Source organism: Juglans regia, chromosome 7, assembly GCF_001411555.2.
Source record: "Juglans regia cultivar Chandler chromosome 7, Walnut 2.0, whole genome shotgun sequence".
NCBI lineage: Eukaryota > Viridiplantae > Streptophyta > Magnoliopsida > Fagales > Juglandaceae > Juglans > Juglans regia.
The window spans coordinates 1,823,237-1,894,999 of NC_049907.1; the positions used below are offsets into that span (position 1 = coordinate 1,823,237).

The window sequence follows — 71,763 nt, forward strand, 5'->3', positions numbered from 1 at the left end:
ATTCTTGTTACATTCGCATATTTAGATTGAAAGAGCTAAAATCATGTATAGAGAGACTGAGAAAGCCACATACAACATGGAACATTGCTGGTGTTTGATTAAGTATAAAAAACTACATGATGAAGCTGCTAAAGTGAATGAATTGTTTAACAAAAAAATGAATTAAGCACTTAATTATGTATTGGTTTTTAGTATTTGACTCGATGTAAAATTCTGGTATTTTACACTTGAAAAGAGTTGTAATGCAGCTGGTCCACATCATAAATTAATATATCAAAATCTTACTCCTCTCATATCTTATTTATGTTGCAGGGTATTATGGGAAAGATGTTAAAATCACATGGATATTATTGAAATTACCCGCGATTGACACAGCAACTCCCAAAAAGGCTTTAGAAACCCACGCATAATGCTAGTGGCTTGAAAACAGATGAGGACACACGGATTGTGGCTTCAAACCATGGCAGGAAACTCACGCGGAATGAACCTGGGCTAGATCGAGCGGCTTGAGAAGACGACGCACTGCAGGGACGCGGTAATGCGTTGCAGAGAGGGATCGTGGCCTCACTGCGGGCAGACACACTCACGCGATGAAACGACGCATTGCAGAGGAGGGCTGGAGATGAAACGCAGGGGCTGGAGACACAAAACGCAGGAGCTGGTAGAAATGCAGAAACACTGGGCATGAGGCTCAAAACGCACGAAGAGGAGTGTAAAACGCAGAAAGAGGGAGGAAAACAGAGAGTATAAAAAGAAATATTCTTCGTGCGCCGCGGGGGGATATTTCTCTTTCGGGTTTATTTCCTTCAGCTGGTTCTTCTTCTTCGGTTTTTGGGTTTTCTCATTGTCCCTGTGAATTCGATCTTGGGATTTACCCTTGTATTACTTTGATAGCTTCTACGCTTGGAAGTCGAAATTAAAAGCTGATCAGTGTCTATTGAGACACAACCAAAATGGCAACAACATGTATCCATGTTGTCTATGAGAAGGAAACCACATCGGAAAAGCCCTACTATGGCTGAGTCAACGCGATAGATGACAACGTAGAGGTCTTTTTTTAGAGACCTCCAAGCAAGAAGGCTAAGAAAGAAAGGGAGAGAAAAAGGAAGGCTGCAGAATCTTACGATTTAGAATTTGTTGAGGCCTTAAATTGCATGACAAATGATAGAGCTATCTTCATGTCTGAAAGAAGACAAGCGACCAGTAAATTAGATGATGATATGGCTCAATTACTAGCGGAGAAAAAGATGAGAAATGATACGGAGAATAGGAAAATCGATATGTAGATAATGAAGATGGATCTTGCTGGCATGAATGGAATGCAACGAGAGTATTTCTTGAATATTCAAAAAGTGGTTTTTGAGAAATCCATGAAGCGATTTTCATCTCCATCTCTATCTTCATCTTTTGAAGATGTGTAACCTTTTGTTGGTAAAACATTTTGGGGTTGTTTTGTATATTGTGGTTGTATTTGTTTTGGTGTTGTAGCCCATGATTATTTTGTAACTTTTTGTTATTTTGGATCACAAATATGGGTGTTTGAGAATGTGGGCAGCAACTAAGATGGCAGCCTCTAGGATGTTCATAGTTTTATAGGTTGGTTACCACCCTATTCATTACTCTTATTTTGCATTAGTTGTTATCAAAGCCTTGTATAGCATTCAAATGACGGCAGCCAAGCATACTGGCAAAAACAAAATTTGTGAGCATCCTGTTTGTGAGTTTTCTTGCAACTGGCAATGGGATTTGCTTGCAACCTATTTGTGAGCATAATCTTCTTTACATTGAGTGATGATATTCGTGAGAATTGGCTTGGTTGCATTGAAAATCGATGGAATTGTTTTGATAATATTGATATCGTGTGATGAAATTTTATTTATTAGACTGTGAAAATGAAAATGAATATGATTGTTGGAGATTATAGGAGGTTATGAAAATAGAATTAATTAAAAAATAAAAATTAATTATAAAAATATAAAAATAGAAAATAATAATATTTTATTATTATAGAGAGTGTGATAACTAATCCAATGTAGTCTTTAAGTTTTGAATAATTAGCTAAAAGTGAAAAAATTACATACTAGTCAAAATTTGAAGAATAAAATAACCAATCCAATGCCAATGCTCAAGTCACTATAAATAAAATTATAAATTTTTTAATTTTTTTATTAATGATTAAAAATGTTAAAAAATACTTAAAATAAAATTAAGAACAAAAATGAAAAATTCATAACTAGCTGTACAAATATTATACAAATAAGTAAATTTATGACGTCATGATAATTTTTTTTTTACATAAACACTGGGCGGCCCGCTTCATGACCCATAATATATATATATAGATATATATCATGGTAATATATATTATACAAATAAGTGAATTTATGACGTCATGATAACTTTTGGTAGGGTACAATGCTGCTATATATATGAACATTTTTTAATTATTAATGCAGATTCCAAGTAAATTAAAAAAATATGGAAAAGGATAGCCCGTGATTGTGACCATACATGTGTAAAGGATGAGTTGTGCACAGCAAGACTGACCCTACAATGGCAAAGACTACCTTTCAATTTAACAAAAGAATCGGTACCGATTGTCATCTATCGATCTATATATTTTAGCATTGATCAAAACATGCGTTACTGAACACTATAAAGTATATTTAGTTTAGCCATCATCTCTGATCAGGACAGAATGATGAAAATATATTATAATTGTTTTTCATAATATAGGTAACAGGCCAACATCTATCTACTTTTTCTATCCATTATATATATATAGGGTTTGAAAGCTTAGTTGAAGGGACATCCAAACATAAAGCAAAAGATCACTTTATTTTGCTTCGATCTGTAATTAGCAGATACAGCGCCTAGCCATGTCCATGGCTGCCGCTACTTGCGACAAGGGCTTCTCTCGCAGTTATATGATACTGAAACCAGAGGAAGTGCGTTTCTTCGATCTCATTCACATACTGTTTTCCAGTGACGTAGGGAAAAGGGACTTTGTGGACAGCGCTGGTCCTGATGGCACGGAGGAAAGCTTTCATCGGAGGTGGCTCATATTCGTCTCCATAGTTGCCCAGAAATTCCTGCAATTTGTGGCAAAGCCGCTGGGATTTGTTGGATCGGTGATTGAGACGTGGCTGAACCTTGTTTCAAGTAATCGCAGCTTGGGTAGGCTTTTCCTAAATCTCTTTCAAGGTCAGTCCTCCTCATGCTGTGCTATTAATTCCTTGCTAGCCAGTCTCCTTTATAAACATTCTACGAGATACATATGTTTCTATAGAAGTGTTTAGGACGCAAAAAAATATTATAGTAAATAACATATCCGCGCCTGTTGATGATTGATATAAAGGTATCAGCAGTACTACTCATATCTGCAACTAATCTGCATATGCATTTGTGCATGGAAAATCGATGAATCCATAATTGCCATTTACTACATTTCAAATTACGAGTATTACCAGTATTGGTGTGTTGTTTTTGTCCTTCGTGCCTGGTTTGTTTGAGAGAAAGATCGAGAAAGAGAAATTAGGGAAAGGGAAAGGGAAAAGGAGGCCATGAGGTGAATAAATCCTGATCTCCGTGGGATTGGATTCTCAGGGCATTCGGAAGAATAGTAGTAACAAAGCAGGCCTGATCATTGATTTGAGCTGGAGCACTGGATTCCAAATTAAAAGATAAGGTCGAAGCAGTAGTAGTCACCTCTTAATTATTTCATGATGGTGGGTTACACAAATTTATTAATGTCAATGCATTAATAATTTAATATGCATGCATATACATATACATACATACATATATATATAATATATAATATATTGTGGTAGTTGGGCAAAGGGGACAGATTTATAACTCATAAGGTGCGATCTATTGTATATATAGATAAATTATATTTGTATTTAATTTAATTGTGTAAGTGATCTTGCGCATTTAAAAAAATAGGTAAATTAGGAAAAAATTATTTTATAATAATAAATTTGACTTTTTTTAAAAAAAAGTACGAGACTTGCAATTTCTAAAATTATAACTCGTATATATATATATAATAATAATAATAATAATATATATTCCAAGGCCTTCTTATTTGGTGATCGGTACTACCCCATTTTTCTTTTCTTATATGGCACATAAACATTAATTATGAGGACAATTATTCTCGCACCATCGATATCATCATGATGTTCTTTTTTTAAAAAAAGAAAAAAATAAAAGAAAAAGGAGCTCCAACATATTTATTTTCATCTTTAATAATGGGGCCTATATTATACTAGTTCTTTATTAATTTCTTTGCCGAATTGGTAATTTGTTGCGTACGTATACGTTGAAGTGGAAGTACTACCACCTTTCAGATCGACGTGTCCGATCATCAGAATATAATGATAAGATGGATGCTATTCCTTTAGTTAAAAGTATGAGATTCTTTCGTCCTTTTATTTTATTAATCTAATCATTTTAAATAATTAAATTTATATGTTTTATTCCAAATGAATAATATTCAAAATCTCAAATGATCAGATGAAGAAATTAATTCTTCGACAATAGATCGATCAGTTGGTGAATTAACTAAGTATTGCATGGTTTTAGGTGCTGGCCGTTAATCATGTACTTTTGCATGCAGGGAGTGTGCAAAAAGTACCGGATAAATCATCAGCAAATTTCTTGTCGTTTATTGGTAATTTGGACAAGCGATTGGAGTTGGACTGTAGCATCAAGTGTGGAGATGGTAAGTATCATGCGGCACTGTCTATGATGGCCTCTAAAGCATCGTATGAGAACAGATCCTATCTCGAAGCTACGGTCAAGGATCAATGGAAGGTATAGATCTTTGTCTTAAATTCATGTATTTAAGCTGTAATTTTATTCGTTAATGGTGGATTAAGGCATTGATATGTACGTTCGTTCGTGTCTTGCATGCATGCGCAGATGGAGTTCGTGGACTCTTATGATTTCTGGAACGGTAATATATATATAATTCAGATACGCAATTTTCATATAATAATCTGCATGTACTACATACTACTACTTATGTATGCAGATTCATGATAAGAAATAACATCTTACATAATTGATTCTTATAAATTTTGTGAGGCAGATTATCAAGAAAAAGCCACAACACAAGCCTTTGTGCTTCGAGATAAAAACGAAGGGCAGGATACTATTGTTGTGGCCTTTAGAGGAACCGAACCCTTTGATTCAGATGCATGGTGTTCTGACTTTGACATCTCCTGGTATGAACTTCCTGAAGTCGGAAGAATCCATGGCGGCTTCATGAAAGCCCTAGGGTTGCAGAAGAATGTTGGCTGGCCTAAGGAATTAGGTAAACAAGACGACAGCCCCCCAAAATTATTAGCGTACTATGCCATTAGAGACCTGTTAAAAGAACTTTTGAAACAAAACGACCAGGCAAGGTATATATTGACGGGCCACAGTATGGGTGGGTCTTTAGCAATTCTCTTTCCGGCAATATTGTTAATGCACGAGGAGAAATTGTTGTTGGAGCGGTTGGATGGTGTTTATACGTATGGGCAGCCTAGGGTTGGAGATGTAAACTTTGGTAACTTTATGGAAAAACATCTGGAGGAATACAAAATACGGTATTTTAGGTTTGTTTACAGCAATGATCTGGTGCCTAGGTTGCCCTACGATGACAAAACACTGATGTTCAAGCACTTTGGGACATGCCTCTACTATAATACAGCATACGAAGGAAAGGTAATGGATCGGCTTTTTAATTGAGACGATCGATCGATCGATCGATCGGGTGATTCAATGCATATATGCATGCATAGATCAAAATCATGATCAATGAACTATATTATATATATATATATATATATCGTTCATTAATGTGTAATTAATTAATGTATTTTTTTGGGTTTTTTTTTTTTAATATTGCAGATTGTTTATGAGGAACCAAACAAGAACTATTTCTCACCCCTGGGAGCCATTCCTATGATGCTAACTGCATTTCGGGAGCTGTTCAGAAGCTTTACAATCAAGTATACAAGGGGACCGGAGTACAGAGAAAGCTCGCTCCTCAAAATATTTAGGGTAATTGGTTTGATAATTCCAGGAATACCAGCTCATTGCCCACAAGATTATGTAAATGCTACTCGATTGGGACCCTCTGACTTATTTCTCCCACGTCCCAAGGACCCAAAAAACCAATCAAAAGTAGTTCATGAAAACATGACTGCGTGCCCAACACAGTTTTAGGAGTACTTGTTATCATGGCTGGCGTTGTTAGCTTGTCCTGATCATGAAGTAGTATTGCATTATAATTTGGTGTGGTTTGATCTAATTAAGGATGGGATTATGGTATTAAATGAAGTTTTAGCTCGGAAACTGGAAATCGATCGATCCCATGTTTGGAATTAAGTCTGTGCAGTACTATAATATTATTATATGTAAATGATCACCTCGATCAGTACTGCTCCGTCCAGAATCAGTCATATTGATGTATGCATGCCTCCAATAAAATTAGAATTAATTAGCTTATTATTAATTTATTTGTCTGACTTCATTAATATTTCTTCCATTTAATTAGTCACCAATAAAATTAGAATTAATTAGCTTATTATTAATTTATTTGTCTGACTTCATTAATATTTCTTCCATTTAATTAGTCAGCACGCTACATAATCTTTGAAAGATAAAACCTAGTTTCAAGAGATGCAATTTTGCCACTAATAAAACCTAGAGAAATAATTCCAATATTGAAGAGAGAAAAAACAATCACATGGAAGCCATGCATTGACTTTGCAGTTCAAAATCAGTAGTAATGCACCAATTTTCAGAAGAAGAATGATAATATATATATTAACGCAGGTACATCAGTATTGAAACATATTCATGTCTACTTCTTTGCAGGGTATCATTAAGTTGGAAATAGATATTGAATACTTTCAAATTACCAAAAATAGTCTGAGTGAGTGCTAAATTGAGAGTGGTGTTCAAAAATATACAATAGTTTATTAAGAAAGCCATAATGCCTGCATGTTGCAAAAAATCCAATATTATAAAAAAATCAACGTTTAAGCTATGTGAAAAGGAACAATAAAAATTAACTTCAAACATCCAACCCAAGTCATAGATTACTGAGAAGAACACAAGCCACGAGAGTTGGAAAGGATTAACCAGCAATAGGGATTAGTGCTAATGGACCCCAAGACAAGAAGCTCATTCCTTTTCAATCAGTGGGCGACATACACAGGGAAACACCAACGGTACATAAACAGGTCAAGTGTCTAATAAGTTAGGGTTTTCGTTACAAGATAACAATCCAAAATCAATTAATATAGATTTGAGCCTCGAAAATGTAACAAATGGGAAATCATGAGAGTAAGGGGGAAAATTACATATATATATATATATATATATATTCTAGCAAAACATGAAGAAAAAACATAAGAAAAGAAAAATCAAAACTCACAAGGGAGTGGTAGATCAGTAGCAAACCGCGTGGGGGCCATGGGTTGCGAACAAAGCAAGGAACATAGAGAGGGCCTTGGGCTGCTGGGCTAGGCATGGACGAGAAGGGGGCTTCTAACGGAGAACTGGCGATGGTGCCCCTAGCGACGGCGATATAGAGAAATCTGAGATTGAGTCAAGGCCAGATTCGGGGAAAAAGATACTTTCGCCGTGAGAGTTGGGGGAGAAGGAGGAGGGGGTGACCGTCGAGGTGAGGTGGGGTGGGGTCGCTGGCGACGAGCTGTGTGCGGTGGCGTGGGTTGAGGGAGAAGAGGGATTGGAGAGGCAAAGCGAGGGAGGGAAAAAAATGAGGAGAAAACGTAACGCAGGTGGTTTAAATGTAATTTAACTTTTCTAATAATATTTAATTGACTGCATATTTTCTTATGACGACAATTTTTTACAAAATTTTTTGCAACGAAAAAAAATCGCCACAAAAAAGTGAAAAGTACTTTCTAGTGGTTCATCAATTCCAAAATTCGAGATGGAAAGCTTGCGACGATGGGGTCAATTTTATTGCAACAATATTAAAATCATTGGAAAAGGCCTAAATTTTCTAAAAGGTAATTTCCAGCGCTTTTTATTCTCCACAAAAGTAGCTATTGTGGCGATTTCACCATTCGCAGAAAATATAATATTGCTATAGTTTCAAATATTATTTATGGCGATACTAACTCGCCGCAAAAGGTCGAGTAGTTGTTGTAAATACTTAAACAGTAATTTCAGCTATGGGTGAAAACCGACCCATTCGGTTCGATTTTTGGACAAAACCGACGCCAACCGACTAGTAATTTGCGGGGAGAAAACTGGCCGAAACCGATCGACGGAGAGGAGAAATACTGGCCGAAACCGTTGCTTCCTTTCTCTGTAGGTTCCCGGACCGAGCTTCCTCTGAGAGAGTAGAGAGAGAGACTGTTGCAGATGAGAGAGAGAGAGAGAGGATGAGAGCTGGTAAGAACGCGAAGAAGAAGACGTGAGGAAGAAGACGAGGCTATTTTGAAACGGCGTCGTTCTACTTAATTTTTTTTTTATTATGAATTAAACGACGCCGTATAAGTTGTGTTTAAAACACAACTACGGCTTAAAACAAGGCCGTTCCACTTAAGTAGAACAGCGTCGTTTTAAGTTCAAAATATATATAAAAGAAAATAGTTTATTTAGTCGGCTGGTTCAGCGGTTTTAATCTGGTTCGAACTGACGCCGAACCTGCCGATATTGGTTTTCTCTATTTGCAGCCGCACGCTGACCGGTTCTCCACCGGTTTCGACTGGTTGTGAGCTCCGGCAGCCGGTCTGAGTCGGTCTAGGTCGGTTTTTCGATTTTTTGTACAGCCCTAATTTCAGCATCACAATTTTGAATAAATTGTTTTGGATTTCAGCGGCGATGTGAAAATTGCCGTAAATAAGTCTTAATTGTGGCGATTTGTTTTACGCAGATCTTAAAATTGCTGAAAAATACCTTATTTCTTATGGTGGCATTGCTTTCTCGTGAAATAAATAAATAAATAAATATTATGAGCTTATTCAACATGTATATACAAAAGTGTTTTGGTTCAATGGACCCCATCAGAAAAGGAGAATCAACTCGAATCATGACCTCGCTGCAGCTGGCTAGCTAGCTAGCTAGAGTAGTAGAAATTGAAGTTCATATTGTGGTCTAATAAACCGTTAATATTATATATGAGATTAAATGTTACGAGGAAGTTTTAGAGCATCTTTATTGGCTTGGCCAAAGTTGAAGGATGACTAAAATTTAGATAATTTGTATAAAAAAGACCCCACATTGGATTAGGCATCTCTGAAACAATTTAGATTTCAGCTACAGTGCTTCACCAAATATAGCTAACTACAATTGCTTAATCAAACATTAAAATATTAGTTTCTCACTATAAGCAAACAAATTAAATTAATTAGAATATAATTAACATTTAACATTTAGAATATAATTATTATTAACATTTAATAATATTTTTTTTAATATTAATTTAATTAGAATATAATTATTATTAACATTTAACTGGTAGAACTACAAAATGTGATAAAAATAAATTTAATTAATTAATTATTAAAATAATAATATTTTATTATTATATAGAGAGTAAATAGATAATCCAATGTAGGGATTGAATTTAAATGGAATATGAAAATGTAAATTGATGTTATATTAGCTAAAATTTGAAGATGCTTTTGGCCAATCCAATGAAAATGCTCTTACATCGATTACACACATTCATTTAATTAATACATGATTTATTATTTTTTATATTTTATTTAAATACATACATACTTAAGTATTAAAATATAATGATAAAAATGATAAATCACATTTTGAATAAGTTGAAGCATATGATATAAGGCTTCTATATAAAATCTCTAATTATAAGTGTTAGTGCATAGAGTATTCCATTTAAAATGCTTACATAACATAATTTAACTTGAAAGATAAATTTTAAAATCTAAATCTTATAAATTATATCTTATCATTTAAGTGATGTGGATATATAGTGTATTTTTATACATTAGCAAAATAGAATAACTCCTATATATATCCACATTTTTTTTTATCCTAATACAAGGATTTGTTTGGAAATAGATCTAATCTTAAAATTTTTATTTCATCTCCTTTTCAAACATAATCCAAATGCAAAATTTAAAATTTAAAATCTAAATCTTACAAATTATATCTTACCATTTAAGTGATATGGATAGTGAATTTTACACATCAACAAAATAGAATAGTTCATATATATATATATATATATATATAGTTGCATGATGTAGCTAGGCAATTGATGACGCAATAAAATTATTCACACATTTATCAATTGATTATTCTAAACGTCAATTTTCTATAGACATGACAATATATAGGCGTGAGAGGAATTAGAAAAAGAATCTTATATTCTTGGAGAAATTAATTTATGCTTTTACTTGATGGAACATATATTTTGATGTACGTACATTTGAAATTAAGGTACTGATCATGATTTGCCCCGAAATTCACTCTTTGGACGACAATTTTATTTCTAAGAATGTCTAATGCTATAAGGCGAAGCAATCGCAGGCCAACGGCAATCATAATCAATCATATCCTTCGACACCATATAATTATATATATGATAATACTCTCAACAAATCATGTTGGAAAAGCAGGATTTTAATTACTGCATTATCACTTTCCATGCCTAATTAGCATGTCCAAATACTAAAAACAAAAACAAAAGAATTACAGTTGTATGTTTAGATTAATTGAATTGAGTTATGAATAGTAGTATTTTGTAGATTCTATTGAGATGAATTTAAGTTTTTTAGGTTGAGATCGATGAGTTTAACTTTTTAGATTAAAATGTAAGAAATACGTGAAAATAAGTTTAACTTTTTTATGAAAAATTAAAAAAATAATAAATCACATTAATAATTAATTTAAGATAAATTGAGTTTGGTTCAATAATCAATCACAGCCTTACTCCCCAATAACTGTGCACATATATTTTGTGGATCATGGACCTGTATTTAGCTGTTCTTTGTAATAATGTGGTGTGTTTTTTTTTTGGGGTTGATGGGCATTGGCAAAGGGGCTAAGTGGACCAATAATGCAAAGTTCGAGATGAAATGGGCTGTTCTACAATTTGACTTTTATGGGCTGAAGTCCTGAATTTACGCGGGCCTGACTATTTGATTGAGCTGAATTGTAATTAGAGTCCGTTCTTGGGTTTGAAACGTGAGTTTCACACATCACATTTTTAGTTATTTTTTTAATTTTTTTCTCTTATCAAATATGTGATGTATAGATGATGAGTAAAATAATTCAATTATTCTAAAAAGAATAAAAAATAAAAAATAAAAAAATATAATAGCAATCGTGATGTATGGTGTATAGGGTTTATGAATAGCAATGCTCTATTAACAAGAGTTAGTTTTGCTACATATCAGCCACTGTTCACATCACACACCTCACACCTATAACTTTTCATAGGATGTGAGGGCGCTTTTCATAAAGTGTAGGAGCATTTTTCATAAGGTGCGGAGTGTGAGATGATGAATGGTGGCTGGTGAGAATAACTTTTCTATTGCCAATTAGCATGTAACTATTTGATTTTGATAATAATAATTTGTATAAATAGATTCAGATTAAAGTAATTCTACATACAATCGTGAAGTGTGTAAACGCTACGTAGTCGCTTTGAAAAAGAGTGTGATCCACTATTAAAAAATTAATTTTGTCATGTAAGTCCTATATTTTATTTATTTTTTTCAAAATGCGACGGTTACACAATTCACAGTTACAAATATATTTTCTCTTCAAATTAGCTTATATTTGATCGTCTTGAAAAATACTTGGCATCTTGATGTAATGGAGATTGCCCATATCTGTTTTCTCTCTTTCTATTTGGAAGTTGATTTTTGGTCCATTCTTTACAAATATTTATCATCTTTCATCTATCCAAACAATAAATTGTGAGGTTCTTGACATTATCACTTATTAATGTTAGATATATTCATAGGGTATGCAAGTTCTAAGAATTCTTTTTGAATAAAACGAAGTCCACCATGTAAAAGTTAAATTTTCATGTGAGTCTCGTATTTTTTTTACTTTTACTTTTTATAAATGAAATACACAAGACTTGAACAGTTCAGACTGTATAAATAATTTTTCCTAAAAACTATTAAAATGCTTAATTGCGTTTTTCTATTCTACAAAATCAAACCAAAGTTCCATTGTGGTAATTATCATGTCTTGATAACAGCGTTAGTCACACTTACAGCATGGCTAAGCATCTTTCTGTACTATATTAGTCATATGCCGTAAAAGAAGGGAACCCATAGGCCATATCGGTACATACCATTTGCAAGTTTTCCCTTCTTTTAGAACCTTCACAAAACCATCCTTTTTACAATTTTCAATTAATTCTTCTTCATTTCTTCTTCATTCATCGTTTGTTTTTAGAAATGAAATGAGATGAGTTGAAATTAAAATTAAAAAGTTGAATAAAATATTGTTAAAATATATTTTTTGATATCATTTTTATTTTAAAATTTGAAAAAGTTGAATTATTTATTTTATTTTGCGTGAAAATTTAAAAAAGTTTGTAATGAAAATTTTATATTGTAGTGTTAAAAGAAAATTAGGCCTTAGAACCTCAAAGATGAACATCTCCTTTCAGGAAACCTATGTCAAATTGGTCTGAATACCCTTTCCATAGGGTTTGCTTTCATTATATAGAAAGGATTTACATATTGATTGCCAGAATTCTAGCATCTAAAAAAATATACAAGGTAAGTATTTTCAATCTTATTTACATGCTAATTATCTGCTAAATACAATCTAGATATGAAGGAAAAACATTCCTAAAATAGTACAAATCAAATCCCGTAACATCCCCTCTCAAATTGATGTTGGTAGATCAAGAAGTATCAATTTGTCAACCAAGAACTGATGCAGGTGCCGAGAAAGAGCTTTGGTGAATATGTCTGCAGTTTGATGTTCAGTTGAAATGTGAGGAAGAGTAATCACATGTTTGTCAAAGGATTCACGTATGGAATGACAATCGACTTCGATATGTTTCATACGCTCATGGAAGACAGGATTAGCGGCAATCTGAATAGCACTGGTATTATTAGCATGAAGAGGAGTAGAATGAAGCTGAGGGAAACCAAGTTCACCCAATAACCCATGAAACCATGTGATCTTCAATCATGCATAAGACATAGCACAATACTCTGACTCAGTGGAGGACTTGGAAACTCTGTCTTGTTTCTTACTTTTCCAATAAATGAGTTCATTGCCTAAAAACATGCACCAGCCAGTAACAGAGCGACGAGTATCCATACATTCGGCCCAATCAGCATCACTATAACCCACCAATTGTAAGGAAGATACCTTAGGAAAGATTAACCCGCGTGTAGAGGTACCCTTCAGATATAGGATAATGTGGCAAACAGCGGCTAAGTGAAGATGTCGAGGGGCCTGCATAAATTGATTGACCTGCTGCACAGCAAAAGAAATGTCAGGACGAGTAATCTTCACATAGTTCAAACTCCCAACGAGTTGTCGATACAAATATGGATCTGATAGAAGCTCGCCTTCCTCCTGACGAAGTTTAAGATTTACCTCCAAGGGAGTAAGAACGGAATTACCCGATTGGAGACCAGCGAATGAAATCATTTCCTGTGTGTATTTGTGCTGGTGTAATAATGTACCAGTCAAAGTAATTTGCACCTCAAGACCAAGAAAGTACTGCAGGGGACCAAGATCTTTCATGTGAAAAGAAGTCTTGAGATGCTGTTGTAATTGCTTAATTAACTCAGTATCAGAGCCAGTAATCACAATGTCATCAACATATACTAGAAGCAATATAATTCCTGCAGAAGTCTTGCGAAGAAATAGAGAGGAATCAAACTGACTCTGAGTAAAGTGAAAAGCAAGCAGAGTAGAGTGAAATTTATCAAACCATGCACATGGAGCCTGTTTCAGCCCATACAAGGATCAGCGTAGCCGACAAACCTTTGAGGAAGGTGTAGCAAATATGCGTGGAGGTGGAGACATATAGATTTCTTCTTTCAAATCCCCATGTAGAAAATCATTATTCACGTCCATCTGCCAGAGAGACCACCCCTGCGACGCAGCAATGGCCAAGATAGTCCGTACAGTAGTCATTTTGGCAATAGGGGCAAATGCCTCTTCATAATCAATACCATACTCCTGCCGGTTCCTAAGTGCCACGAAAAGGCCCTTACATCTGTCCAGTGAGCCATCAGACCGAAACTTGACTGAGTATACCCATTTACAGCCAATAGGTTTGACACCAGAGGGACAAGTCACAAGATCCCAAGTGTGATTGTCTTGAAGAGATTGGATTTCTTCTTGCATGGTCTGCTGCCAACATGCTTGGGTGGCTACCTGAGTATAAGAGTGAGGAACATAAATAGTGTCGAGAATGGCAATAAGCGAGGTATGAGGAAAACCATACCTATCTAGTGGATATATAACTCGGGTGGAGCGCCGAGGTATAGAAATCGCAGAATCAGATGACGAAGTAGTGTCTGGAAGAGGCGTTGAAGGAGGACGTTTATGATACACCAAACCTGGTTTAAATCGCTCAATAGAAGAAGACGCATCATCAAAAGCTGGTAGAAGAGTAATATGAGAATCAGAAATAACCTGAGACTGAAAGAAATATTGATTTTCGAAGAAAATCACATTTCGGGAGATCCAGAATTTGTTTGCATGAGCAACATAACAAACAAATCCTTTTTGAGTAGGGCTATATCCCATAAAAGCACACGTGACAGACTGAGCACCAAACTTGTGGCGATCAACAAGTGGCAGATGAACAAAACAAACACACCCAAAAGTATGAAAGGATTGATACTCAGGAGATATGCCAAATAATCGAAAATATAGAGAATCATACTTTAGAGTGATGGTAGGCAAACGATTGATCAAATAAACAGCAGTAGATAAAGCTTCTACCCAAAACTTAGAAGGTACATAAGAATCAATCAATAAAGTACAAACAACATCTAAGAGATGACGATTCTTACGCTCAGCGACTCCATTTTGTTGAGGGGTATAAGGACAAGAACACTAGGAAACGATTCCTTTTTGCTGAAGATAAGTTTGAAAGGAATGAGACATATATTCCCCCCTGAGTCGGAGAGTAAGATTTTGATACAAGTACTGAACTGTGTCTTGACAAACGTATAATTTTTTTGAAAAATAGAAAACACATCAGCTTTAGAATAGAGAAAATAAATCCAAGTAAATCGACTATAATCATCGATAAACGTCACAAAATAACGATATTGACCATGAGAAATAACATGACTAATACCCCAAACATCAGTATGCACAATCTCAAAGCAATGAGAAGCACGACTACCATGCATAGAAAAATGTAAAGTTTTATTTTTACCAAGATGACAAGTGGTACAATCAAAAGATACAGGAGAAGAATAAAATAAATCTTTATTACCCAAAAAACCATGTTTCAAAAGATGAGTCAAGACAACAGAATTAGGATGACCCAGTTTCTTATGCCAGACTTCATTATTATTGGTAGTAGCCGTATAAGCAAAAGAAACAACATTAGGAATAGAAAACTGTAAAAGAAATAAACGTCCCACTTTAGGCCCCTTCGCGATCACCGTCCCTGACACCTGATCCTGCACAAGACAACCACCATGAGAGAAGTGAACATCACAGTTATTATCCACAAATTGTCCAACAAAAATCAAATTGGTAGATAATCCAGGAGAGACAAAAACATTTCGAAATGAAGAGCCCAAAGTACCAACAGCTGTAATAGGAAGTGTACTACCATCAGCAATCTGAATAGTCTGCATGCCTCCATACTTACGAACACCATGGAGACCCGTCGTACTACCAGTCATATGATTTGACGTACCCGAATCAACAATCCAAGAAGAAATGGAGATAAGATCTGTACCTTGCAAGCCTAAAGCCGTAAAAGCAAACAGAATCATCTGTTGGACCATGGCAGGTGTGAGAACAGATGAATCAGAGCTTACAATGGGGGGCGCAGAAGAAGACGAGGGCTGAACAACAGCTTGAAAGGCTTGGGATTGGCGATTCTGAGGCCGCACTCAACAGTCTTTGATGATATGACCCTCATTCTTTCAGTAGTTACACACTTTCTTCGGACAGTTGCGAGCAATATGACCGAACTCCTTGCAACTGAAACACTGCAACTTATTCCTCCCTCTCCCTTGAGCTGCATATGCTACATTCGCAGTCTCAGAAAAGACCTTCTCAGAAGTCATACACATCTGAGTCGATAACCGCTGTTCTTCACACAATAAATCTCTCAAGCAAATATCTAAAGAAGGAACCAGATTACGTTCAATAAACCGGCTCGAATGGGCTCAAATTCAGGTCGAAGTTTCATCAAAAATTGATCGCGTTGACTCTCAGTATGAACCACGTGAAGAGCCGCAAGTGTCGCGGTGGGAACCTTAGCATGAACAATAGCAGAATACTCGCTCCAAAGATTAATAAAACCATAATAAAATTGCTCAATGGTCAAATTACCTTGGATGTAATTGCTAATTTTCAACTCTAATTGGAATTTTCGAGCACTGTGATCTTGGTGATAAATACGATGCAGGTAGTCCCATATAGCCTGAGCTGTAGTAAAACAGTGAAGATTGGTAACAATATGGGGCTCAATCGTCCCCAATAGATAGGAGATCACCTTAGCATCATTGAGCTCCCATTGGGCAAATTCCTTTTCATCAGTGGGAACTCGAACAGAGCTATCAATATGATTGGATAATTCTTTCCATTTAAATAACATTTTAAATTGAAATGCCCACGTAGAAAAATTATTTCTAGTAAATCGTACTATAATATTTTCAATAGACATGATGAAAGCCCACTAAAAAATCAACCCAAGCAGTTAAACAAAATAACAGCAAGCCCAAATCAATTCAGTTCCAATTCTGAATGAAATAGAGGCCAAGCACACAAGACAAATAAGAGAAAAGCCCACGAACAGAGTACGTAGGTCCATGAAAGAGTAAAAGAAAAGGTAAACAGCCTAGCACAAAGACTCGGCAGACCGATACCTACCCAACACCTAGCATATACGGCAACAGATGTCACCAATCACCTCGCCACCACCACAGAGAGAGCCGACGTGCCCACAACGACCCAGCCATCACAAAGCGATCACCGAGAGAGAAAAGACAACCCAGAACCAGAACAACGGCCACCAAGAGAAGGTTGAACACCACTCAACCACCACAGAAACGTTGAACACCGCCCCAGAAAACGTCGACACCACCACAAAGGAGGTCGACTGCCACATAACAGTAAACCCACAACATCGTTCACCATAGAAAGGATCGACACACAAAGAGCAAGATGGAACTTGCCGAAACAGAGGGAAAAAAAAATTCTTGTTGTCGCACACGAAGGATTAAGACCACAAAAATGAATATCAGAGTAGGGGCTCTAGTACCATGTCAAATTGGTCTGAATATCCTTTCCATAGGGTTTGCTTTCATTATATAGAAAATATTTACATATTGATTGCCATAATTCTAGCGCCTAAAAAAACTATACAAGGTAAGTATTTTCAATCTTATTTACATGCTAGTTATCAGCTAAATACAATTTAGATATGAAGGAAAAACATTCCTAAAATAGTACAAATCAAATCCCGTAACAGCCTATTCTTATTGCAAATGGCATAGCTCGAATACAATGACTTTTGGTTGGGACTAAGAAATATTTTAAAACCCATTCTATACGTGTTTTAAAAGGTATTTATTTATCAGCTAAATACAATCTAAATATAAAAGAAAAAAATTCCTAAATTAGTACAAATCAAATCCCGTAACAGCCTATTCTTATTGCAAATGGCATAGCTCGAATACAATGACTTTTGGTTGGGACTAAGAAACATTTTAAAACCCATTCTATACGTGTTTTAAAAGGTATTTATTTATAATGATGATAAAGTGATGTTTATACAACTTTTAATTATTATTTTGATTAGGTATGATTTATAATTAATCTAAAATAATAGTAACTTGATTATATAGAAAATGAAAAATGATATTTATCATTATTTTAAATATAAATAATACTATTTCCCATCATCATAATTATTCAAATATTAAATGATTAGAGGCTATTTGTTATACTCTATTTAGGAATCAATCATTGGACTCTATATCAAAAAATATTGAGAAGATAATATGGTAAATAGATTTTTTTATAAATATTAATAAACTATTCAATTTTTTTAAATTTTTAAATAATAATAATATTAATAAATAATATCTAATAATATTTTATTCAATTTTTAACTTTTATTTCTACTTAACTTATCTCAACTCACTATCCAAACCGACATAACTTGATATAATATATTAAGTTGTAAAGTTTTTAAATTGTAAAATAGATCTGTCGTAGGTATTAAGTTAACTTAATTTTTAAATTTCATTTTATAAAATTTATTTATAGATAATTAGATATGGTTTAGATAATAAGATGAGATGAGATAGTTTTAGATGAAAGTTGAATAAAATATTGTTAGAATATTATTTTTTAATATTATTATTTTAAAATTTGAAAAAATTAAATTATTTATTATATTTTATATAAAAATTTAAAAAAATTATAATAGTAAAATGAAATGACTATGCAAACGGAGCCAAAAGATTAAGTCCGAGGATTTAATTTGATGTATATCAAAACATGATGAAAAGGTTAACAGGTTAACTGGTGATTAATTAGTGAAGCCAGATAAATGGTTAAAAAAAAAGGTGAAGCCAGATACGGTGGTCTGAGAACCATACGATTCTTTCTCGTTTGCGAAGCCTCGATATACAAGGGCGGTACCGTCTCCAAATCCTCAATTTCAGAAAGGGCCTGAGCGGAGCGGCGACCGAGCGAGCGAGCGAGAGGAAGAGAGGTAAGAGAACTAAGAGAGGGGAAGACCTCTGTATTTAGGGTTTTCAAAATCCCGCAGGTATTTCGAAAAAGGTCAGTGAGCGCGTATATTCATAAACAAAGGAAATTTTTTGCTGTAATTTTTCGTTTTCTTGGAGTTGTTTGACTCGCAAATTGAAGGATCGGGAATCAATTTATTCTTTTTTGAAGAAAGGTGAAAATGGTGAGTCTGATTTGGTATTTGACAATTGTGTGTGAGAAAGAGGTGTGCTTACCATGTGCAGGGGCCAGAGAGTGTGAGAGATTTAGAGAGACGAGAGAGATATATATTTGTGTGAGAGATTTAGGGTTTCTCGCTTCCGTTTTGTTACAGCGAAGCCTTCTCCAAATTTATCATGGACCGTAAGCTTGTGGTTAGTTATTTTTGTCTTCTTTTAAAGATTTATTGATTTTATTTATTTTTGCTTGAATTTAGAATTGTAGGATATAAAATTTTGGTTTTTTGAATCTTTTCTTAATTATGTACGGTAAAATATTTGCACTTCTAGGTTCTGGGTATTCCTTGGGATGTGGATACGGAGGGGCTGAGAGATTATATGAGCAAATTTGGGGAATTGGAGGATTGCATTGTCATGAAGGTTAGCCCTCCCGTAGATCTTAACGCACACGATTCACTGCCTGACAACTTGATGCAACTATATATGCGTGTGTTCGCACCACTGTAGCTTAATTCCACAGTAGCATAATTGATACTTCTCCTTTTTTCTTCTCTCATTAGACCTGCTTGATCAGTTTCTGCAGTTTTTAGTTTCCAATTAATGTGTTTGCGCTTAGTTTATGTATATAGACAAAATGGGGATAAAATCGGTTCCTGCCGTGAAGATATTTGTGCAAAATAATCCTGTGAAATATTTCAATTGTATTTTCAGGGTGAAAGGTTATATTGATCTAAATACAACAAACGGCATATTGAACTCCAAATCTAACTCCAAGAGTCCACTCTCTAAACGGAAGTAGCCAATGAATATATTAATTTTTTTGTTAAGTAATAAGAGATTTTTTGTTAAGTAATAAGAGATTTTATTAATGGAAGCAAATAGACGCAGCTCAAGTGCACAGGAAGTATACAAGCTAAAACACCTAAATACAGGCTAGGAAGTAGGAGCTAAGAGCTAAGAAAAGCTGAAAGAAAAACATTCATATTATCCCCATTCAATACAAGAGTTTTTTACCCAAAGACAGAGTTCGAAAGGAAAACCCTCTGAATTCTACCAGCAATCGTTCTCTATCATCAAAACACTGCCCATTCCTTTCCAGCCGTAGGCACCACATCAAGCATAAAGGAATCATCTTCCAAATAGCAGCAATGCCATGAGAACCCATAAAACCATTCCAGCAAGCCAAGAGGTCTACCACCCTCTTGGGCATCACCCAAGCAATACCCGATCTGCTGAAAATCTCGTCCCAAAATGTCTTAGCCACCTTACAATGCAGAAACAAATGGTCAAATGATTCACCATCGTTATTACACACAATATAACACCAATCAAGACAGATTATACCTTGTTTTCTCAAATTATCTGCAGTCAAAATCTTCCCAAGAGAAACCAACCAACAGAAGAAAGCAACTTTACTGGGCACCTTTGATCTACAAATACACTTCCAAGGGAATTGATTGACACAATGAAAAGTCAACGATTTATTATAAGAGCTGACAGTAAAATGGAATTTCTAGCGCGTTGCCATACCAATTTGTCTTCCCCTCCTTGCACAATTTTCATATCATAAAGCCTACTGAAGAAAGCTGAAACAAACGGGCACTTCCCAATCTTGTAAGTTTCTAATGAAACTCACATTCCATTGAGGGAAATTGTTAGGAAAAAATACCGAATCAGCCAGGGTGACTTCTTTGTCCCTTGCAATCCTAAAAAGCAAAGCAAATGCATTCTTAAGCACCAACTCCCCGCACCAAAGATCATGCCAAAATAAAATTCTTTCTCCACCACCAACCTTAAATGAAACGATTAAGGAATTCCCCCCAGCCATTCCCAATATATTTCCACAAGCCCACACCATACACTCTAATCGTTAGAACACCAACTCCCCCAAGCCCTCCCATATTTAGCATTGATAATTTTTCTCCATAACGCCGCCTTCTCTAATTGATATCTCCAAAGCCATTTCCCAATAAGGGCTTTATTAAAAAGCCTCAAATTAAGAATCCCCAAACCTCCACAAGCAACAGGTGAGCAAACTTTATCCCAATTTACTAAATGGGACCTCCTATCCTCACCAAGACCACCCCACAAAAATTACGGCAGATTCTCTCAATTCTACAAGTCACACCACAGCAGGTAAAGGAAAGAGGGAAAGAAAATATGTTGGAAGATTAGATAACGTACTTTTAATCAGAGTAATTCCTCCCTCTTTAGAAAAATAAATTATTTTCCAACCAGCCAACATCATCTCTATTTTCTCAATCACACCATCCCAAATCAATGAGAATTTGTATGGGGCACCTAAAGGAAGCCTAGATATCTCAATATGGAGGGATGGGATCTTACAACCTAAAATATTGGCTAAATCCAAAGTGTTCGAGACAGGACCCACTGGGACTATTTCTGACTTAGATAAATTGACTCTAAGCCCAGAAACAGATTCAAAGCAAAGCAAAAGGGCCCTCAAAGATCGAAGATGGTGTTGATTAGGGTCACTGAAAATAAGGGAATCGTCAGCAAAAAGGAGGTGCGAGACCTTTAAGTTGCCAGGAGAGTTCCCACCCACCAAAAAACCCGACAAAAAGCTCCCAACAACAGCAGCATCAATCATTCTACTCAAAGCATCCATGACAAGAATAAATAGGAAAGGAGACAAGTGATCCCCTTGCCTCGATCCTCTCGAACTATTGAAGAATCTAGTAGAAGATCTCTCTTCAAATTATATTTTTTCTGTATTATTTTTAATATCAAATTCATTTTACCCTTACATTTTGACAATCACGTAAGGCAACACTATAAGCCCATAACATTTTCTAGTACATTTTCACATTTTCAGTGAATGAAATTTATGGTTTCTGTAGTTGGTTTCTAGCACCTTCTCATGTAAATGAAACCTTGACATAGATTGAAAATTTTTCATAGAACTAGGGATTAAACCACTGTTTTCCTTGCTGGATTAATGTAAATGGATGTTTATGTGGCATTGATCAGGACATAGCTGAGCCTTTGGGTTTTGAAGTGAAGGCTGGAGTTGAACCCTTATGAGGCTCCTTGAGTCTCTACAAGATAATGCCTTGTTACTTATCTAATTATTTTTTTGCTCCCCCAAAAAAAAAAAAAGAAAGAAAAAAAACCCCAAATGTCTGATGGACCCTGTAAATGTTTTGCACCCAAGTATCCAAACTTAGACCTAAAGGGAGCATACCACTAAGACCAAGGCTCTTACTACGTGAGCCAATCTCTAGAGGTTCAATTATTTAATTTTAATTTGTTTGTACATCAGCTACTGCATTTTAAACAATAATCGAATATTTGGATTCCTTGGGCAGGATGCATACGTTTAATTGTTTTGATATTATGCTGAAGTACTTTTTGAAGGCCTATATAACCTTATTTGTTTCCATGATTTAGGAGAGGTCAACTGGCCGATCTCGTGGTTTTGGTTATGTAACATTTGCATCAGTTGAAGATGCTAAGGTAAGTGCGGATTTACATTCATTGGAATTCAGGTTTTATTCTTTATGTATCGTGACATTTTGGGAGATTTTATCTGATGAGATAACTATTTGGGTTTTTAAATCTTTATAATGCATTTCCTCATTTTTGATGCGTGAAATATTTCTTGCTGTAGAACGCATTGTCAGGCGAGCACTTTCTTGGAAACCGAATGCTGGAAGTTAAAGTGGCTACCCCGAAGGTTCTGTTATAAAAATATAAAACAGTAGACGCTTTTTCACCCATTTTATATGTTTGTTATAATTTTCCTGTCTTTCACTCTTGTCCCACAAAATGAAAAAGTAATTTTCAGAAATGTAAGTTTTGAGCTGAGAATTATATGTAATGTTTTTCTATTGGCAGGAGGAAATGAGAGCACCTGCAAAGAAAGTTACCCGGATATTTGTTGCTAGAATCCCACAATCTGTGACAGAAGAAACCTTTCGAAGGTATAGTTCTGATTTCTACACTATTGTAATGATTTTTATCTTATCATAATACTTTATATATTTTTGTACATTCTGGGAATCTCCAGACATAATTTATGAATAATGATGAATAAGCATGGTGATCTAATGTTTTTCACTTTTGTTTTTGGTTTTTTAGTCATTTTGAGCAATATGGCGATATAACAGATTTGTACATGCCCAAGGTTCTCTCTCTCTCTCTCTCTCTCTCTCTCTCTCCCCATATGTTTGTATATATGTCTTTAATTGGTAAACAAATTTTATTGATAGAAATAGGCATAGCCCAAGTACACAGGAGTGTGTATATATATGTCATAGATATCTGGATGTACTTTTTTTACATACATGCACAACTACAAAATCAAATTTATACATGGCAACGATTGCTTTAGTGGAATTAACATGGTGCAATTTTGTTCTTGTGCTGTGAAGGATCAAGGCTCAAAAATTCATCGTGGAATTGGCTTTATCACCTTTGCAAGTGCAGGTCAGACCACTTTTCTTCGTTTTGGTGCTATGAGCTTTTGCATGACACTGGCAATTTGGATGCCATCATCTTGCCTTTTCTCTCCCCAATAACTACCGTCTAACTTAAGAGGAGATGCCTTTCTACCATGTTCTCTTCTTTTGAGTCCATCCCATACGCATTTACGAGTGTGCTGACATATGGAAATTCAATCTATCTGCATAGGAAATCCTCAAAAGCTCTTATTCTGTTTTCTTTTTCTCTCTCTATTTTTTTGGTCAGACGGGATCATGCTTAAGCAAAGTACACCCTGTTACCCCTCCCAACCCAAAAAGAGAAGGAATTAATTGATTCTGTATAGCAGAAACACATGTATCTTTAAAGTAATTTTGTTAGCAATCCTTGTTTTTAACTCTCAGAACCCAGAAAATCAAAAGCTTTATTTATTTTTTTAATAAAAATTACAGCAATCATAGGTTAGCAGTAAATTGTTGTAATTATCTGTTTGTGGTCTTGCAGATTCTGTGGACAATTTGATGGCCGAAACTCATGAATTGGGTGGTTCTACTGTAGTTGTTGATCGAGCAACACCAAAGGCAAGTTACAGCACGCCTAGCCTTTTTTCTTTTGGTTGCAGCTTTTACCCCTCCTCAAAGAAGAAAGTCTTATTTATGGATTTTTTTCAAAACACTATTCTATTTTTTATTTCAGCTAATATGATATGATATATTTCAGGAAGATGACTTCAGGCCAATGGGCAGAACGGCACAGGGTGGATATGGTGCATACAATGCTTATATTTCTGCAGCAACTAGATATGCAGCCCTTGGTGCTCCTACTTTATATGATCATCCCGGCTCAGTTTATGGGAGTAAGTACCTTTGAGACCTTATTTCAAGTATATGCCATTAATATTAATATGCATTCATTTTTTCCTCTTTATGTTGAATTAGGGGGTGAGTCCAGTCGAGGAATGGGCAAGAAGATTTTTGTCGGGAGGCTTCCTCAGGAGGCAAGCTCTGAAGATCTCCGCCAGTATTTTGGTAGATTTGGCCGTATATTAGATGTCTATGTTCCAAGGGTAAGATAGATACATATTATATTAGCAGATGTTTGATTCAAGGTACTGATACTCATGTAAAATGCTTATGATATAGGACCCTAAGAGGACTGGCCACCGAGGTTTTGGTTTTGTAACTTTTGCCGATGATGGTGTAGCAGATCGTGTATCTCGAAGACCTCATGAGATCTGCGGACATCAGGTATCAAAATGAATTTGTCATTTATCTTTCAATTCTAACTATCGTTATGCCAATACCCCCGCCCCTCCCCCTTCTTTTTCTATTTCCTTCTTCCTGTGCCGTCTGGTCAGTAGGTTAGGCTTTTTCAACAGTGACCATTTTGCGATTCTACCAAGTGTTATTTGCATGATGTCATGCAACCATTTTTCAACTATGATTAGTCAAGAAGTATCGACTTTAATTCACTTATAAAAAAAGTTTTGAATTTAATTCATTGACTTGCTCTGTAGGTTGCGATAGATTCAGCCACACCTCTTGATGATGCTGGTCCTCCCAGTGGAAGTTTTATGATGAATCCTGCGGAATCCTTTGGTGGGTATGGTGGTCCAATGCGAACCTATGGCAGGATGTATGGAAGCCTGGATTTTGATGATGTGAGTATATGCATAATGTTTCACAATGGCAGATCTAGTAATTGACTTCTGTTGATACTTGTGTAATCTTTGGAATGAGAAGACTGTGTATTTGTAGAACCTGCTTATCATCTGCAATTAATAAATGAAATCCTCACTGCTTTTTACGTGTGTGTCTTCTCGATATGATTTTATGATGTTCGCTTACATGATGCCATCTTTGTTTTCCAGTGGGGTTATGGAATCGGCAGTGGGGGGAGACCATCAAGAGCAGATTGGAGGTACAGGCCATACTAAAGAGTCTTGGCCTCTGGGGGGACGTGAAATTGCGTCTGATGATGACATATAGGGATGTCAGAAAGAATGTATTGCAGTCTATTAACTATCACTTAAAATTTATTGGTAGGATGGCGTTTTGATACTCGGTTCCCAACTCAAACAGTTCAATAAGTCTTGTTTCAGTCAGAGGTTGGAAACATTATTAGTGAGTTAGTCTGTTATTTGATGCATTGAGCCATTATTGTGCTGCCATATGGCTTTGTTTTCATAATTAATCTCTAACTTATCTTATTTAATTATTATAATTTTATCAAATATTTACGCAAAATATAATAAACAATTTATCTTTTTCAAATTTTAATTTAATATTTTAAAATTTTAAAATAAAAATAATATTAAAAAAATATATTTTGATAATATTTTATTTAATTTGCATTGCCTTGTTATAGCTCGGATGTGTGGTCTGTATCTCAGCAGTCATGGAAAAACAGTTGGGTGTGGTTGTCAATGTTATGGGTCAGAGTTGTGACATTTCCCTTTCGTTGCAGAGTTGGTATGGCTCGCTGGGTTTAGAGAATGATAAATACATGTCATTTTTTACAACATTTTACATAATAATATTTTAAAAAGAGGGATATTTTTGTAAAATATCTTATAAAATTAATGTCATTTTACAAAAAATATTTTTATTTTATAATGTGTCGTGAAATATATTATAAAATGTACTGTGTAGATATCCTTATTTAAACCCGATTCTGTTTTCTTTACTTCACATTTGATTAAATTCTTTTACCAACCCTTTAATCTCTTTATTTTTTCTTTTTTGCTTAGTAATTTGGCCAGTCTTGGCAGTGCTTACACTGGACAGTGCATTCAAACAACCCTTGAGCTGGCCATTTTATTGGCCCATATTATAGTCTATTAGTTTTTTTTTTTTTTTTAAAGTGACGTGGATCATTTCATTTGCCAAAATTTCCCTCATGAAGTATTTTTTTATAGGGATAAATGCACTTTGCATTGTTTTGCACACTGCATTACAAATTGACACATTGCACACTATTAAGACTTGCACATTATACCCTCAAATTACAAAAAACTAGACCTTGCACCCAATTCAATTATATTCATTGAAATGAATAAAAAATAAGGCGATTGTAGGGATCTGAGCTTTTAGTTTTTGTACATTGGAATGTTTATACAATATAGTTCTCGTGTTTCGAAAAAAAAAACACGTTAGTGTTGGATGTCTTTTTATTCTAATGTTAAAGCCCCGAGAGACATGGAACTGTCCCTTTGTTCTTGAAGGTTGCAACCCTGCAATTTGAAACTGCATGAGGCTGATTGATTGATGCTACAATAACAAGGAGCTTTCCTGTTGCCATAAGATGTATTTGACCAAAGATTTACAGAAAGCATGATTAGCAAAACATGGAAAAGAAGGTTTTTATCCACAATCAATAAGTATAAATACAAGAACTGAAGAGTTTGTAATATGTAGTGATCCAAATTCTTAGTCCTTGAACACATGATGTATCCCTGTACAATGCCACAAAAGGGACTCCAGAAACATATTGAAAGGCACGATGATCATATGAAGATTGAAGAGCTTCTATTGTTCAGAAGAATGACAAAAACGCCGCAAAATTACTGCAGTACTACGCAAATCCGCATACTGGCTGGTCTACGCTGTCCTCTTACCTGAAGGCAGTGGAAAATCCAATGTAGAAGCAGTCATGTACAATCTCTGATGTTTGATTTTAAAATGTCGTGCTAAAAACCAACTTCATAGAAATTGAATAACTTTGCTTTGAAGACAGAAATTCCTTGCATGCATTACCTGGTGTAAGGGTAAATTAGAGGAAAGCGCTGAATGTGGATTTAGAAGTCATGGGAGGTAAAGCAACTACGGAAAGAACCCATTCGCACAAACTTTCTGAAAGAAACAACCTTGTAGAAAGTCTTGGGGTCCTGATCGCCTTCTTGGACTGACACTGCGCTTCTCATTTGTTGTGCTTTCATCTGTGCCATGCTCAGCTTGCTTAATATCTTATCCATTGATGATGACCTCTTCTTCTCTAATTTCATCTGAGCCAAGAGCTTCGTAGTCAGTAAAACAGGATTAAAAAGAATCATAGATTTTTCAAATAAGATAGAAACGGATCCTTCAAGGCATCTCAGCATTTTTGTCAGTGTTGCAAGAACAAAATGTCAAAATGTAGCTGAGATGGTATATAAGTTGTAATGCTAGAAGTGAATTAACCTCAAGTTTCCTTATTTCTGCTTCGGCTTTTGCCTTCTGCAAGCTTTCCCACGCTGCGATTTTGGCTTCCTCTCTTTGCAACCTGCACGAGACCACAATTATTTCGGCAAGTCCTTTTACACAGACTATATATCTGCCACCAACTGAATGCTTTACTAGAAGTTTCTCGGTGAAGAAATTCAGGGCCTAACTCATCTCATAAAACCGGTTCTATAAGAGATGATTATTCATTCCTTATTAACATGTCCAAGACTTTGTCCACAGGCAATGTGAGATTATTCCTCAACACTTTGTATTCATACTTCTCCATTTGTTACCAAACAGAAAAGGTTTTCTCTAGTCTACTAAGAAAATCAGTTGTTTCTGGTCCAAACTTTCGAGAGCAATAGCTCAGAAAGAACTTTTTTTTTTATAAGGAATAAGTTGGTTCCCTCATTCATGGAGTGAAAGGCATTGATTCAGCCAAAAAAAGAAAGGCAGATCATTGACTGCTCAGTTTTATGGACAAATTCAATTGTACTCGTTATATGTCCTAACCAAAACAATGAAGGGAGAAAGCCGGTTTAAAGATTTGTGGTTCTCCACAAATTACCTAAAAACATAAAATATAAGTTCAAGTTGTTGGGAAATAGTATTTCTAATGGAGGATGCAGGAGAGCTTCAAGAAATAATATAGAAAAAAACATACTTTGAAATGTTCATTTCTGCCTCTGCAATATCCCAAGATGCAGTTCGTGTTTGCTTATCATTATTGAAGTCTTCAACATAGGGCGACCTCTTCTTAGTCATATTGGCTATATGTTTTTTAGACCAATTAATAACAGTGGCTCGTTTGTCAACCTGCACATCCTTAACTTCTACTTTAGTACAACTTCCAGCTTGTGTTTCCACAATAGATGTGAAAGATGGAGGAGTTGAAGAAAATGAAGAATTCGCTCTAGGAGATGAGTTGATGCCGCCCTCAGGGCTCATTTGTGTGGCCATATCTCTTCGTGAAACAGCACGAGAGTCCATGATTTCCTCAGTTCCATCCAGTTTCTCATCTGTACGTAATTACATATATGATGTAACAGATACAAGCTTACATATAAAGACTTCTAAGTAGATTAAAAATGCATTATTCTGCAGTGAACTGTAATAAGGCATTTAGATTACCGTGGAAACGAAATTACTCATTCTCCATTGTGTTTGAGATATTTTTTAAATGAGTTTATTCAACTTTTTTCTTTTGTTTAAGCTTTGTAGGATGTCACTATCTCGACCTCATATGTCAAAAATTATGACACAAGCTTGGAACTCGGTTACAGGCAAGTTCTCTGGTTTCTTCCGGGCAGGTTCCACAGTTATGTCTAACTATACTTCCCTGATGATCTCCTCCACAGAATATTCAGAAACAGATCGATTTTATCCCAATTACCTATAGCAGGTGGAAGGCCCTTAATAAATCCCTTAACTCTAATTACTGCCTAAATCTGTGAATTTGTCTGAGAGGTGATCCTCGCAAGCTGAATTGGATGGCTAAAGTAAAACTTGGAACGAAAACCCCTCATCTTGTGGTTAGGCTACCACTGGTTAATGGATATCTGACTGACTGACTGATAACCCATTCACAGAGGCTTTCAACCCTGTCGAATGAATTTAACGTTCTAGCCTAAGATCATAATCAGGTTGAATTCATTCTCAACAATGTTCTTGTTTTAAAACAATTCATACAACAAAAATAAAAAAGCAAAGGAAATCATACCTTGAGAACTGGGAGATGAAGGCTCACTCAACAGCTCCGACCATCCAGGCAAACAACCCGAATGTGCGACACTGTTCTCAACATCCACTACAAAAGACTGTCCTACACCAACATTACCATATTGAACAAAGAGACCATCAGCAGCCAATACTCCTGCTGATAAAGGAGAACCCACAAGGAAACTCCTCAGGCTGCTGCCGTCAAGTCCCTGCATTGCAGGCGAATTATTGGAAGAACACCCAACCCCTGGAGGCACAATCGGACCACTCTTGGACTTTGGCCGCTTATGAGGCTGGGAATATGTAACTTGACCATTACTCTGACCTGAAATTGGGCTGCAAATCCACCTCTCAGCATCGTCCCACTTTGAAGGCAATGCCCTTCCACTATTGAATGGCATCAAAGAAGCAGCACTTAAATGCCTCCGGCTGCTTTTACCTGTCAATGGCACTCGTTCAGAGCTCCAACCCCTTTGGCTCCCGGCATTTTTGTCACGGTAACTAGGAGCCCCCGGGCTTTGCAATACACCCAGATTGTGGGGAGAAATGGAAGCTTTCTTCATGGTTTTCTGATTTCAGCTCTGGTTGTCTATGCCTAATAGTGAAGCAGGTCTCTTCCTATAAGCTCAACTCACATTGAAAATCATTGAAGAAGAAGAAAACCTTTAACTTGGGAACAAATCCTATACGCACTCGTATCTAATACAGCTGTAGCTTATGACATTTTTTGCCATAGTCTTGATTGAATTTGGACCACTGCAACACTCTTGAAGGTCCCTCAGTCGCATACTGCCATATTTCGGATCAAATCAAAGTATCAGAAGCAACGAAGTCGACGAACTTCACATAAAACACACCGAACGTGCCTCGAAAGCATAGTCATAAGCTTTTGTAGTTACATGTTCTGTTTTCAATCTCTGTCCGTCTACAGACGGACAATTTTATCGTTTTGTGAAGATACAGAATTCCAACAATATCACGCATATGTCTTGTATATCACAAACAAAAGAAGACCACCAATACAAAGTGGTACATATTTTCAAGGATTTCCATGCATGGCTAATTTATGAACCGCTTGGTTTGTAGGATAAATTGTGCGTACGTACCTCACTGTAAGGTCGTGGGGTACTTAAAAGAGTCAAACGCTAATTCAGATATTTTCAGGTATCTATAAGCTTCATATTATACACATTTATTTAAAAATATATTATTTTTTTATTTTATTTTATTTATAAATATGTCGAGAATCATTTTTAATACGTGAAAAAAATAATATATTTTTAAATAAATGTATAAAATGTAAGACTTATATTTAAGATTTTTCATTCAATTTTACAGATGGTTTGTGATATAAATCGTCTCATTCTTTGCCTATCTTCCACACCAAAATAATTAAAATTTCTCGAAAACATAAATATTCTAGCTTTCTGCCGTAACATAATTGCCTCTATGGATGTATGTGATGAATATGAATTCCACCATCTGTGTAATTCTTTTGGGTAAATATAATGCCATCATTTACTTTTAGGGAGTGGAAAGAAGGCTTTTTATAAAGTACATGGATGGGCCAGCAGTTAAAAGAGATGAATGTGAATGTACAGTTGCTGACATATGAAAACAGTTGGGATCAGTTGGGGAAAGAAAGAAAGAAGTGTAGTAGTAGTAAGTAGTGTACAAGCCATGATGTAATGTGATAGGGATTGAGGAAGGAAGGCTTTGGATGCTGTTCTCTTGTTTAGTCAATTTCAGTAAAACAGTTGGTCTTTTACCCATCAGTACCAATGACCATAAGTTTGACCATGTGTATCATCTGATTACATTTTCTGCTCACTTCGTTTTGTCTTCTTTCCTTTTTCTTCTCTCTCCTCTCTCTCTCTCAAATGGAGATTATATAAAAAAAAAAAAAATAATTTTTTAATAATAAATTTTATTATTTTTTAAATAGATTATGCGATATTTATATACTTCACAATTATATATAAAATTAATTAAAATATATTTACATCTAGTGAAGCACGAGTATAAGCCCGTTTGTAACTTGGACTGAATTGATATTAATTCTTCAGTCAAATTTTAAATTGAATTTAATATTTAAATACCAAACTCTCAAATTATTAAACTCATTTCAATTCAAAACTTCTTTACACATAAGACTCATAACTTTTTTCAACTCAATATTTTTTTGTTCATGGGATCTATAATATTTTTTAACTTTTTATAAATACATATAAACTCATCTTAACATCTAAACACATATAAACTCATATTAGATGAACCTTATAAAATTTATTCAACCACCTCAACTTAATATTATTCATGAATAATTCAACTCAACATATATCCAAACATCACAATAAGTGCACGTCGGACAGGCTCATGTTCAAGGTTCAAGCACCTGTGATGAATAAATTCCAAGGAGCAGAGCGTCCAAGCAGTCAACCATAATTATCTGAACAAATAACATGCAATGTTTCTTGTGATACAAGGAAAACTACAAAAAAAAAAAAAAAAGAGTCACATGTAATTCATTATCATGCAGAGAGCGGCATATGGCTATCGACTTCCCCCATTCCTAATGATAATCATGTGATTGCCGATGAGCTTCTTCCCGCCTCCCAAGTCTCTGGTCCCCCCTCCCCCTTCCTTCAAAAACCTCTCTTTCCTTACTTATGGGGCATTCCTTGTCCCGATATTCGTCGCCCTCCTCTTTTCTCTTAAAAGATATAAATAATTAAATTTATATCTTTTTATCAATTTAAAATTTTAAAATAAATTATAATTTCACATAACATAATTTTGGAATTCGAACTTTAACTCTATATTTTATCGAGTAGTGTTACATCTCTTGAGAGATGTAGCTTGAGAACCTATCGAAAACGCAACAAGTGTTTTTTTATTTTTTATTTCTTTTATTTTATATATTTTTTTAATCATCATAAATATTTTTTTAAAAAATAAAAAAATTCATAATATTATTAAAAAAATAATTTCTTAATCACTAAATAATAATAAAAAAAATATTTAGAACACAAATTCAGAATACAAATTCGAATCCCAAAGCATTTCTCTATTTTATCTTATAAGTAATGATTTTACACCCCTTCCAAAATTTAAGAGTTGAAGACTTTTGTCAAGATCTATTTTTGAAAGTCCACACACACAAAATATTAACCCATTACTTTTGAATTTCTTCAATCTTTCATTTACTCATTTTTGCTTTCTCTTTTCATAATCACAACTTTGAAAGTGAATGGCAGATTTCTTAATTGAAATTTGAAGATGAAAAAATGTTATTTGAAATTTATGACATCTCACTGTATAATGCACGCATCATATGATCATTAAATTGATAAATATATTGGGTAATAGAGTTTATATGAAAATTTATATATAATATTATCATTAATATATCAGTGTAAATGACAAAAGAATATGCAATGTCAAAAAGAATAAAAATAATTACTTATTATAATATGGATCAGCCGACTCCTCTTCCTCGATTCTGCAACTATCCTGATCGACTCATCACCTCATTGGTGTGAAGTCCCATGCACCGGCCTTATGTACCTTGGAAGACCCGGCCATTCAAATCAAAATAAAAGGGCCACTTCAAACTAGGAAAAAGCTCGAACGGTCGGGTGAGTATCTCATTTTCACACCGTCTAATAGGACTTAAACATCTGTGAAGTATATTCCTCTTACAATAAACCACAATCTATTAAATTTAATGTTTTGAATACCGTACCGGATGGCGTACCGGTCAAGACATTGGAACGAAATATTTCGATATCGGTACAGTTTCAAGATAGTCGATATATGAATAAATTATATATATAAATATATATAACAATTATATTCTAAAATAATAGTTTATATATGAATAAATTATATATAAATACATACATACATATAAATTATAAATAGTCTAGTCTAAATTGAGGGTCAAAAAATGAATTTGTAGTTTAAAAAAATGAAAAAAAAAAAAAAATACAGGCCGAAATATCGACCGGTACCGGCCGAAATATAAGCCAGTACAGGCCGAAATTTAGGCCGAAACGGCCGGTACCGTCCGGTACGGCCGGTATTTTGACCGGTACGGAACATATATAATACCTGTACTGGCCGGACGGCCAAAAGGAAAAATTTCAACCGTACCGGCCGGTACGGTACGAAATTAAAAACATTGATTAAATCCTCTCCCCGATTCTCCTCTCTTCTCTTTCTCCCTTCTTCTTTCTCTCCAATCCATAGATCTGGCAAGGGGAAATTGTGATGAGCTACATTCGAGAGTGTTTTCTCAATTTTATTGAAACTCAAACGTGACAACTGTTTATTTGCTGGTATAAAATCTCGTTGGACACCCAACCGGCCCGAAGTGTCTGTCAAAAAACTAAGCTCTCCTTGGTTTCGCACGTATTTAAAATATCATCTCACTATTTAAATATAAATATTTTTTAATTTTAAAATTTTTAATTTTTTCATTTAATCATTACAATTTTTTCAAACTTATTAAACATAACATTAAAAAAAATTCAATTTTTTCAAATCTGAAAACAAAAATAATATTAAAATATTCTTTAACTTTATAATTTTTGTATTTAATTTTTTCTATCTCTTTTTCAAAAATTCCATAAAAATATTAACTCAAACAATTTTAGTATTTATAAATTATCTAACTATTATTCATAGATTTATCATCTCATCTAATTTGTATAACTAAACAAGACCTAAAAATAATTAAATGTCGACTACCTATATATTTTTCGTTAATTGCATAATACTAGATATAATTTAAAAATCATTCTATTATAAACTTAATTACTTTAGTATCGATCGTCATCACCCTTGCCAGCCATCTTTTTTATGGACGATTGGCTACAACAATCAGGACCTCGAATAGAATGAACTGCCATGCCCACACACTGTAGTTTGTACCTTTGTTTGCAACCCTCTTCCAATAGGCCTCTAGTCAATTGTTTCATGCAATATCTTCCCTTCAGGCCTTTTAGCCCAGTTTTTTTTTTTTTTTTTTTGCCAAATTTTAGCCCAGCTTTTTTACAGCACTTCCATTAGGCTTTATTATGCCCAACCTATTTTATTCTTATTTTGCTTCTTATCTTAATCTGGCTTTCTCCATCAAATATTTTTGTAATTAATAATAAATTAATTTTCTTCTTAAAAGGCAGGGTATACTTGGCTTCGTTCTATTTAAAACTTCGTCAACTATTTTTCTTCTTTTGATGGAATTTAATTAGACCCGTTTAAAATTTAGATTGAACTAATTTTAAATGAAATTAAACATCTAAATATTCAATTATCAAATCATTAAATATATCTCAACTTAAAATCTCTTTATACGTGGAATTCAATCTTTTTTAAATTCATATAAATATGTCTAAACTCATCTTAATATCTAAACACATTTAAACTCATATTCGGTAGATTCTACAAAACTCACTCAATCATCTTAATTCATTACTATTCATAAAAAACTTAACTTATCTCAATTCATTTTAATTTAAGTCAACATGCAAACGAAATATAATCAATTTATTTGTCTTTAAATGATCATATATTCCCAATCATTCATCTGAAAAATTAATTCATTGTAACTACAGAATAATCTCTCGATATTTGATAGTGATCTTGATATTTTCTTGTTATGGTGAATAATAATAATAATAATAATAATAATAATAATAATTTGTGACGAGTATAGGTTGCTTCTTCAGCCCTTCCTCTAACGTTAGTGTGTATGGCACTCATCTCCTTGGAAATTTAAAAGTGCTAGGACTGGACACGTATTACAACAATCAGAATTAGTGGAGTTCCGACTCAGGGTGTTCAACACGTCAATAGCAACGAAGCCCACTATTTATTTATTTTTATTTTATTTTATTGGTCACAAGGGCACCTGAATGTGGATAACGTGGGCCAGGCTGTTAAACCCCTAGCACATGCCACGTATTAGGAAAATTCTAAAACTCTGACCTAATTGGGTCCCACTGTAACCAATCAAATTGTCCTTTATTGGGGTCAAACACTATCACAGGCTGATAACATTTCCACCACCACCACCGCCCTTTAAAAGCAACATACTTGGTTCAATGTTTTGTGATGAATTATGAAATGAATACCAAAATGCTACAAAGCAAGACATGTTATATGTTCCTTAAATTATTGACTACATTACATCATATAGGATTTTAGTCATTCACGATTGACACTGATATGTGAAGTTTTCTGTTGGGTGTGATGTTTTGTAAAAGATATTTTAATCACAAAAAGATTGCATAAAAATAAATTTATAAATTAACGTAATTTAATACAGTACATCAGATTATAAATTTATTTTTAAAATAAAATAGATCTAACACATCACATGAAGTCACGTCAATTTATAAATTTACTTTTATATAATATTTTTATATATCTAACAGTTCTCTTTATAAAATGCATTGATCATGAACTTGTGCTTGATCTAGTCAATGTCCACTCTTTTCAGTGATATCACTCAGCCCTTCCAACTATTCATGCGCATCTTTTAGGGATCCAAATTAACTTAAAATATGACAACCATCTCAATTTTGTTTGCAAGATGATTGATATTGTTTATTAGAGAAATAATTTGTTTATAAAGAGATATCATAAAAATAAATTTATAAATTAACGTATTTCTGTGATCTTTATCTATCACTTAATACCACTAAGTCCATTACATTTTAGTGAGGATCATAAGAATAGGGTATGGCTCAAATCCGTGTATGTGAATGGTTGAGGTCAAATATAAAATATAAGATATTATTATGATCACCTCTAAACAGGATACGAACTTATTGTTGCCTTTCTTTTTAATGCAAAAACCAAAACAAAACCCATGAGCCACATTTTTTTTTTTTAAAAACCCAAGTAATAACAACAACGCTACTACTTTTATTTTGTATTCTATTTTTTTTTAATTATACAATGAATGTGACACATTTTGTAAATATGATTAGGTATTTAAGTAATAAGTATGTTAGGTATAAGTTTAGACAAGTTTTGTGTAAGATTTTTGAAAAAAAAGTGGGTTTTATTAATAAATTTATAAACTGACGTGACTATATACGATACGTTAGATCTATCTTATAATAAAAATAATTTTATAATTTAATATATCACATCAAGTTACTTAATTTATTTTTATAACTAAAATATTTATAAGATAAATTGGATAATAAATTACGATAAATGAAAGAAGAACATTTCCCTCCCATCTAACGAAAGTAACAGTATAAATATTTTATCGGAGAATCTTTCCTCGAGATATGAAAGCTTGCCAAAAAAAAAAAAAAATAAAGCCGCACTCCACCACAGAATTCTGGCAAGATTTTTCCTCCACAGCAGATTTATACAGCGGGGACAAGGGGACCAAGAACAGCCACCTGGCTTTCGAATCCTCCACTATTGCCACACTATGATTCTTGGCGTTAAATTCTGGGATTGGCTCCTAATCTTTGCTACCCCACACGCGTGCGCCCGCTCACATACTCTCTCGAGTCGACCCTCCCCTTCTCTTCGGTCCTCATTCCGCTGCTTGTTTCTCTGTTCTCAAACACAGACACAGACCTCAAGTCTTTCTTTCCCAAGAAACAATGGCTTCCACTTTGCTTTATAACTCCGTCAACCCCTCCACCACAGTTTTCTCAAGAACCCACTTCCCAGTTCTGGTTTCCAAGGACTTTCCAGTAGAATTCCCGCCTGATACGCACAGTAACTATTACTTCAATACCAGAAAGCGCAAGCAGAAGCTGGATCTGGTGAAAGCCAAAGTGGCAGAGGCCCCCACTGTGTCACCTCCAATACAAAGAGATGGCAAGCCACGAAAGAAGCTTCGGATACTTGTGGCTGGAGGTGGGATCGGTGGCCTAGTTTTTGCGTTGGCGGCGAAGAGGAAGGGGTTTGAGGTGGTGGTGTTTGAGAAGGATTTGAGTGCTATTAGAGGAGAGGGACAGTACAGAGGTCCAATTCAGGTACAGAGTAATGCATTGGCTGCTTTGGAAGCTATTGATTTGGAGGTTGCTGACGAGGTTATGAAGGTTGGATGCATCACTGGGGATAGAATTAATGGACTGGTTGATGGGATTTCTGGCAATTGGTAAGCTGTTTAAAACTATGGGTTTGCATGTAGTTTTCTAGTGTTATATGTTCGATTCTTAAAGTTTGTGTAGCGAATAGTTTTTATGTCTATCAAAAGAATTTGAGAAGTTATTGCATGTTCGTGAAGTATTGAACTCTCAGAAAAAAATTCATTTCTTTTAACTTCTTAGCTATTTTCGGTGACTGTTTGGTTTCAGAAACTTATAAAACTGGGGGTCCACGGATGTGGCTTTGCATAAGATGTAGACTTGGACCCTTAGCGTTCCAAGTTACTTTGCATGAACCCATGTCACAGGTTGGATTCTCCCTTGGATCAAACTGCAATTTAAGTGGGAGACTCTGGCGGTAGGTTGCTATGCTAGTCTCCTCTGGAGTTTAGGTTCCATGAGCCCAAAAGGCTCGCGGGTGCTATAATGCTTCTGAGAACCAGAGTTATTATAGCATATTTATTTCTCTATTCAAGCTACAATCTACATGGAAGTGCTTAAATTTCTTGTAATTTTGTGATGTACAGGTAGTTCAAAGGGTTGGGTTAGATTAAATGGGTGACGTAATTGATGCAGTAGATAGTGATTTTGCAGGCTGCACTTCTGGTTTGAAGTGATCGTAAACCAAGTATATATGCTGTACTTTTAAAACCTTTTTCACGAGTATTTTTCAGATAGTTCATTGTGTAGCTTGTTGGATCATTGTAATCTGTTAACATAGGCATTCTCTCAAATTTAATTAATGAAGCTATGGAACTGAAGTTCATGCCTCAGATCAGTTACCTGCAACTGTACCCGTTTGTATGGAAAGGCGTTTCATGGATAATTTAATCCATGCGAATATAATGCAGCAAACTAGTTGGGGTGAGTCCTGATGATTATTTAACAGCCAGCAAGCACAACGATGTATTTGTTGCCCAACGTAGTTATTGTAAAAAAAAAATATATAAATAAAAACATGTAAATTCTCTTGACAATATCAAATGTTATGTGTTCTAGGAGAACTAAATTTAGAGTTCTCCTCTCAAACAGTTTGATATTCCATGACCTGTACCCAAGAGAGGAAAAAGGAAGCATACATTGTACCTGAAAGGAGTAGCACTCATGATATGGTTGAACCGCATTTAGGAGAAGAAAAAAAACACCTGGGCAGAAAATGATCTTTACATTGGACCAATCCAACATTGGTGAAATAAAGTAGTTGAAAGCAGACCTTGCACAGAGACATACTTGAATGCTCTAATACTCAGTCAGATTAGTGATTGGTTCCAATATAATCCTGAAGTATGAGTTTTCAATTTAACTTAATTTGTTGTATATGTAGGATAATTGTAGTTTTCGAGATTACTATTGTGAGAAACTTCCAAATTTTCTTGCATTAACTAATATGAAGTTGGGTATCAGGTACATCAAGTTTGACACATTCACTCCTGCAGCAGAACGGGGGCTTCCTGTCACGAGAGTTATAAGCCGAATGACCTTGCAACAAATTCTTGCTCGTGCGGTTGGGGAAGATGTCATTATAAATGACAGCAATGTTGTCAAATTTGAGGATAATGGAGATAAGGTAATTAGCTGTTAACTGGCTGGAGATTGTGCTTCGCTTGTAATATTATCAAGAAATGTGTTAAATAGGAAGTTATTTTCCAGTTTTTAGTTCCTTTCTTTATGGGATATGCATATGATCAATAGATGCCTACATACTACTGTTTCTTCCATATCTTAGATGTTGACATTTTATTGTTTTCTTGCTCTACATCCCAAGTTTAGGTCACCGTGGTTCTTGAGAATGGACAGTGTCATGAAGGTGATCTTCTGGTTGGAGCTGATGGTATATGGTCGAAGGTAGCATTCTGCACCCTGTATGTAAAGCCTCTTCATTTATTAGGCATTGTTTAGTATAATGCATTCTCTCTTCCTTTAAATATAGTCCTTTTTATATATAGTAATATAAAAGGAAGTATATTATTTTCAAAGAGATCATGATATCTGTCAAGATGTATGGCAAGATATCTTATTGTAAAAGCTCAGTTACCAATTGGTCACAATCACCTGGCCCATGAACTTTTTCCGGTGATTTCTGGTGTCACTACCAGCTCCTTAAAAGGTTAATTTCTACTCCAAACATTGGGACACGTTATTTGCACCACTGGTTGGAAGTCTGATGGTCAACATTGTAGATAATATTTTTCTTTTCAATAGGTGAGAAAGAACTTATTTGGATCCACGGAAGCGATTTACTCGGGCTACACTTGTTATACTGGTATTGCAGATTTTGTGCCTGCTGACATTGAATCCGTTGGGTATGTTTCATTTTATTTGAATTACATATTTGCTCTCTATACTAGTTCATTTAGTTATACCTTTTAATGATTAAAACATGCATTTAGACCATTTTTCGTCATAATTTTTTTATAAATTTGTATCATGCATAGAGGTTTATAGTTATCCTTCTCCTCTGAAGGTACCGAGTATTTCTGGGACACAAACAATACTTCGTTTCTTCAGATGTGGGTGCAGGAAAGATGCAGTGGTATGGATTTTACAAGGAGCCACCTGGTGGTGTTGATGGCCCTCGTGGTATATATTCTTTAGATACTTGAGCTCTTCAGACTAATCAGGAAATAGAAGTGAAAGTATAGCAATCTGTGTGGTTGTGAACAGGGAATTTTCATGCATATAAATGAACTGACTTTTTTGTAATCACCCCAAAAAGAGAATACCCACAAATGAATGTGTTTGCAGTAAATATATAAATTAGTAATAAATTACCAAGTGTTTGTCTAGTTAGTTTCCATTTCATATCATTAATGTGGTTGGTGGAGGATCCCCCCAATCTTCCTTGTCCTTCCGTGTTAATTATTCAATTGTACTTAGTAATGCTTTAAGGTACGTGTTAGTTTAGTATCATTTATAATAGCGTGACCCATATAGGTATGAGGTGCATTGAAGCTCAAGAAATGATAACGCAGAATCATGCCCTGAAAATAGGTCTTATCAAGAAAATTCTGCTATAACCAGTGACCAACCTTAGATAGTGGGGGAATAAATAGGCTGGAATTATGCAATTTAAGTCTCCCTGTGTCTAATATGTCTAATAATAAATAAGAGGTTTTCTTTTTTGGTCTGTCTACCAAAAATATAAGCATTTGTTCATTTAGCTTCCGGTATTATGCTTAAACTTGATCCTGCATTATTCAAAATTGAACCTAGTCTCCCTGGTCTCATTTGTGAACTTTCATATTTATTGAAATGGAGGGATTATTACTGATCATTTGCCGGAAAAGGGGAGGAAAAAAGGGTACAGAAAACTTTGTTTTACTTGCTAATTCTTAGTGTTGTACAACGTGCAGGTAAAAAGGAAAGATTGCTTGAAATATTTGGGGGCTGGTGTGATAATGTGATAGATCTGATACTTGCCACAGATGAAGATGCAATTCTTCGACGTGACATATTTGATCGCACACCAATTTTAACTTGGGGAAAGGGTCGTGTGACCTTGCTTGGGGATTCTGTACATGCTATGCAGCCAAATTTGGGTCAAGGGGGATGCATGGCTATTGAGGTATTCCTTGCTATCTTTGATTTGGTACATTTTGATCCCATTTCGGTTAATGATTATCCTGGGTTAGAGTTATATCACAATTCATCGGCTGGAGCTTTGTATTGCCTATATCATGTGAGATAATAAGCATTTTCTTCTTGTCCTTCCTCTTTTTCATTTTCTAAATTTTTTCAGATTTTCTTAATTGTAGAATATTTAAATAAACAATATCATTAAGCTTTTATTAGTTCCTCAAATGGACATGGAGCCTCTTTTATGCGAATCCATATGAAGGGAGAGATAAGATTTGTTTAAACCATTTATGTCATTATGACAGGATAGTTATCAACTCGCATTGGAACTCGATAAAGCATGGAGACAAAGCATTGAACAAGGAACTCCGATTGATATTGTTTCTTCTCTAAAGAGGTAGTATGCCATTTTCCTAGCAAAATTTTCAAAAGTGAATGATGAAACTCTAAAACAGGTATAGGCGGAACCCAATTTTTTAAGTGGATGAATGTAAAGCGGGGGAGGATAGGAATCTAACTAGTGATCTTATCTTCATGAAGTCATCGTTCTTGGCGACTGTGCTACCCATTTGGGATAAACCGCAAAACGCTTGAAATCACACTGTTGGGTTTTTGTTTAGTTGAGTCGAGTCGAGTTGACTTAATAAAACGCCCATCATATCAGAATTATTCACAGGAAAAAATTTATTGATCTCAATATTTGTTGTTTAAATTTTGGCTGGCATATAGTTTCTTATATAACATTTAAATCGAATGACGTACTCTTTTTTATGTCACACCGCCCTTTTTTGGGTCCCCTAGATATGAGGAATCTAGGAGACTACGAGTCGCCATTATTCATGGAATGGCGAGAATGGCTGCATTGATGGCTACAACTTACAAGGCTTATCTGGGTGTAGGACTTGGTCCATTATCGGTAGGCTTTCTATTCAGTCTCACAACTAACAACAAAAACCAAAATGAGCTTGATGTTGCAGTTGGTATGCTGTGTGGATATTCACAATGCTTACAAACCTATTTGCAGTTTTTGACAAAGTTTAGGATTCCACATCCAGGGAGAGTTGGTGGGAGATTTTTTATTGACTTGGCAATGCCCTTGATGTTAAGTTGGGTCTTAGGTGGTAACAGGTAAGATCTAAAACCCTGTCTTCTATTATGCTCAAGCTGTTTCCTTGTTTTAAAAAAATAGTAATTCCACATATTAAATCTATTGTTTTATGCAGATTCTTCCTAAGTTTTTGATGTCACAAAATAATTTTTCGGGGGATTATTAATTTCTTATATACACACTCGTTCCAACTTTTAAACTTCCATACTCGATGCATATATATGATATGCACGCTAGAAATCAAGGCTGATGGTAAGCATATGGGAATACTGACCATCGTAAGCACTGAAAAAAAAAAAGTGCATTTCCAAATTTCCACAGTTCAAATTTCAATTTAACCGGAGAATAAGAAACATGATTTATAAAAACGACCAGTTGCTGCAATTGAAATTTTCTCTGTATCATCTCATTTTCAACAAACTATATTTTCATTTGCAGCTCAAAACTTGAAGGAAGACCGGCATGTTGCAGACTTTCAGACAAAGTATGTTGCTTAAGTAACAGTATTGTGTACTTCTTCACTTTGTGTCACTTCATAAACACATCTATCCCATTCCATTTTGTGATCAAAAGTAATGGATTCTGTCATCATCTGGATACTGATATGTGGTTAATCTTTTGTGAAGGCAAATGACCAGTTACGCAGATGGTTTTCTGATGATGAGGCATTGGAGCGGGCCATTAATGGAGAGTATGTCCAAAACCCTAGTATTTATGAATTTCATTCCATGACATATCTTCTTCTTGATGCATACATGCATTGATCATTGGGGTTCATGTTTATCATCTTTGTTTGCAGGTGGTTTTTGTTACCATGTGGAAATCAAAATGGCCCTTCACAGCCTATTTGTTTAAGCAGAGATGAGAACAGGCCTTTCATTATTGGGTATGAAGCTTTTGGATGAAACCTATTTATCTTTTATTTGATGATAAAACCTGGTCTTCGGATGTATCAAAAACAAGTCCTCATCAGTTGAGCTACTTTTCCTGTTCTTGAATTAAGTATGAATCATATAATTTATAGACAATCCTACCCCGTGCACTAACTTTTTTTTGTTATATTCTCTTCTATCTTCTATCACCCATGATATACTAATCTTTTCTCCTCATAAAAGTCAAGCGTTCTTATGTATTATTTTGGTTGCAGGAGCGTAGCACATGAGGACCCAGGGACATCAATAGCAATATCTTTGCCACAGGTGACATTGCCGGTTGCCTACTTCACTGGTTTTACTTTATTAGCTGGAAAAGAACCTGCTTCCTCCTCTTTTTGTGTTCAAGGTTAAATAACAAGTATTTTCTTTCAGGTTTCTGAAATGCATGCACGTGTTAGCTACAAGGATGGTGCCTTCTTCTTGACTGACTTGAGAAGTGAATATGGTACCTGGATCACAGAGTAAGTAATGGAAAGCAGGGGACAATTTGTTTTGTCATCAGTTTATACAACATATCTAATTTTATTCTCTGTACGTGTGTAGTAATGAGGAGAGACGCTATCGGCTCCCTCCAAACTTTCCTACCCGTTTCCGTCCATCGGATGTCATCGAGTTTGGTTCTGATAAGAAGGTGGTAAATCATCACTGTATTGGAGTTTGCTGCATGAATTTTAATGAATATAATATAATGTCAGTTGAATTTGGATGAGGTGCATGTTGGACATGAGCACTACATAACCAATAAGTTCCATATGAAATCTATGCTCTTCTTCTTCTTCTTTCTTTTTCCTTTTTTTTGTTTTTTTTGGGCGGGGTGTTTGGAGGCTTATGTATATCTCGTTTCTTATGCAGTCTTATATGAGTTTCAAAATTAGCTAAAGACAAGCCAAGCCCATCTCTGAATCTGCTGCCAGCCATAGTTAAATCTTTGTCTTGTCCAGTCACTGATCAGTCATTATTCAGTTCTTCCACCCACTTTCATGCATTTTCTCTGAGCCAAAGTGATTTAAACCATACCCACCCATTTTACAGGAAGAAGTAGAAACAATTGTTGCAAGTTTACACGGTAAATAGCATATTATCGCTTATGGTTTATATTAATGTAGTCACAAAATGCACATGTATATATCAGTCCAAAATATCAGGGGAGAGTTAAATTACAAGTAGGTCTTGCAAAATGAAATGTCAAGTTTGCCTTTGTGACTGTTTCTCCTTTTATCTTCTTTCAGTTTCAATTTTGTATCAGAAGTATGATCTTCGACCCTGCAGAATGTGGGTTCTAATTTGCCCTCATTATTTTTCTCGGGAAAAAATGTTATTGATTTTACATGGTGTTTATCTGCTAATAAGCCAGCTTTGAAAATAATTAGTCTAAGGCGCTTTTTTCCTTCTTCTGTTATCATATGATTCTGTTGTTTGTATTTCAAATGTGCTCTTACTTTCTTAAAGTGGCAATAATATGCTTTGGAGTTATTGTTATCGTCTAACCAGCCAAGTAATATGCAGGCAGCATTTCGGGTTAAGGTAATGAGGTCTTCTCCAAAGATTGCAGAGAGTGGACTTCTGCAGACAGTATGAAAAATCTCAAGTTCCTCTATTAGTTTATACAGAAATTGTACAGCATTTATTGGGAGCGGCACTGCGATGTAAATCTGCTGCATTTGCAAGAGTGGAGAGAGCATTACTCATGAATTGCTGTCTTTGGATCCTGGGAAAGTTCCCGCTGTTATACTGTTGTGAAATTGACAGGCTTGACAATAATTTAGGGAGACCCCACCGCGTATATTACTTGCCTGTACACATTGTGATTGTGTTGTAGATGCTTATCTTTTCTTCTTTATATCTCTGTACTTCTTCACTTGTTAGATATGACTGGAATACTCGCTTTGTTCCCGACCCAATGGACCTCAAGAAGACAGAAAAAAAGAAAAGAAAAAGTAGACTTGTAGTATGCTTAATGCTGTTCAGAATAAAAAAGGTCGGTAATAAAATTGTGTAATAGCCATAGGTGGTCATGAACGACAAAATGCAGAGAATTAACCTAGGTATGATATTTAAGGTTGCATCACAATAAGAACCCAACAAAGGAAAACTCTAATGGCGATTCCAACCCACCTTTTCTGGGAAACTTCTAGCCATAATTCAGTACTAAAGGGTCTCAGCTTTCTGTAATCATTAGTGTTTAACAACATTTGCTGGCTTGGTTTTGGTGAGAAATAGCCCCATCAGATTCTCATTTATGGGATAATATCAATTTTATGTACTCTCTTGCCTACCTAGTTTCTTATTGTTGTATATACCGCATGATTATGAACTAACAATACATATTTTTCCCTTTTTTTCCTTCCTGTGTTTTTCCAACATGGATGATTTTTTGTTTCGGATCGCCATGTGATAAAAAGACTAAATACCAAACCAAACCACGTGACTCCATTGACAATATTGCAACACCTAGCCCCTATAATAATGTACAAATTTAAAACAATCAGCAGAGTTTTCTGTAGCAAAAACAGAGGCAGAAGAGTCCAGGACACTTCCTCCCCTAATGTCAACGTGTGTGGTCTCAATCCAAAGTCATCTTAGAAATGTCCTCAAAAACCTTTGAATCACCCTCCACTTGTTATCTCTCATGCATTAACTTGCAAACCCAGCTCCTTCTGTCTCCATTTGCATGACAAAAGTAGCAGCACTTTCTAGACAGACACAGACATTCTGCCCCCCCCCTCTCACTTCTTGAGTTCAATCAGAAACGACCGACCCTTTCATCAGCACAAACTTGCCCGCCCCCACCATCCCACACAAAAGACAAACCTCAATGTTTTGTACTACTTTTACAGCCAGCTCTCTCAATCTCAGCCTGTGATTCTATATATTTTATATGTCCTGAGCCTTCTTGAGTTCGAATCATGTAAAGAAACGTTTGCAAGTTCAGTCTGTCAATGCACTTGTTACCAGACTCACTACAGTAATGAAAAAAAAAAAAATTAAAATATCAATACTTTCTCATCATAGTTGGATTCACTCCAATGATGTTGATTTCTGTTGTGAAGTCCCACACGGTTTAAGGACAAATTCATTCTAGACTTTATAAGGAGTTATCTCACTCCTCTTATTAGGTTTTTTATGATGAGAAATGAGTGTTTCTATATAGTAGTATCAGAGCAGGTTAACGTATGATCGATGATGGGCTTTTTCGAATAATCCATATACAATCCTATAATATGCAAGTTCTACACAATCCATTTTAAAAAAATAGACTGAGAAATTGATTTTTTTTTTTTCAAAAGTATACTATGATACTATACAGATCATTTTCATTTTTCTATAGATAAAGATGAATTACTTGTTTTCTGGTCATATCCGCATTTTCCTTCCACAAATTCCTTCTGAAAAAGCTGTCCAATCAGGTGCGCCCTCATATGTAAAGACCTACAGACACACCAGCGAGTCAAGAGGGGAAGCCCATGCCCATATTTAAATCCAACTGGGGGCCCATCATGTTGCATTAATATTGTATGCGTATACATCATTGGCACGTGCGAGGGATGCGGTGCCTACACGTGAAGGATGTGAATGCGGGGCAGTGGGGATTCGGTGGTGACAAGAGCAACGGTAACGGTAAGATGGGGGCGGTGGTGGCAGTGACCGTTGCAGCAACTGTCAATTTTATAATTATTATTTTTTTTTGTAAGAGTTTATTTATTTTTTTAGAATTGTTCTTACTCTTTAGAAAAATGATAAATATACGTTATTTTTTATAATATTTTACATAATAATATCTTAATTATCTTTTTATTAAAATGCTATCTGTCAGCCCAATTATTGCTGTTCATCAATTAAAAAGGGTCACAAACCCGACACCAATCTTGCACGGAAGAGACAAATTAATGTGCTTCAACGTTAGAATCTCTATATTTTACTTAAGGAGTTTCAAAACTTTTTGTGATTTAGGAAACCTAAGTTTAAATGATACACATATAATTATTTATTAAATTTTAAATGAGAGCAAGGTTGAAGACCATCTTAGATTTACTGTGTAAATCTCACGTACTCTATTTAAAAGAAAAAAAATTGTCTATTATTAAAAATTGATTTCATAATATAAATTTTAGATTTTCTTGCATTTTTTAAACATAGTGCATAAGAATGACATAAAAATGATCTCATTATATAAAATGTCATGAAAATGATCGTACGTATATCGCTGCTCTTAACTTTAACCTTGTGGTTCATACCATATAAGGAAAAAAAAACTATTAGTTATACGTATTTTTATAGATATTATGATTGTTCCTGTATGATGGGTTCTAAATTCATATCTATTTATAGATGATTGATTTAATTTTTTCATTTATTATGGATTTATTGCACACAAACTTGATGAAATGCATGACTTTAGGAACAAATATATTATATCATTTCAAAGAAGACTCCCAATGTCATCATCAACCTGAATTAATCTATCTAATGAACGGTTGTATTTGAAAGCCTATATTTCAGGCTCTTTTTCTAATCACAAATGATAAAAACACAGACATTTCGCAGAATTAATACGAAATGGTGTAAAAAAAAACTCACTGTTCTTCTATTTTGTACAAGTGCTCTTTTCTTATTATTCACTTACCTATATAGGTAAAAATATAGGTAATTTTTCAGAGAATTCATAAATTTCAGCTCAATTATTGGGCATTGGAAGTGTCTTTATGTTGAAGTTCCAACCCAAAGAAGAGGAAATTATTGCATCAATGAAGCAACCTAAAATTGCAAGCTAACAACAACTTGTCTAAACTTTGAAAGCCAAATCACAGACCATAACCACTTTGAAACCCATTTTTCTAAACTAATCCCCACATTAAATTTTTAAAAATCTGTCTCTATTTTACACATAGTTCCTCATCCACATGAGGACCCTACCTAAACAAGATGATGCCTCCCTTCCTAGCCCCAAATGTGTTCAAAATGAGCTTTGATTGAACCCAAAAACAAATAAAATCTCCAAAGTACTACTCATCCACCCTCACATCAGAGATACCAAACAAATCATAGGGGGAAAAAAAAAAAAAAGGTGTGGAAGCTCTCCACACACTTTTGCAAACCGGCCACAACCCTCCAAACCATCCCCATCTCTAAGTACGAGCCCTGCCCTTTGGACCCGCCTGCCCAACATCATTTCCATCCACACTGCCACTTCAATAAACCATAACTTTCACTCCAAAGTCGACAGCCTTATACTACTAAATATGATGTAAAATTGCTGCGTAGAATAATTTTTAAATTATTAATATTTTTAAAATACGAATAATATGGTATTTTTATTCCATCACGATGTATCATATACAATTTAGTAATTTACTTTAGTAAATATTAATTTTAATTAATTTATAACATCGTACTAGATGAAATTCCTTAAAATCATCCCAAGGTGAGAAGGTTTTCTGTGTCAGATTTCCTCCGGCATATCAACCACCCCTATCTTTTCCCCAATTCCAAGGTAGAGAGAAAAGGATAAAAAATAAAATAAAAAATATCCCTCTCCCTCTCCCTCTCCCTCTCGAAACAAGAGACTTCCTCAACGACCACCACTTTTCATTTCCATAATATTTCTTGTAAAAAGAAAACTAATAACAATTATAGAGCCTCCACCGTTTTTTATTTGAGTCCAAACTTTTAAATGTTAAAATAAATTGAATTGAATTAGAATGATAAAATATTATTAAAATATTATTTTTAATATTATTATTATTTTAAAATTTTAAAAATTAAATTATTTATTATATTTTATATTAGAATTCAAAAAAATTATAACAATAAATTTAGATGAATTTAAAATCCCAGAATCCATAAAGCTTTAATCCTTATATTCGATTCAAAACGGAAATTAAAGAAGGGAATATACAAATGAAAACATAGATATATATAAATATATATATATTAGTTTTATTATGTTATATTACATATAAAAACAATTATCAAATTGCTATAAAAATAACAATAAACAACACTTTGATCTTTTACACGCTATGTCTCATAGTACAACAACGCGTTTCCTCGTTTTTTTTTCTTTTTTTCTCCCAACGATGAAAAATCAAATCCCGAGGCTTTAATTTTTTTGAAAAAAGAAAATAAAACCCCCAAAAACGAAAAAAGATAAAAGAGGAAAAGAACCGGATTGACTCATCTCATGACCGGGATACCGATTCAGCCAGTTTCCCTATTCTTTCCACGAGCTCTGGGGACAGCTTCTTTACCGGTTTCTTCTCCTTCTCCGGTCGATAATCGAAACCCAACGCATCGGACACCTCCTCGGAGCTCCACCCGGATTTCCGGAGCAAATCAGAGAATCGGTCCGCTTTCAGGAGTAGAGCATCCAGAATCGCTTGATTATCTAATAAAATCATCTCTCCTCCTTCGAAGAATCCAGAGGCTGATACTTGTGCGATTTCGGATATATCCGATTCGCTCCACCCGCCCGCTCTCAAAACGGATCCTATTTGTTCGATGTATTCCTCGACCCATTTCGGGATTTCGGACCTGGGCATCTCAAAGAACCGTTCCGGTGATGAGGAAGACGACGAAGATGAGTTCCTCCGGCGACGATCGACAGCTGCGTCGCTCCAGAACTCTACCCATCGTGGTGTTCTCGCTCCGGCTGATGCGAGGCCCGTGTCCAGGCTCCTTCGCGAGAAATTCGAGGACGACCCGGCCGATTTCTCGCTCACGGATCTTTGTCTTTTGAGAACCTGAGGATCGGACTCGGAGCTCCGAAAGAGAGATTCCCGCTCAAAGAAATCTGAGAGATCCAAACCACAGCAGAAGATCCGGTTCTCGTCGACGAAGAAAGTCGGATTTCCGGCTAAACACGGGTTGCAAGGAATGTAGCAATGGTTAAAAATGGGAATCAAAAGGGGCGCTCTCTTTAGAGCATTCCGGGCAACACGTAAAGCCTTTTCTGGGTCGGCGGGTCTGGGGCCCCAAGACTTGGACCACAGAGTGTTTCTAGCGATCTGGAAGGAAATCGCTGCGATGGGGAGGTCGAGCGAGGCGCGGAGATGGAGCCGAGCGCCAGAGGCTCTCCAGTCAGGAAATCCTGGGCCGACGGGCAATCCAGCAGAGAGTACGGCACGGAGGTCGGGAGGGAATGCGAAACCGAACTGCGCTTCTGCGCGTGCAAACTCGGCGTCCGAGAGGCCAGGTTGCACCCGAATTCCGGAATTCCGAAGATGGGTTATGACCTTATCGGCCAGGGAAGAGAACGAAAGGAGACCGTTGCGGAGAGGGAGGGACGCAGTGGCAGAAGAGGCCGCGGCACGAGCAGAGAGTCGGCGGAGACCGGCAACATGGGCAGGATTCAGACCGGTAATTCTCCGGTCAACGTCGACCATTGTCGTTCAAAAAGGAGAGATTTTTGTGCTGGTTTTGTTTTGTTTTGTCTTGTCTTGTCTTCTTATTATGAGATTCTGATATTGCCAAAGATGGTTTTGTGCAGTGCTTTTTGGGTCAGATTTTTCTTCCAGAGAACTGTTTGTGGGTGGGGATTGTGAAGCAGAAACAGGAAAAAGTGCAGGAGCGGAGTGCTTTTCAAGGAGGTTGAGACTGGAGAGAGACAGAGAGAGATTACTCTGGCATGCAAAGGAAAGGAAGGTTGCTTGAGATATATATATAGGCGGGGATGTGGTGGGGAAAAGCTGGAGCCCACTCTGAGATTTTGGGCATCGGAAACGGAAACGGAAACGGAGACGTTATACCGAGTACTGTGATTTTCCTTGATTACCCATTGAAATTTGAGGGAGTGGAGTAAGAGTTTACCCCATGTTGACTGACTGACTAAAATAATTACAAAAGTTAGTTTTTCTCTTTTAATGTTAATTACAGTTAGAGTCGTTGGACAACGGCTCTTTTTCATAGCTTATAAATGTGAATAGTTCGGACTCTACCCCCTCCTTATTAATTCTATATGAAATTTTTCATCTTTTATATATATATATATATATTTTCAAGAACTTCTCTTTAAGCTTCGTTTGGTTAGTTAACTACTCTCAACTCATCTCAACTCATCATTACAACTTTTTCAAATTCCAACACAAAATATAATAAACAATTTAACTTTTTCAAATTCTAAAATAATAATAATATTAAAAAATAATATTTTAACAATATTTTATCATCTCAACTCAACTCAACTCAACTCACTTCAACATCCAAACACAACCTTAATCTTTGAGAATATTAATTCCGTCAAGTAATTAAGAGTTATCCGCATGTTAGTTTTTTAGACCCATAAATCTTTTTAGAAGTTATCGGATTATTGTGTCTTGTGGAGATAGATAGATAGATCAGTGGTGGCGCCAACTACCATGATGCAAGTGGAAAGTGAAAGTAACATGATCATGATCTGATTAACATTTTATTTATGTCTTGGAATTCCTTAATCCAGTCAGTCAATGAAAGAAGCTTATGGTTTATTAAATAATTTAGTGTCTGGTATGAGCAATGTATGGCCCATAAGTAATTATGCATTGGTATAGATGGACAGCAAGATAAAGCAAAAGCACAACAATCATCATGCCACATAGTTGTACTCTAACGTTAACTACATCTTTTTCTTCTTTTTTTTTTTTTTTCCACTTCTGTGATATAAGGAATGCTATGTATTAGTCCCTATTCATTCTCACATCTTACACTTATAATTTTTTCATAGAATATGAGAGCATTTTCATCAAATATGAAGGTATTTTTTATAAAATATGGAGTGTGAGATGGTAAATAGTGATTGATAAAAATAATTTTTCTTGTGATATATATACTTGACTCTATTAAAAAAAAAAAAAAAAGAAGCTAATCTAACTAATTATTGGTCGTCAAAGATAAAATGAGATTGCATTGGGAGTTTTTCCTCAAGGTTGGCTTCATCTTTTTCATGATCCCAAGTACCATCTCAATAAATATCATGTCGGTCTTCCCTACTTTGCTCCCTTTTTGGCCGAAAAGAGACCCGAGACCCCTATGTACATTATATGCCATTCACCACATTTTCTTTTTGCTATTTAAGGTTGTTTTTTTTTAGGCCGGTGTGCTAGTTCCACTCCACTAATTGCGTGGCAATTACAATAATGATCATACCAATAAATTATGAAAAAATCTAGGTAGCAATTACTGTTTGTTACATTTAAATTGTACACATTATGTGTCAAAATAGAAACAGCCATTGAGAATTGAGATGAGAGAGAGATTGAGATGAGAGAGAGTCGATGAGAGAGAGACAGGATGAGAGAGATCTAATGAGAGAGAGAGGAAGATGTCTGGTGCGTTTTGCACCAAGCAACATATGCACAGCTACGGTGGCTGATTTGTAGCAATACTTCATAATTATTTTATAATTTGTTTAAACAATAAATTATTTTAAAATTTATTTAAAAAATCAATCAATTAATATGATTTCAATAGGATAATGAGGAAATTAAATTTTTTTAAGATCACATGAAAAAATTTATAAAGGCTCGCGGCTCATCACGGGCTGCCCGAGCTTCCATCCTCAAATGTTATATATTGTTGAGAGGACGTTGGAACTACACCGCCCTACCTATCCTCTCATTAATTTTCAAATTAAAACTAGTTTTTGTTTTTTTCAAAATTGAAGTATAATTGGGATCACATATTTTAAGAAAAGAGTTCATGTTGTAAGTACGTAGTCACGTGCATGCCGTTGCCAACGAATTAAAATTAATGTATTTTTAACTCAACTATTTACAAATCGATCGGTACGTGTTCGTAAATATATATTCACCTAATGCGAGATTTATTCCAATTATTAAATTTCAAAACTAACGTCAATATTTTTTTATTTTAATTAAGTGCGGTTTAAATAGTAAGTTGAGATGAAAGTTGAAAATTAAATAAAATATTGATAAAATATTATTTTTTCATATTATTAATATTGTTTTAAAATTTGAAAAAGTTAAATTGTTTATATATTTTGCGTAAAAATTTAAAAAAATTATAATAATGAGATGAAATATTTTTTGTATTTTAACCGAGCCTAACTGTTGTTGAAGGCTGGAAGCAATTCATTGGACGTGTCAATAAGAAAACTAATTACAAATTAATGGTCGGGTTTTTTTGAATGGGTTTATATTTGTTCATCATGATTTATATACAAGAATTTTAAAATCTCAAAATCTCTTTTTCTGGAGAAGCACTAGTACTGAATATTCCATCGATAAAACATGAATGCGCGGAAACGAGAGGAAGCTGAAGTTTCCAAAGAATAAAACATGAGATGATGCTGTTTGTGAATTTGATAATGATCACCTGTTTAATTTGAGATACTTATAACTCTTCATCATAAATATATATATACATATATATATATATATGTATGTATGAAAAAATATCAAAAGGACAAAGCAAATAGATCTGAGGCCAGCTGGTTTAAATTTTATGTCTTTTATTCATGTTTTCAGAATCAATTTTAATGGAATCTTTAGTGCTTCATTGTAATAAATATTTAGTAGTTGGACTGAAGTGATCGATCGATTCAAAAGTGCTAATATATAAATATATATATATATATATATATATATATATACACACGCATGATGATCAAGAGGGCATATAATATATATATATATATATATATATATATATAATGTGGAGTGGAAGCAAAGGCCGGCACCCCATTAATGCCATTAATTTGCATATATATATATATATATAATCTAATTCAAAAGGTTAACACGAAGAAATAAATAACTTCAAAAATATTTTATGTATTTATTGTATGAAAAATAACATAATATATATGTAACGTGACCTTATAACAAAAATTATGTGTTACTTCTTCATGAGCTGACCACGCGAGAGATTAATTGTTATCAGATCATGTCGGATTGACTTGCAAAAATTAAATAGAATGAAAAGAAGCTAACATGTGAGAGCGGCCACCTTGAACGTACGTCGGTCTTTCATCACAGTAGTAGTCCACAAAGAAAAACAAGTTTATCATGGTCACTATATTCATATATATATATATATTATTAGATATATATATATATATATATAGGTCTGATCTGTAAGATGTAAAGGGTGATCAACACATATATATCGATCTTCATTTGCGAGGTAGATTTTTATAAGCTTTGAAGAGTTCAATTCTATTCACGCCATATTAATGCAACTGTCACAGCAAATTGTAATCATCCACTTGCAATGTCTCAATTAATATATATTTATATATATATATATATATAATCTGAAATAACTTCCACACCGACCAATCTTATATATGGACGATTAGTAAATACAGACTTGTTTAGACTTTTCAAGGTTTCCAATTAATATAGATCACCACATGCCATAGAAACTTACAAATTAAGTAAAGAGATCATACGCTATTCTTTATTCGTAACTAATTTATCATCTTTACTTATATATAGTTGATATATTACATTTTAACTGACTTTTCATTTGAGTGGTTGGCATAAGGAATCACTTAAAATTTTTTTACATATATAATTGATTACTATTGTCGAAGCGATTACAAGAAAAACGAATATTTGTAATAAATTATTTAAGATAAAAATAACTATTTGTGATTAAAACAAACTCATGAGAAAGTATTAGTCATTTTCACAGGTAATTGTTATAGTGAACTGATAAATTCATGATAAAGAATAGCAATATTGCTCCGAATTGAAGCAAAAATAATATACCATTTTTTTTAAAAGAAATTAAATAAAGAATGGATCAGTAACTTGTGCTAGAGAAAAATTGATCTTATCCTAGCCGGAAATTATCAGAATGGGGAATTCAGGCTAAGGCTTCAGATTAGCATGGTCCAGATAATGCTATCCCCAAGATTCAATCCCGGCCAATAACTGTTTACCACCAAACTCTGTGAAAGTGACATGAGATTATTGGACCACCACCGCCACCACCCTCATGCACGGCCTATTTTCAATCCAACCATTTTTCCAGTACCATTAATTATTTAAGAAGGCCGCTAGTAGCTCTTGAGAAAGAGAGAGACTTCTGCTAAGATTGGTGGGGCTTTGGATGGACCAAGCTGAGAAGCATGCATGGTCTATTAACTCGCAACAAGAGCTACAAATAAAAAATGGATTAGATTTGGTTGGGTGCATGCATGCATGCATGCATGCGTGCATGAACAGATTAAACAGCACGGTCTCTCTAATCCAAATCATAGGTAACACAATTCTAGGAAATGTCACCAAATGGTTGTGTCGACGAGGAACCAGTTGGGGCATCAATTCTCCTCCATAGATAGACGTACCGCGTAATTGGATATATGCCATTGTCTTTTGTATATATAGTTAGGAACATTGGTGGGCAAAGGTGTTGGAGGGGTCCATATATATTTAACATTAATTAACAAAATGGCCGGATGAATATTCTCTTCTTGAACGTAGTGGGCAACTTTGCTTGCTTGTCTTCCTCAATCCAACATTCATGTTCCTCTAATTAACACTGATTAGTCTGGCAATCAATCCTCTTCTCTTTGGCTCTTACATGTAGAAGAGGGACATGACATATATGTGGGAGATCAATCGCATGCATGCATGGCGGGGTCGGCTTTTGTATTGATATGTAAACCTTTCATCATAAATTCAGTTAGATGCATGCTCTATTCAAAGATCATCAAGCACGCACACACGTACACGTACGTACGCTTCATTAATCGGTTGGAGAAAATTTTGAATTGCTTAAGAAAATGAATCAATATGAGACTTCATTTTCTTTCTAGATCATAATAGGCCGATTATTAAGGGCGGATTCAAACTTCGGATCTCATGATGACCCTTGAGAGATATCTCGAGGTCGGCATCAATAATGCACCAAATACGTACCACCAACAAATGAATATATATGACTTACCCTTGTAAGAAAAGTTCCACTTCCTCATTGATACTAAGATTTAAATAAAGAAATAATGATCGTCCCATAGAGTTTAACATATAATATAGTTCTTGGAGATTTTTGTAGCTCTAGCGCTGGATCATATTGATGGTTGCTCCCATTAAAATGGAGGGTGGTATATTTTAATAGTACTCGATCGACGGTAGTTGGTGGATGTAATGTGTTAGTTTTAATACTTTATGGTAATAAAAAGTAATAAAAAAAAACCGGATAGTTTAGAGGGGTACAGAGTTACTTAACCCAATAAAATTCATATTTTTTTTTGGGTGCTCTAGAGTAGGGGTGACAATTCGTATTTTTGGATCGCGTTCGTATCATGTCAAATTATGAACATTCGACTATATAAATCAATTCGAGTCTGACCCGTTAAACTAAATGAGTCAAACTTTTCAACCCTAACCTAATCCATTTAGATAGCGAATTGTGCCGAATCATCCATTTTGACTCGTTTAATAATAAATTATAAGAAATAGGTTAATACGATACGACTTATTTAAACTCATTTCATGTAAATCGGTTGGACTAATACACATGACTCATTTGATCTAATTAATATAATTTCACATAAAAGTTATAATATATATTTATTAGTAGCCACAATATCTTAAAAATTATATATATCAATATTTTTCAAATTTTAACATATAATAAAATCAATATTACAAACAATACAATAACATATATGAGCATAGGTCTAGAATTATAATAACAATAATAAAAATATAAACATATTGAGAAGTATCAAATTACAATTTAACAACAATAAAATTATAATTTTGAAATAAAATCTAGATGGGTCAAAATGAGTTGATTCCAAATTAAGCTGGTTAACCCGTTATTGATTCATTTATAAATCGTCTTAACGGGTCAACCTGTTTTAATCCAAACCCGTTAATATTAAACTCAAACCCGTTAATTTTGTGTCATGTTTGTATTGGGTTCACGGATTGTGTCACATCTTATCACTCATACTTTAGAGAGAGAGGCTCCAATTATAATTTTTTGGCAATGTTTTGGCATGATCCTCCGGTTGACTCAAATTTTGGTAGGAACAAATTAAGGTGATGTCACAATGATGTTTGAGAGAGAGGGAGAGATCAAAGTACTAGTAGAATATCATATTGGAACTAAGATCTAGCCTCAAATATAGACCGGACTGGCCGGATAATTAAAGAAATGAAGAGAATTTTGAAAGTGATGATCAAAGGTGATTATGATGAAAATATAATATAGAAGCGGTTATAAATTAAAGATAAAACGCATGCTTAGAAGAATAAAATCATTTTGTAGGGTAAGGATCTAACCTAGCTAACTCCCATCTTAAAATATAGACTCTTGGATTGAAAGTTTTATATAATAACCAGGAAGCAGCTAGCTAGGATATAAACACGCACCATCCCATGTGATTCATTCATTTACCTTCGATCCAACATATATATATATATATATATATATATTTTAATTCTTCTTCCTTAAAAATAAGTGGGTTTTGCTATATAGGTTTCTAGGAATATTAGGTTGGTCAAGCCTAAAACATGCATAATTGTTAAGAAATGGATTGATTTCTTCTTAGTTTATCCTGGGATTAGCGAGAATATTGCAAAAGAATGTGCTTAATTGCCGAATACACATTGTGGAATCTTTCTGCTAAAGCCATTTTAACTGCATGCAGCCTGCATTATCAAGCAAACTATATGAACAAGGACCATATCTGTGGTTCAAACATCCCACCTCCATCTTCAGTTTTCTTTCGGTTAGCTGAGACGATCTCTTCTTAGAAAGGAAATGAAATCAGCTAACGTAACGCGATTTAATATAATATATGAAATTTATTTTTATTATAAAATAAATCTAACCTCTCACATCAAATAATATAAATTTATAAGTTAGATTTAAATCTCCTTATTTTAAATATTTAGAATCCCACTTGTGAAGCTAAACGTTAGCTATAAAGTCGATCGGCGCCGGCCGCTCGTGTGGTGGTAACAATATTTTATAAGATTACTTTCAGATCTCTCTATGATCAGTAGGAAAGAGCGAGGCAGAGGAATAAGTTAAAGGTGATAATGTATAGGCTAGGGCAGGGCTAAAGGCAGAGTGATCGAGGAACATCCATCGCTTTCATGGAGACATGAGATGCGTGCGTGCAATACGGATATTGGAATAAAGTGGGGTTTTTCTAGATGTAAATTTGATGGGTTTTGCAGCTTTAAAAGAACCTGGAACGTAAAGATGTATACCTTGAGCTTCAAGCGATGCCAAAGAGCTGCAAAAAGATTAAAAAGGCACCCCTCCCAAAAAGAAAGATTTAATATTATTGCAACTAGGCGTGTACTTTGATCATTTGCAGCTAGTTTTCCAGATTTTATTAACCTTTTCCATCTCTGTCAGTCTGCTCTTTATTGTCTTTTCTGAATCATTCGTTGCATTGAAGGAACTCAAGCGCTTGATTCAAAACCCCATTTTTTTGCAGTTATTTTCTAGATAAATCGAAAATTTTTGGGCTCGAACCAATGCTTAGATTCATTCTCATTTCTATGATTTTAATTATAACATTAAAAAAACAGAGGTTGATTCAAAGGCCATCCATGGACAAAGTAATTTATTATGTATTAATTTTTATTTATTTTTATATTTTATATTTATAATTTTTTTATAAAATATATAATGTGAGATAGTGAATAATAATTAATAAGAATAATTTTACTTTACCAAATTTAACATAGACAGAAAATCTAAGAAACGATTATGACTTTTTTGGGTATTAATCATGTAGTGTGGGTTGACAAGGATATCATAATACTATACTATATAAAGGTAGAATGGAAAAACCATGGCCTAGCCATCACTTCCACATCCTACTACAGTACCCAGCACTGATGATCAGGCGGCTTGAAACATAATTTTTCAGCTTTTTTGCTCATTTCCACAGATGGAAAATACTGATGAAGTTTTCAAACAACCAGCCAATGGCAAAACACACCCACAAACAAAAGAATCTTTTTGAGGCCTGCGTGCAGTAATGAATTATCACATTATTATTATTATTTTTTTTGGCAATCAGATAATTCTTACATTAATCCAAAGGCTATCTTAGCTTTATTCTTTATCAATTTTTCCTGTCCAAAAGATAGATCATGAGAAAATAATAATAATTGCATCTTAGAGGATGCAGACTACACATTCAAAGAATAATCAAACATTGAGATTGTTGAAGATGTGACCCAACATGATCAACTCGACATTCAAGTGTCCAATAAGCAAATTACATGTCTTTAAAGGTTTATGGAATGAGAAAGTTCATCTCTGACATAAAGCATCCACCAAATTCATTGGTACTTGAATTCTCTGCCACCATAAATCCATTAGTGATGGTGGATGTCCAATCAAAGATTGAAGGATGTGTTGCAGAAGACAGTATAAGCTCAAAGAAAGAAGAATTGCTCTGAGACTGAGGCCTTGTCCGAGTAGCCAAACTGTCATCGAACCGTAACATTTTTCTTTCCGTATTTTGAGGCTACCTGATTTCTGCTACGTCTTGTGTAAGAGTTTGGACTGAGACACGAGAGTATTTCATGGGATTTATACGGAATTAGTCAAAAGTTTTTTTTTACTGTTTCCTAGGAGTCTTCTACTGTATCCACTTCCACATAGCAATTGCGTTGGATGCTGCCGCAGCATAGACAAACTGTTTTATGTCTATTTTTCTCCAAATTATAGGAAACGTTAGCTAAATATCCAAAAAATATGGCACTTGCCACTGGCTTTGTCCCACAGACGGGCTATATAACAGTCCAACGTTACTTGGATCACCGAATATGAATATTTGTTTATTGAACACAAAAATGGATCCATCCCACTGCCTTTTCGGCTCCTCTACTATCAATTAAGCATTAAATCATCGTCGTATCACACAGCACATATAATTTTTTTATTTTTTATTTGTTTTCTTGATAAATGTATAGTATATAAATGATGAATAAAATAGTCTAATTAGAAGGAATAAAAAAAAAAAGTATAGTGTATAAAAATGATGAGTACAAAACTCGTTAGGCTATTCCACTCCAACGCGCAAAAGACCGCCAATTTTTTTCGTGTTTCCTGCCTTGAAGCCCAGTCCTATCAATCTGTTCGACGGGTTTAGTCATTGAATAATGATATAATACTCCACCAGCATAACTCATTTATCGACAAAGTTATGGTCTTGAACAGGAAGGCTACACTCTAGGCGGCACTGCAGCAACGAAGGCAGCCAGACCAGCACTGGTGTCTTCTGAGTGTTCCCACTCAGCATTCACGTCTATCCCACCACCATCATGTATTTACCACACCCCTATAATAAACTTCCAAACTGGCTTTAATCAGAATCTCTATCAGGATTCGCACGAGGTGTCGCATTTTGTGCAAGGTTCGGAGCACGTGGTATATGAGCGAGCACCTCTGGGTTTTCCATGAAGGCCTTCGATTTCAGCGTGAAATACAGCACAGCACAGCACATCAAAATTACTTGTTATCGATGTTATTATATACACGTTATTTTAGCAAACCAATCAATAGAAGCCTAAAACAAAGGAAGAGATTGTGAATGAGTCCAGTATTCATGCTACCTAATCTTCCCTCACATTAACTAGACCCAACAATTTAAGCACCAGGGAAATGCTGTCCACTAGTTACATTCTTGAGGATACAAAAGCCTCCATGCACAATAATATCTAAATCCTTGACTGCCATCTTTACAGAAATATCTCTATCGGTATCTTGAACGGCTTCTTACCCTGCAATATTAGCTCCCAGAATCAGGCACCAGAAATTGTACAAACAAGTCTAGTGTGCAAGGTAACAGGATAACAGTGTTAACCTTGGAGAACGGGAGTAAGAGTGAGAGCCGGAACGGGAACGGGTGGGGGAATGGGAACGAGAGCGGGAACGGGAATAATATCTTCGTGAACTCCTGCTTCTACTTGGACTTCTACTATGCCTGTATCTTCTGCAGTAAACAGGGCATTTGTCCATAATAATACTTGCATATGTATGTTCAAACCAACCAGAGGTAGCAAGCATAAAAGGCATCTCTAATCCTCAAACAATTATATTCATAATCCTTTTTATCATCCTCTCAACATCCATTAATGTAAATATCAAATGATTGGCAAAGAAGTAAAGCATAACAAATAATTTCTAATCATTTAATACCGGCTAGAGGATGATGGTAAAAGAGATTATGGGTAGCATTACTATTGCTAGAAACTGCAATTTCAGGCATCGTCATCAACCCCAAAGCAAAATTAATCTAAGGTGAATTTATTTATTTTTTTGATAAGTATCTAAGGTGAATTTATCAAGTTTGAGAAGGAGACAAGTCTATGCTTTATGGTACTTAATTTTAAAAAGCATAGGTCCCGCATGCACACTATACTATAAATTTAACTACCTTGAAGGAGAACGGCTGTAGCTGCGGCTGCGGCTGCGGCTCCGATGCCCATATCGACCTAAGCGACTTGTTTCTGCAAGCTTTTCAAGCCTCTGGCGTTCTTGTTCACGTTTTTTAGCCATTTCAGCAGCAGTATCTTTTTTAACTACAAAAGGAATTTGTTACACAATAGTTAATATCTTTTCGACGAATTTTTGTTTTTGTCTACCAGTGTCTGTCTGATGGCATAGATTAAGATAATCTGGCTCGTACTTTGTTTGTTCAGCTGCCTGCTCATAATCCTTTTAAGTCGTTCTTGAGGAGTTTCCTTCTTCTCCCCCTGTTGTTGTTTTAAAGTCCCACCAGAGGTACTTGCCTTACTTAACTTCGCTATTGCTGAAGTTGTGCTGTGAAAAGGAAACAAAACAAGTTCAGAAGAATGATAATTCTAAATTTATGTAAATATAAAACAGAAATGAGAAGCTATGGAGAACAAAGAATCACAAAGTTATGAAACCACCTCCTAATGGACATGCTTATCTACTTGAACTCCTCAAGACACTGCCAAAAAATGAAAATAATGAAATCTTATCTCGGACACCATGAGATACCTTACTGCTGGTTTCAAAACTTTAGCACTCTTTTCCTTATCAAGAGACACATTAGATGCAGGATCAACATGCAACGCCTCAAGTATGCGACCGGATGATGGCCTGCACAAAAGTAGTAGCATTAGGGACACCCAAATCACTGGTTCCATGCAAGTCAGAAGATTTTCTAAAACAATCCATTTCAGGGAAAACAATAAGCTTCAAAAAGGAAGCTTCCTTCTCTCTTCCTCTGGCAGTATGCTGATAACCCTAAGCCTGATCTATTCTAAACCAGAAAAGTTTGCCTCGGGCAACAAAAGGGGGATAAGCTGCAGCAGAGTAAAGATTGTCGAATCTATCTTTGCAAAAATTAAAGGTCGAGTGCGCCGACCGGTTCAACATGTCAGCCTGAGATGGTGGAGATGGGGGTGGAGAAAATCGTTCAAGCTTCAGTTCATCCCCATCACCGGAGCCCCCAAATTCTGTAATGTATTCTATTTTTGGTGTCCTTGGTTTGCTTCGATGAACATCATCAGAATGCCCTCCACGAGAATAGCGCCTTGAATATGATGGGGAATACGACCGTGATCTTGATCTGCAGACACAATAATTAGAATCAAGTGTGTAAACTATTCCTTTTACATGAAATTAAACCAGAAATTCAACTTCCATCTAAGAGCATGCCTTCTAGAGCGAGGATAAGCTTCATAAGTTGGACTTCGTCTAGGCTCCCTGCATTAATAGAGAAAACACTGCTATAAAAAGCATAACAGCGTCATCATTTGCAACACTAGGAAACAGAAGTCAGAAAACACTTTCTACCGGTATGGATCATGATGGAGCACTCTGGCACCAGTCACTCGTGCAACTTCTCTTTCCCTCTCCCTCTCTATTTGAGAAACCTTCCTTCTTTCCTTGCGGCTCAGCTTCCTCTAGAGATGTCAAGAATTTTAAATTCAAAACCATAAAATGCATGCAGTGTTAAATCCAGTATAAAATAATATATATTCCTTCAACAGCCCATGTGGCTTGTGCAAAACTTACAATTGCAGGATCACCTTTGATAACTTCCTTTTGCCTTTTCTCTTCCTCCTTAGCCTTTTTATCCATGTAAACAAGCCATCCATACCTTTTTACACCAAATTCTTTTGCTATAATATCCATTCCTTCGTCATTGCTATCATCACTGTTGAAATCTTCGTCGTCTTCATCCTCATCATCATCCTCATTATCATCAGCATCAGAAAGATGGGCTTCCTCTTTCCCCTCCCCCTCATAAGAAAATCCCACCTGCGAATAAGAGCCTTTGCTTGCAGGAGGTTGCGGTTGAGATCTGCAGGAAAAGAGAACAGATACAAAAATAATATAATCTCGCCCCACAGCCCCCAAAAAACCAAAAGAAAAAAATGTCTAAGCACAAGTGTTCACAGCTTCACAGAGTAATGAAGACAATATATCTTGAAACACTGTCCACCACATTTATGAATGGGACACTAGAAATAAAGCACATCTTAACAAAGTGATGAAAACAGCTTAGCAAACTTCATCAATTCAAATCTAGGCTTAAAAAACAAACAGAAGCAATTTGACCATGAATAACCCACACAGAAGTAACCTCCAATCTCTGTTTAGAATACCATGCTAGACAAAGAAGAAAAAAACGACTCGGAAGTTTTAAAAAGGAGAAATGCAAGCCATTGCTAAGGTATCCAAATCATTTTTATTTTAAATAATTTGGGTGCCCTGACAACTTAAACAAACAAAAATAAGAATTCAATTGGCAACATCAATGAAATGTATCTTGAGAAATCAGCACAACTCATTTTCTAAATCTCCGTGAAAACTCAAGCCCAAATAAAACTTTGAGCATGTCTGCATATCACGAATTTTGAAAATGTAAAGTGGTTTTATGCTTGAGTTTGTGGGAGTGGTGTGACCCATTGAAAAGATCTTTAGAAAGAAAAATGATTGAGATGTATATTTTTGCCGTTTGTGAAACTGATTGGGTCCACTTCAAGTATAAAACTTTTGTGAGAGTGTTTCTTTGAGGTTTTGCAAAAGTGGTTTTAACTTTTTTGGGGGTTTAATTAAGCGGTGGTGACCACTAATGGTGAATGAAAATATTTTTGGGGGAGGCAAAAAATATCGTTTGGGAAACAGTCTTCAATTTTTTCCAACATGTTAACACCTTTAACAAACTAGAGAAAACTTCTCTAATGCTAGATAATCACATACTGGCATGTGTTTAACATCATACTATTATTATAAAAACATAAGAATTAATCAGAAACCTATACGACGAAGTCAATATTTTTTCTTTTTGATCAGTGATGAGTAGTCAATATTTAATTCAGCCTTAGAACATTTTATACACGCTGGTCTCAGTTTATTCCATAGTTTCATGCCTGATATTACTTAATTATTAAATGTACAGAGCACTAATTACTTACAAGAAAATATAGAAAGCAAGAATTAACTGACAACAAAAAATGGGGTGAAAAACAAAGTAGAGGCAAACCTGTCTGACATAAATGGAGCCACAACCTTCGCTTCCATCTCCTGGTTTACATGTTGCAAACCCTCCTCATCGGTAACTGTTAATTTATAAAGTTTCTCTTGTCAAATAAGTTTGAAACTTAAACCCTACTCAGATGATTCAATCCAAACGACGGATTATATTATTGTACTTCCTTTTCATTAAACAAGAAGTATAACTGAGAAATATATTCAAACTGTTACAGAATTTAAGACATCATCAAAAAATAAAAAATAAAAAAGTACCGACATCCTCTACGCCGGTGCTTAATTAAATCCCGATAACGCTCAAAATTAACAAACTCTTCTACTTCTTCTTCTTCTTCAGACTTCTCCTGAACCCGAAAATGTCGGGACCCAGAATCCCGAATGAAATCCAGAAGTGCACGGCCATCAAATCTGCTTATAAAGAAGTAGCATCCAATATTAATTTATCGGTCAAGAGAAGTGACAGCAGAAAGATGAGTTTTAGCCCAAAAAGAAAACAACGAAGGAGAAACATCGCACCTATCAATCAAAATTTCCTGTTTCCCATTCCAAGGTATCCTGTGATAGAAGGTATATAGAGCTTTAGAATAGATGGCATTAATGATAATTAACCAAAAATATTATGCAACTTGAGAATTGAAAGGAAAACAAAAGTGCGCCCTTTTGACTCTAATTCAACTTTCATCAAACAGAAACCGTTGTGAACCTTCGGTATTCTGATTTATAACTGATCAGTATGTATAAAATATAAATATAGAATAAACCTAAAATTTAATGGCAAAATCTAAGTTTAATCTAAAAAAAAAACTCCAAATTTGTTTCTTCCGATCCGTTTAAAAATATAATTATGATCTAAAGCTTGTATTATTGTCATAAGAAACACGCAATAATCTGATTTCGAAGAGTCGTAGTCGATTCCAAATCGCACCATAATCCCTACAATATTTGAATTGGGAAAAGGCAATTTTACAATGAATCTTACAGGCCTTGCTGGTCCTGAGTGGCTTGGTAGAGGGCATCATCCCGGTACACTCGCGAGCGAGCGCCAAGGGCCTGGATTGACTGCTGAGGATCGCCACGCCGCTTAGCTAAGAACACGGCTCGTCTCTGCGCTCGCTTCCGAGCCGCGTCCATCATGTCGTGGACCTTCCTCTCCGACCTCCTCGCCTCGTGCCACATCTTCGCTCTCTCTCTGTGCCTCGAATCAATTACGATTACGTTATTCGCTGGGTGAAACGAAACCCTAGCGCGCTTTTTTTGGAGTGAGCGCAATGCACAGTGTCTTGTACCCGGCTTCCTCGATTTGTTGGATGAATGTGGTCAACTTTGAATCTGGACCGTCCATGTCACAAATCGATTGGATCCGTCTAAAGTGGGCTGCCTTTAGGTAGTAATAGGCCCAACTTCATGGCCCATATCTTCCCTTTTGCAAAATTCTAAGAAACAAAAAATCACCTAGCGGTATTTACATGAGTTTCAGTAAAGTTTAGATCCAATATACTTAGAATATTTCAGTGTATTTATTAATAGTAATAAAATGATTTGAATTAAGATATTTTATTGAGTTTTGATAAATATTGAGAGAAACAAATTGAATAAAAATATTATAATGTTAAAAATTTATTTGAATATAATATTTTAATAATATTTTTGTTTTGAAATTTGAAAAGTAGTATTGTTTTTCTGTTTTATTTGGAATTGAAGTTTGAAAAATTTTTAATTATTAGGTAATGATTAGATAAAAAATTTAAAAATTTGAAATTGAAAATATTTTGTATTTGAGTGATGTTTGGGAAGGAAATATCTGAAAATATATGATAATACTTGAGAATAGTTGTGTTGCCAAACGGACCCTTAATTCCAAAAATAACACATCTACCATATTGAAGGGATGTAGGCATATATTCAACAAAGATTTCAGCAAATGGTAGTCTTCGTTTTCAAAAGCCAAAAACAAATTTGTAACGAGCATTGTAGTTGTAAGAGGATTTTCCCATCCTCTCAACCCTTATGGCAAGCCCATGAGAGATTTTTGGGAAGTGAGTCAGATAGCCCGATCAAGACCCAATGACCCCTCTCGAAAAGGAGTTTGTGGGCCCCTGTAGAACACTCGGCCCATGAGTAAAACCTGCCCATAAAGCAACCCACGAGTGAGAAAAGCAGACGATAAGGGATAGAGGAGACTCCTCGCCCTGACACTCCACATTGACACCCACCTGCGCAGGCTGATGGCCGGGAGATACGGGGAACCCTTGATCTCTTGACAATAGGCATGGAGATGGTTGATAAGGAACATTCGCAGGCTAAAGTGAGTCAGGAAGCCACGCCGCATTAATGGTGCCACTCCCCGGACTCTATGCTACATTAATGACGCTGCTCTAAGAGCCACACCGCATTAAAGGATTTAGACTAAGTGAACAATTGAATGACATGAACTCCCTAAGGCCAGGTATGGGCTGTCCTCACCCAGAAACCTAGTATAAAAGCCGACCTCTAGATATGAAGAACTATTTCTGATTCCTCTAAACTCTTGCACAAACTACTAAAGAGATAGTGACTTAAGTATCGGAGACTCCTTGGCTCCCACCAAGGCCCCCCACTTTCCGTGTTTTCTTTAGTATGTAGGTGAAAGACCCAAGATCCGAGTTACTAGAAACCGGTCCGAAGGTGTACAAAACACGACGTTAGCAATGACGTCGTCTGTGGGATTCCTATAAACTTCACCTGTCCTTCGTATGCTTGCGATAACCTGTTCTCAGACAATTCAGGGACCAAAAGAAGCGACATTAGTGAACATGTGAACATGGAAGGCGATGGAACAGCTAGTAGGGAAGCTAACTACTAAAGTAGAGACCCTCTAAAAGCAGAACGAGACACTCAGAGTAGCCACCAACAAACCAAAGAATGATGCAGGACCAAGCAACAATGAACATGTAGAGTCCAGAAATGCAAAAGGGGGGAGGTGACGCTGAGGAAGGAAGAAAAAACATACAAGACGAGTTGCGTAATTTCAAAGGGAAGTATGAAAAAATGGCGAAAAGATGGGCACATCATCATCTGTAGACCAATTGCTCACCACCACTAGCCTGCCCTATAGTGAGGAGGTGATGGCTGTGCTCCTACCACTGAAGTTTCGTGTTTCACTCATGGATATGTACGATGGGGCCAGAGACCCCCTCTAACACCTGGAGACCTTCAGAGCCCACATGACCTTGCATGGCTTCCTAGGGGAGGTAGCTTGCAGAGCTTTCCCGCTAATTTTGAAGGGACCAACGAGAGTATGGTTCGGGTCCATAAACAACTTTGGGGAACTACTGGCCCACCTATTCTTTACACAGTTATGGCAAGTAGAAGAAGAAGATGCCCCACCATAATCAATAGACATGCCCTCAACAATCTAAGGGCGGTGACATTGACCTACCACTTGAAGATGAAGTTCCTGACCCCTTGGGGAGTGGGCGAGATCTGAGGAAAGTAGATCCTGGCATGAGAGTGTTACATACAGGAATTGAAACCCAGAGATGGCGGGGTGCATATGGTCCACACCATGAGCGATGACCACTTGCTTCCGCCCTTGTCCGGACATCCATGACAGATAGAAAAATCTGAGAGGAACAGACGCTTAGGAAGGTAGAACGGAATGAGCCACTGGAGTTGGTCCCTTTGAACCTGAGCTGCCCGAAAGCCGTCGCCAATATTGACAGTGCGATGACGCTTGAAATGAGGAGCACCATGCAGCAGCTCCTCACGGAGCACCAGGATGTTTTCGTATGGAGTCAAAATGACATGCCTAGAATCGACCCAAAGGTCATGCAACACCACCTGGGCGTGGACCCAAAAGCTAAGGGGGTAAGGCAGAAACACTGAAACTTCAGCGTTGAGAAGAATATTGCCATCGCCGTAGAAGTCGATCAATTACTCGCAGCGGGCTTCATACGGGAGGCCCATTACCCTAATTGGTTGTCCAACGTGGTGTTAGTAAAGAAGCAAAACGACAAGTGGAGAATGTGCATTGACTTCACCGACTTAAATAAGGCCTGTCCGAAAGAGAGTTTCCCACTACCTTGCATCGACCTTATCGTCGACTCCACGGTGGGTCAGTGCATGCTCAACTTTATAGATGCATACTTCATGTATAATCAAATCCGCATAAACCTGAACAATGAGGAAAAGATTTCTTTCATCATCGATTGAGGATTATTCTACTACTCTGCAATGCCGTATAGGCTGAAAAATGCAGGGGGCACTTACCAACAGCTGGTTAACTGCATGTTCAAGAGTTAAATCGGAAAAAATATGGAGGTATACGTGGACAATCTGCTAGTAAAGAGCGAAACTCCCGAGCAACACCTAGACGACCTTCGTGAAGCCTTTACGGTATTGAGGCAATACTAGATGAAGTTCAACCCCGCGAAGCGTGCCTTTGATGTGGGCTTCAGGAAATTCCTGGGTTTCATGATGTCAAAATGAGGGATAAAAGCAGACCTGGAGAAGGTGGAATTCATACTCTGCATGACCCCTCCTCGAAGCATAAATGAAGTACAAAGAGTCGCTAGGCGAATAGCGGCCCTTAGCAGGTTTGTGTCGAGATTTATTGACAAGTGCCTACCATTTTTTAAGGTATTACGGAAGGCGTGAGCATGGGATGGTGAGTACAATCAGGCGTTTGATGCTCTCAAGAAATATCTCACCAGGCCTCCACTGCTTAGCCAACCTAGATGAGGAGAAACTTTGATCTTGTACTTATCAATCTCTCTGTAAGTGGGTCCTTGGCCTTGGTACGAGACGAACGAGGGATCCAAAAGCCTATATACTACACCAGCCTGGCTTACCGAAAAGTAGAGGCTAGATACCCGCGTATGGAAAAGCTTGCCTTTACCTTAGTGGTGAGCACCCGAAAACTCCACCAGTATTTCCAGGCTCATCTAATAAAGATCCTCACCCAGACCCTCCTGAAGAAGATCATACAAAGATCGAACGCTTCGGACCACCTTACGAACTGGGTTGTGGAGCTGAGCGAGTTCGACATCGAGAATGCACCACGAAATTCTGTTAAAGCAAAAGTGTTGGCAGATTTTGTAGCAGAATTCACAAGCTTCTCGAAAGAGATTGAATTTGCACCTCTCATGAAGCCGTGGCAAGTCTTCGTTGACAACTCGTCCTGCTGGGCTGGAGGGGGAGTGGGGGTACATATTGTTACAGACGAGGATGAGAAGCATGATTACACCATTAAGTTGGCATTCAAAATCACAAACAACGAGGCAGAATACGAGTCACTGTTCTTTGGTATGGTGATCGCTTGGTCCTTGGGTGCCAAAGAAATGGAGGTGTTAGCCGATTCTCAAGTAGTGGTCAATTAAGTACGATGGGAGGTCACCTCGAAAAGTGAAAATTGAAGAAGTATCTAACACTGATAGAAGACGAGCGCGCCAACTTTAGATACTTCCAAATCCAACAAGTGCTAAGAGTCGAGAGTTGATAATCAAAAGGAGGATAAATTAGCGCTAGCGGCGTCCGGGCAAGAAGATTCTCCCCTGTCAGAATTGACGGTGATCAGGACTGTCGACATACCTACCATGGGAATTGAAGTGGCAGAAGTAAAGTCGGGAGCTCCAGAATGGGCGTTAGATATTATCAAATACATAAACGCCAACAAGTTACCCGACAACAGGTGGGAAGCTAGAATGATCAAGAATAGAGCAGCACATTACACTCTGATCAAGGGAGTCTTGTATAGAAAGGGATACTCCACACCTCTCCTGAAGTTCTTCTTGTTCAAAAAAGCTCAATATGTGCTAGCGGAAGTGCAAGAGGGAATCTGGGGTGACCACTCCAGAGGAAATGTGCTGGTAGGCAAAGTGATGAAGGCGAGGTACTACTGGCCTCACAGCCTTCTGGATGCCGAGTAGTACGTGGGAAAGTGCAAAAAATGTCAAAAATACTCCAAAGTGCCCCATAGCTCACCAGAAGAACTAACTTCAATCACCTCGCAGTCGCCCTTAGCCCAATGGGGAATTGACTTGGTAGGTCCCCTCCTTCTGGGTAAAAGAGGAGTGAGATTTGTAGTGGTGGCAATGGACTACTTCAGCAAGTGGGTCGAGGTCGAGGCGTTGGCAAAAATCACAGCGAGCAGCATCACACGCTTCTTGTGGAAGACGGTTATGTGTAGATTTGGCATTCCCCGTGTCATTATATCGGATAATGGGAGACAGTTTAACTCTGACCACTATCGAGACTGGTGCTAGAAAATGGGGATCAAATTTCGCTACTTGTTTCCGAGACATCCTTAGTCCAATGGGTAGGTGGAGGTGACCAACAAAACACTGATGGGAATACTTAAAAAGAAGTTATGGGTGTACCAGATCACAATGAGAACCTCGACGGGAGAAACGCCATTCACCCTCACTTACGATCATGAGGTAATGTTGCCGGTGGAGGTAGGGGTGCTACCCGCCCTCTACGGGGCGGGGGCACCCCTTCCCTGCACCTTTCACCCCCGTCCCCCGCCCCGGTGGACGGGGTGAGGGGCGGATTCCCAATCTGCCCACCTATTTTCACTTAAAAAAACACTACATTTATTTGATTTACAAATTATTTATAAGTGTAAAAATAATTAAAAATATATTTTTAGATCTAAATTATAAATTTAAATTTTGTAAATATGACTGTAATTTAAAAATTACGTAATTTTTAAATTATGTAGTTTTTAAATTTGTCAATGCATATTTTGTGAACTAATCTAACAAATTGTAATATATATTTATATATACACAATTTGTAAAATATAAAAATATATTTATATATATATATATGTATATAATATATATATATATATAAATGGGGGCGGGGGAAATGCGCCACCCGCCCCTTCTAGGGGCCCCGCCCACACATGGGGGGAGCGGGGTTGCCCGCCCCGCCATGCGGGGGCGGAGCGGAAGCGGGGCGAGACCCCACTGCCCACCCCTAGGTCGAGGTTGGGATCCTTACCTACAGTGTGCAACACTTCGAACAAAATCCCAACAATGAGCGATTAGAAGAGAAGCTTGACTTATTGGAGGAGGTTAGGCTTGAAGCTGAAGTAAG

The 71,763-nt window shown here is 35.9% G+C and overlaps 6 protein-coding genes across 8 annotated transcripts; 3 read left to right on the forward strand and 3 right to left on the reverse strand.

Moving 5' to 3' along the window:
- Positions 1–2,808: 2,808 nt before the first annotated feature.
- On the forward strand, positions 2,809–6,511 carry LOC109009086 (triacylglycerol lipase OBL1-like). Its single transcript, XM_018989435.2, has 5 exons — positions 2,809–3,204; positions 4,625–4,821; positions 4,930–4,963; positions 5,099–5,718; positions 5,905–6,511. The coding sequence occupies exons 1-5, from the start codon at positions 2,880–2,882 to the stop codon at positions 6,220–6,222; spliced, it is 1,494 nt and encodes a 497-aa protein (XP_018844980.2). The 5' UTR covers positions 2,809–2,879; the 3' UTR covers positions 6,223–6,511.
- Positions 6,512–18,787: 12,276 nt separating this feature from the next.
- On the forward strand, positions 18,788–25,747 carry LOC109009085 (heterogeneous nuclear ribonucleoprotein A1-like 2). Of its 2 annotated transcripts, none has more exons than XM_018989434.2 (14): positions 18,788–18,919; positions 19,182–19,310; positions 19,446–19,535; positions 22,527–22,592; positions 22,747–22,812; positions 22,974–23,059; positions 23,217–23,262; positions 23,510–23,564; positions 24,063–24,139; positions 24,279–24,414; positions 24,497–24,624; positions 24,701–24,805; positions 25,075–25,218; positions 25,429–25,747. In XM_018989434.2, the coding sequence occupies exons 2-14, from the start codon at positions 19,293–19,295 to the stop codon at positions 25,492–25,494; spliced, it is 1,083 nt and encodes a 360-aa protein (XP_018844979.1). In that variant the 5' UTR covers positions 18,788–18,919; positions 19,182–19,292; the 3' UTR covers positions 25,495–25,747. The 2 variants fall into 2 exon arrangements, with proteins under 2 accessions (XP_018844979.1, XP_018844978.1); XM_018989433.2 differs by having other exon boundaries at positions 18,813–18,990.
- Positions 25,748–26,821: 1,074 nt separating this feature from the next.
- LOC109009084 lies at positions 26,822–30,336 on the reverse strand. Its single transcript, XM_018989432.2, has 5 exons — positions 29,481–30,336; positions 28,425–28,779; positions 27,737–27,818; positions 27,314–27,561; positions 26,822–27,174 (listed from the first exon to the last, which is right to left on the reverse strand). Exons 1-4 carry the CDS (start codon positions 30,040–30,042, stop codon positions 27,355–27,357), a joined length of 1,206 nt encoding a protein of 401 aa, XP_018844977.2. The 5' UTR covers positions 30,043–30,336; the 3' UTR covers positions 26,822–27,174; positions 27,314–27,354.
- A 6,576-nt stretch (positions 30,337–36,912) lies between these two features.
- On the forward strand, positions 36,913–45,111 carry LOC109009082 (zeaxanthin epoxidase, chloroplastic). Its single transcript, XM_018989429.2, has 16 exons — positions 36,913–37,616; positions 39,010–39,172; positions 39,376–39,450; positions 39,808–39,908; positions 40,070–40,185; positions 40,959–41,170; positions 41,487–41,578; positions 41,983–42,097; positions 42,206–42,309; positions 42,728–42,773; positions 42,916–42,980; positions 43,089–43,175; positions 43,437–43,488; positions 43,597–43,685; positions 43,768–43,855; positions 44,731–45,111. The coding sequence occupies exons 1-16, from the start codon at positions 37,114–37,116 to the stop codon at positions 44,800–44,802; spliced, it is 1,980 nt and encodes a 659-aa protein (XP_018844974.1). The 5' UTR covers positions 36,913–37,113; the 3' UTR covers positions 44,803–45,111.
- A 4,085-nt stretch (positions 45,112–49,196) lies between these two features.
- Positions 49,197–50,882, reverse strand: LOC109009083. The gene has a single exon (XM_018989431.2). It carries the CDS (start codon positions 50,604–50,606, stop codon positions 49,404–49,406), a length of 1,203 nt encoding a protein of 400 aa, XP_018844976.1. The 5' UTR covers positions 50,607–50,882; the 3' UTR covers positions 49,197–49,403.
- A 9,740-nt stretch (positions 50,883–60,622) lies between these two features.
- On the reverse strand, positions 60,623–65,971 carry LOC109009081 (CLK4-associating serine/arginine rich protein). Of its 2 annotated transcripts, none has more exons than XM_018989428.2 (13): positions 65,663–65,971; positions 65,200–65,238; positions 64,943–65,091; positions 64,676–64,751; positions 63,202–63,490; positions 62,980–63,089; positions 62,842–62,889; positions 62,549–62,752; positions 62,179–62,280; positions 61,841–61,974; positions 61,589–61,733; positions 61,016–61,141; positions 60,623–60,932 (listed from the first exon to the last, which is right to left on the reverse strand). In XM_018989428.2, the coding sequence occupies exons 1-13, from the start codon at positions 65,857–65,859 to the stop codon at positions 60,905–60,907; spliced, it is 1,647 nt and encodes a 548-aa protein (XP_018844973.1). In that variant the 5' UTR covers positions 65,860–65,971; the 3' UTR covers positions 60,623–60,904. The 2 variants fall into 2 exon arrangements, with proteins under 2 accessions (XP_018844973.1, XP_018844972.1); XM_018989427.2 differs by having other exon boundaries at positions 61,016–61,144; positions 65,663–65,970.
- Between the last annotated feature and the right edge of the window lie 5,792 nt (positions 65,972–71,763).

Excerpts from the sequence above, each read along its gene's own strand:
- LOC109009086 (XM_018989435.2), top strand. The coding sequence starts at position 2,880 with ATGTCCATGGCTGCCGCTACTTGCGACAAGGGCTTCTCTCGCAGTTAT. Across the intron at positions 3,205-4,624 it reads TTTCCTAAATCTCTTTCAAG|GGAGTGTGCAAAAAGTACCG; the intron begins GTCAGTCCTCCT and ends TTTTGCATGCAG. Across the intron at positions 4,822-4,929 it reads CGGTCAAGGATCAATGGAAG|ATGGAGTTCGTGGACTCTTA; the intron begins GTATAGATCTTT and ends ATGCATGCGCAG.
- LOC109009085 (XM_018989434.2), top strand. Across the intron at positions 23,263-23,509 it reads CAGATTTGTACATGCCCAAG|GATCAAGGCTCAAAAATTCA; the intron begins GTTCTCTCTCTC and ends TGTGCTGTGAAG. Across the intron at positions 23,565-24,062 it reads TATCACCTTTGCAAGTGCAG|ATTCTGTGGACAATTTGATG; the intron begins GTCAGACCACTT and ends GTGGTCTTGCAG.
- LOC109009084 (XM_018989432.2), bottom strand. The coding sequence starts at position 30,042 with ATGAAGAAAGCTTCCATTTCTCCCCACAATCTGGGTGTATTGCAAAGC. Across the intron at positions 28,780-29,480 it reads TTCATCTCCCAGTTCTCAAG|ATGAGAAACTGGATGGAACT; the intron begins GTATGATTTCCT and ends AATTACGTACAG. Across the intron at positions 27,562-27,736 it reads CAGAAATAAGGAAACTTGAG|ATGAAATTAGAGAAGAAGAG; the intron begins GTTAATTCACTT and ends CTCTTGGCTCAG.
- LOC109009082 (XM_018989429.2), top strand. The coding sequence starts at position 37,114 with ATGGCTTCCACTTTGCTTTATAACTCCGTCAACCCCTCCACCACAGTT. Across the intron at positions 39,909-40,069 it reads GCTGACATTGAATCCGTTGG|GTACCGAGTATTTCTGGGAC; the intron begins GTATGTTTCATT and ends TCTCCTCTGAAG. Across the intron at positions 40,186-40,958 it reads TGGTGTTGATGGCCCTCGTG|GTAAAAAGGAAAGATTGCTT; the intron begins GTATATATTCTT and ends TACAACGTGCAG.
- LOC109009083 (XM_018989431.2), bottom strand. The coding sequence starts at position 50,606 with ATGGTCGACGTTGACCGGAGAATTACCGGTCTGAATCCTGCCCATGTT.
- LOC109009081 (XM_018989427.2), bottom strand. The coding sequence starts at position 65,859 with ATGTGGCACGAGGCGAGGAGGTCGGAGAGGAAGGTCCACGACATGATG. Across the intron at positions 65,239-65,662 it reads ACTCAGGACCAGCAAGGCCT|GATACCTTGGAATGGGAAAC; the intron begins GTAAGATTCATT and ends CTTCTATCACAG. Across the intron at positions 61,145-61,588 it reads TACAGCCGTTCTCCTTCAAG|AAGATACAGGCATAGTAGAA; the intron begins GTAGTTAAATTT and ends TGTTTACTGCAG.